At 39.8% G+C, this 72089-nt stretch overlaps 2 protein-coding genes across 2 annotated transcripts; both read right to left on the bottom strand.

The window, feature by feature from the left end:
- Positions 1–22412: 22412 nt before the first annotated feature.
- On the bottom strand, positions 22413–29793 carry LOC120296649 (vomeronasal type-2 receptor 26-like). Its single transcript, XM_039318498.1, has 4 exons — positions 29716–29793; positions 26268–26495; positions 23797–23923; positions 22413–23363 (listed from the first exon to the last, which is right to left on the bottom strand). Exons 1-4 carry the CDS (start codon positions 29791–29793, stop codon positions 22441–22443), a joined length of 1356 nt encoding a protein of 451 aa, XP_039174432.1. The 3' UTR covers positions 22413–22440.
- A 3374-nt stretch (positions 29794–33167) lies between these two features.
- On the bottom strand, positions 33168–44416 carry LOC120296651 (vomeronasal type-2 receptor 26-like). The gene is made up of 4 exons (XM_039318499.1): positions 44339–44416; positions 38742–38969; positions 34508–34634; positions 33168–34090 (listed from the first exon to the last, which is right to left on the bottom strand). Exons 1-4 carry the CDS (start codon positions 44414–44416, stop codon positions 33168–33170), a joined length of 1356 nt encoding a protein of 451 aa, XP_039174433.1.
- Positions 44417–72089: the final 27673 nt, after the last annotated feature.

Genomic DNA, 72089 nt, shown 5'->3' with positions numbered 1-72089 from the left:
ACCTGGCCCTATGCCATGAAGGGCTTTAAAGGTGATAACCAACACCTTGAATTGCGTCCGGAGACCCACAGGAAGCCAGTGCAGCTCGCGGAGTATAGGTGACACGTGGACGTACCTTGGCGCGCCCACAATCGCTCTCGCGGCTGCATTCTGAACCAACTGCAGCCTCCGAACGCTCTTCAAGGGTAGCCCCATGTAGAGCGCATTACAGTAATCCAGTCTTGAGGTGACGAGGGCATGAGTGACTGTGAGTAAAGCCTCTCGGTCCAGATAAGGCTGCAACTGGTGCACCAGGCGAACCTGGGCAAAGGTCCCCCTGGCCACAGCCGATAAATGTTGTTCCAGATTTAGCTGTGAGTCCAGGAGGACACCCAAGTTTCGTGCCTGCACTGAGGGAGGTAAATTTGCCCCCCGCAGGACTAATGATGGACCATCCAGTTGATCTTTGGGAGGCAAGACCCAGAGCCACTCGGTCTTGTCAGGGTGGAGTCTAAGCCTGTTCACCCCCATCCAGACCCTCACATCTTCCAGGCACCGGCACATCACATTGACTGCTTCACTGAAAGGACACGGGGTGGAGATATATAATTGGGTATCATCCGCATACTGATGATACCTCACCCCGTGTCGCCGAATGATCTCACCCAGCGGTTTCATGTAGATGTTAAAAAGGAGGGGGGACAGGACCGAGCTCTGAGGCACCCCATGATCGACATACCTAGGGGTCGATCTCTGTCCGCCCACCAACACCGACTGTGACCTGTCAGAGAGGTAGGAGGAGAACCACCACAATACGGTGCCGTCCACCCCCACCTCTCCGAGACAACGCAGAAGGATACCATGGTCGATGGTATCGAAAGCCGCTGAGAGGTCAAGAAGCACCAGGATAGAGGAGTGACCCCTAGCCCGGGCTCGCCAGAGGTCATCGGTCAGTGCGACCAAAGCAGTCTCAGTGCTGTAGCCGGGCCTGAAACCAGATTGAAAAGGGTCCAGATAATTAGTTTCATCCAAGGATCGCAAGAGTTGGGACGCCACCACCTTCTCTACAACCTCCCCCACAAAGGGGAGGTTGGAGACAGGACGAAAGTTCTTCAAAACAGCTGGGTCCAGGGAAGGCTTCTTGAGGAGGGGCCTCACCACCACTTCCTTTAAAGGTTGCGCGAAAGACCCCTCCATCAAGGAGGCATTGATTATCGCCTGGAGCCAGCCTCGTGTCATCTCCCTACTGGCAGAAACCAGCCAGGAGGGGCACAGGTCCAATAAACAGGTGGTGGCATTCATTGCCCTCACGGCCTTGTCCACTTCATCAGGGGTCACAGGCTCAAACTCACTCCAGATAACATGACTAAGACCAGCCCCCGGCAACTCGGCTGGCACTGCCCAGTCGGAGTCCAGGTCTCTCTGAATCTGAGCGATTTTGCCCGAAAGAAACTGAACAAACTCCTCAGCTCTCCCCTGCAAGGGTTCCTCCGCCTCCTCCACTTTAAGAAGGGAGCGGGTCACCCTAAACAGGGTGGCCGGGCGAGATTCTGCAGACGCAATAAGTGCGGAAAAGTGAACACGCTTTGCCGCCCTTATCGCCACTAAATAAGTCCTAAGATAGGCTCTTAATAGTGATCGGCCAGGTTCAGAGTTACTGGCCCTCCAACGTCGCTCTAGACATCTCTTGTGGCGCTTCATCTCCCGGAGCTCCTCAGTAAACCAAGGCACCCTCAGGATACCACCACCACAGAGAGGTCGCAAAGGCGCAATTCGATCCAGGGCCCTGGACGCCGCCTCATTCCAGGCCGCAACCAGGGACCCGGACGAGTTGTGGACAAGGGAGTCAGGTATTTCCCCAAGCTCCTCCTGGAACCGATCTGGGTCCATTAGGCACCTGGGGCGGAACCACCTAGTCGGCTCCCTCTCCCTGCGATGGGGGAGTGATGCTCTGAAGTCCAGCCTCAATAGGAAATGATCTGTCCATGACAAGGGTGAGATCTCTATTCCCCCTAATTCCAGATCATGTCTCCATTGCCCCGAGAGAAACACAAGGTCGAGTGTGTGACCACCCCTATGAGTCGGATCCTGGATTACCTGGGTCAGGTCCATGGTTGCCATGGAAGCCATGAACTCCTGCGCCGCCTCTGAGCGATCGCCGAGTGATGGTAGGTTAAAGTCCCCCAATACCATAAGTCTGGGGAACCCCACCGCCAACCCGGCTACTGACTCCAGCAATGCAGGCAGGGCTGTTGCAACGCAGCTGGGAGGTAGGTACGTCAGCAGCAAGCCCAACTGAACCCGTGAACCCAACTTCAATAGGAGGGACTCACACCCAACAACCTCCGGGGCAGGAATCCCACGAGGACTCAAGGACTTCCGAGCGATGACTGCCACTCCCCCACCCCTGCCCTGATGTCGAGGCTGATGAAGCACCACAAACCCGTCCGGGCACATCTCCGAGAGGGAGACACCCCCCTCAGGGCCCAGCCAGGTTTCGGTTATACATGCCAGGTCTGCCCCGCCGTCCAATATTAAATCATGGATAAGGGGGGCTTTGTTGACAACGGACCTGGCATTAAGCAACATCAGCCTACAACTAGGGCCCTGTACTCCCCTGTCACCAGTACTACAGGATGAGCCTTTTGAGGGGCCGGAACAAGGAATCGCTCTAATATAGCGAGTCCTCATTCCCCAAAGATGGCCTGCCCCTCGGCTCCTTCCATATCTGCCCATCCCAGTCATAACCGGGATGCTCCGACCTTCTCTCCTCCCCTGAGTACCCCCACCCTCACCAGCCTTCTCCCTTCCTGACCGGACTAGCTTTCCATACAGACCAAGCCCCCCCCCACTTTTGCTATTGCACTCAGCAGAGGGGGTACCAGGCTCCGCCCCCGACTCCATCATTCTCATACCCCAAACACTCAATACACATTCACACTCAATTTATATACATAAAAATAAAAATATTCACATTCATACGCCCTAAATACAATAATAAAATTTATAAATAACAGGGTCACCATTCATCTACATACATACACATACCCACAACAAACATTCTCTAAAAAATATTGCCCCTCTGTGTCCCAGGCTGGTCCAATGTCGCCGGCTAGGTGATCATTAGGTACTTGTCTTGGGGCAGCCCGTACTTGGCCTTATGCTCCTCAAAGAGCTGGGTCAACTTCTCCAAGTACCTCTCGTGCAGCTCATCAATGGCTTCTCCGGATATCCAAAAATTGTGTAAAGTCAACCCAGCCACGGAGGGACTGTAATTCGTCTTCTTCCACGGGGCGACAGTATAGGCTGGCTCCTCCGGCCTGCTCGACACCCTCCCCAAGGGCCCATTCCCCAATGCGGCGGGACCCAGCAACAGCATACAATTGAACCTGAAGGTGCTAGCCTTATTGTCGCGCTTTCTCTTGTTTCTGGCCGTCACTGCAACGGCGGCAGTTGCTGCCAAGGCAACGGGCGAAGTCACGCGGGGAGCCCAGGTCACTGGAGAAGGCCCCGCCGCGGAGCCCGAGGAAAACGATGAGGCGGCAGCGGCGATGATAGCGGAGAAGAAGGAAAAGGAAGCCACACACAGGGCAGTGAGGGTTGGCTGAGCGCCGGACCGGATTGCCCAGGCAGGCAGCTGTGGCGAGGCCTGCTGCCATGGGGAAGGCTGTGGCTGCTTGTGGGGCAGGCCGGCACTCTCCAGCGGCAGAAAGTCGGGCTGTGGGTCGCCGCCACGCGGGACACGGGGCATGCCGGGCAGCGGGGACGAGGCGGTGGCGGCCTCCAGGCACAGAGAAGCAGTCGAGGCGGCAGACGAAAAAGTCAAGGAGGCCGAAGAGGAGGCCGGGGAGGAGGCCGGGGCGGGGCGGCAGGCTGGGGCAGCGGCGGCGTCTGCTACTGCTACTGGCACGCGAGGTCTCACGCCAGCTCCGGCTGAAGTGGGGGGGGGTGGCGGCAGGAACGCCAGGATCTTCTGGGTGACGCCAGCTCCCACCGCTTGGCACACGACGTCTGGCTGCGGCGGTCGTGGGAGCTGGCGCTGAGGAAGCCGCCGCGGCTCTCCCGCACCTAAACAAATGGCAATGGTGGTCCAGCCTCTCCCCACTTCCCCCTTCGGCAAGATATTCTTCAAATAGTTTTCTTCACTCGCCAGATAATAGCCAGATAAATTCTCCCTTCTCATCTCACAACCTCCTAATTCAGAAGAATACTTATTTCTTCTGCCCATCGCTTTGCTGAAATGGTCATATTGGAAAAAGAAACTCTGTATTTTATTAGAAGGGCAATTGGATGAACTGAAGAGAATGGAGACTACTTTGTAGGCACCAGCTACTTAACTCATTAAAATTGGGTGTGGATGTTCCCTCCCCCTGGACTCCTGGGCAACTTCCTGTCACCATTATTTTCCTGTTCATTGCTGAAAGAGACAGATACGGCTGCTGATTACTGCTCTATCATGGTGGCTGAACAGTTGCCTGGAAGACTTTGATCTTGATGCACTTTGAAAGAGGTGGTGAATTTTGAGAGAGGGATCTCCTGCATCATTGCCTGAAGCAGTGGAAAAGAAGAGGCTTGGTCCTCTATCAAAACTCACCATCCTCTGTGAAGGATGAGGAACGGCAATTCTTCTTTCAGCTTCAAATTAGGTTCACTATGACTAAACCATATTTCTATAGGTCCATCAGGTTGGTCTTATAGTCATTGCTTTTCTAAAAAAAAAAAAAACTTCTTAAAATGGCAACCAAAGAGGTATATTAGGTAGGCATGTTGCTTTATATTATTCCAAACTCTTACATTGCTTTAATTGAAAAAAGGAACCCAGAAATTTCAGTGGCTTTAAAAATGGCATATATGGAATAAATCATGCATTAAATACAATAGAAATAATAACATTAAAATAAACCAGCATAATTTTATCACTCAAAAGCTTAGTGACCATGCAGATATAGTTGTATAATTTTTTGCGTAGCAGCAAAGTGCTAGTTTGATGACTCCCTTCTCTTAGGAATTAGTTTCCATGAATGAATGAATGAATGAATGAAGTAAAGTATATAGTGGTACTTTGGTACTCAACTGCTTTCCAACTCATCAAATTTGGTAGTCAATACATTTCAACATGAAATTTTTGTGCTGATATTCGTTGTTTGTTTGATGCACAAGCTTGAACTTCTTGGCATTGGCTGCCATTATTCCTTATGAGAAAACATTGTTTGGTACTCATCGTTTTTAGTCCTCATCATGCTTCCCTGAACAAATTAACAATGAGTACTAGCGTCCCATTGTATTTGTCAGTTGTTAGTTTGATTTTTTTTTGAAGAAGTATAAAGAATAATTATCTCTTCTTCTGTTTTTTTCATTTTTGGAGAATGTAACTATACTGACACATATTTCCACTTTGTCACTTAAACACTCATTTTGTCTTTAACATGTTAGAATGGAGGATTTCAGCATCTTAACGAAAGATAAAGTAGAAGCAATGGAGAGATGTAAACATGTTCTACAATTTTAGATGTTCTACAACTAAATAGCTAATGTCATTGAGGAGTGAAGTAACCTAGAGGTAGAGCTCTCTTCTCATAATCAGGAGGCTGTGAGTTTGATCCTATGTGTAGTGGCAGATATTTCTCTCTCTGGGCACAATGAGTAATTGTCTGCTGTGAACTCTGCATAGACATCAGGAAGGGCATCTGGCCAGTAAACACTTGAGCTCCATTCAGGTGCCCCAACTCCACCCTGATGCAAGGGATTGCAAGGTTGTTAAAAGAAAAAATTAGCTAATGTCATTATATAGAGCAGGGATGTCAAACTGCCGGCCCCCGGGCCAGATGCATCCTAGCAAAACCACACCCAGCTCAACTGCTTTGAAATTCATTGAATTTGATACTCAACACATTTTGATGTGAAAATCTTGTCTCGGTACTCATTGAGATAAAACTTGTTGGTGTCAGCTGCTTTGTGACTCACTATATTATTGCAAATTTGTTTGGGACTCATTGTTTGGTATTCACTGGAACCAATTAAAGATAAGTACCAAGGTACCACTGTATAAAATTGAAACCAGAAGATTTTCTTTTAGAACTATTGGATGAAGAATTTGGAAAAAAAATGGAAATTTATTACATATGTTGACAGCAGTAAGAATCCTATATGGACAAAAATGGAAAGGCTTGTTAATTCCCACAGTGGAAGAATGAGGGAAGAGAAGCATTTTATTGCTGATTTATTTACTTACTCAATTTATAAGAGCCAGTATGGTCTAGTGCAGGGGTCTTCAAACTTGGCCCTGTTATGACTTGTGGACTTCAACTCACAGAATTCCTCAGTCAGTGTGCCTGGCTGAGGAATTCTGGGAATTGAAGTCCACAAGTCATAAAAGGGCCACGTTTGAAAATCCCTGGTCTAGTGGTTAAGGCATCAGGCTAGAAATCAGGATACCATGAGTTCTAGTCCATTAAAGCCAGCTGGATGATCTTGGGCAAGTTGCTCTCTATCAGCCTGTCACCTCACAGGGTTGCTGTTTAGGGAAAATAGGAGGAGGAAGATAAGTTGTATATGTTTGCCCCTTGAGTTGTTTATGGGAAAAGTTATAAATATGTGGCACAAATAAATAAATGTCACCTAACTCAAACAAAGTGACTTTGGGTGGTATATAATACAGAGTTTCTGTTGAGATCATTTTCTTTGTCAACAGGGATTTGATGCCCTACAACTGCCATAATGATAGTGATTAATGGAAGGAAATTGTGAGAGGTAGAATATCGATGACTGCAAAGCCACTTCAGCTCTGACAAGTTGTGCTTACTGCATAAAAGCCCTGCCAAAAGATTTTTTTTTAATATCACTCTTTGATCCACATTTGACAACAGCACAATTATTCACTTTTATTTCCTGAATGTTTGATCAAGGTGCTGGGTGCTTGTTTATCATGGTGGTAAGATTGGGGTGGGGCTTGCCTCAAGAGCTCCTACCTCTTTTTCTAATCTTCCTGCTTGTAAAGCTCAACCATTCCTTCAGAAAACATTTGAACCTAAAAGATGAAATTATAATTGGAGAATTTGTATCCATGACACTTGGTAATTATAGGGAACAGAAGTTTAGGGAACATCCAATTTCTTCACCAGCACAAGCTTAGTAAGTGATTCTTCATTTTTATCTAAGGTGTCTCTGACCCCATAACATTCTTTCCTTAAAAAACTTTCAGTGGTTTTTCATTCTTGGAAGATTCTGTTTGGGTCTGATGATCATTCTTACTTTCCCCACCTAAATGACTATTTCTAAATAATGATAGATCTCTTATTCTGCCTTCTAATTTTCTCCATGTTTTGACATTTTGTATGCCAAGCACACTTAGAGCAGAAATTGAGGTGGGAGGCAGGTTTCAGCTATTAACTTTTGACTGAAAACATATAGATAGCCTGTGTGTGAAGATGGATTTGCTCAGAGCCCTAATAGTTCTCTCTGTACAATTTAGATCCCCTGGTAGACAATAAGGAATAAATAATAAGATTAAAAAATGTTAATTCTAAGATATTGTTTCATTTGTAGGGTATAGTATCTTGGGCAAGTTGAATGAGAGTAATTAGGAATTCTTACATCCCTAATTCCTTTCAAGAATTCTCATTAGAATCCCTGACAAAGTATGTCTATGGCTCGGCAGGCTTTTTGGTGTTTCTTTTTTCCCTTTCCCTTTTCTTTTTTTGTTTTTTTTAATGATTGGAATGGAGTGTCAGTATTATTATTTTTGTTTAACTTTTTTGTTTTATTTGTACTTTTAAAAAATGGAATGGATTTTTTCTATTTAATTATTTTTTTTCTTTTTTGAACTCCTTTCTTTTTATTATAATGATCTCCTCTTGAAGGATTTTTATTTTATTTTATGGAGTTAATTTCTTTTTTTTCTTTGCTTAATTTTTGCAATTTCTAAGAAGGAGCAAAGATTTTTTTAAGATGGCTCCAAAGCGTCCAGTAATCCCTACAGCTCCTAAGGTGGCTTCTTCTTCAGTGTCATCATCAGCGCAACAACCTAAATCAATAGCTTCACCTTCTTCCTTGGCACAGTCAACAATGGTGAAGGATTTGCAAGATATGATGGGAGATGTTATACTTCAAATTAGGGGAGAAATGAAAGAGATTTTAGAGGAAAACAATAAGATTTTGAGGCAAGAGATAGTTTTGGCTTTAAAAGGAGTTGCCTCTGTTCTTGAAAAGCTGAATTCTCGCGTAGAAGAGGTAACAGAAAAAGTGGAATTGATGGAGGGAAAATTTGAAAGCATGGAAAAAGAGATGGAAAATTTTCAAGATGAGATTCTTATGCTTCAACATAAACAAATGGAATATGCCTTAAGAATCAGAGGTTTGGGTGAGTCTGTGCAAGGAGATCTGAGAGAGATGGTTGCAAAGGACTTTGCTGTGATTTTGAATAGAGAAAAAGAGGAAATACTTAGTGAAATGGAACAGACATTTAGAGTTAACTCTGTGGTGGCAGAGCAAAAGAATTTGCCAAGAGATGTGGTAATTTACTTTGGGAAAAGATCCCTGCGCAATGAAATTATACAAGCTTTTTATAAGAAGAGGTTTCAAATTGCTTCACAAAATGTTATAATTTTAAAGGAGATCCCATCTAAAATTTTAAGAAGAAGAAAGGAGTTTGCTTTTTTAGCAGACGAACTTAAAAAGAGACAAATTTTGTTTAGATGGGATGTTCCGACTGGAATGGTGGTGAGTTACCTGGGGATACGTTATAGTCTTAATACTGTTTCTAAAGCAAAAGACTTTTATACTTCGGTCCTGCGGGTATGCTCATTGCCACCTACCACATTTAAAGCTTTGGAAGAAAAAAAGGCAGAATTGCAGTCTGAAGTGCTTATACTTATGAAAATTGGGAAACCTCAGTTTGAGGGGCCTCAACAATTAGAGACGGAGGAGCAGAGAACCTGTGTAACATACAATTGTAAAGAAAAGGATCAACAGAAGAAGGTCAAGGAAGTCTCACAAGTATTGGTTTCTAAATCTGCGGGAGAAGTAGGCACCATAAACTTTTTGGAGCAACCTTTAAGGGCAGAATTGCAGTGTGAAGAGCCTATATTAATGAAAAATGGGAAATCTCAGTTCGAGGGGCCTCAACAAGTCGAGATGAAGGAGAAGAGGACAACTTGTGCAACATATAAACATAAAGAAAAAGAGCAACAGAAGAGGAGGTTAAGGAAGCCTCACAAGTATTGGTTCCTGAGTTTGTGGGAGAACCAGGATTTACAAATTTTTGGCAGCTACCTTTAAGGGCAGATTTTAAAGCACTTCTTTTGAGGTTTATGGACAAGAGAGACTGATAAGGATTGTGTTTATAGTGGATGGAACTGGCTATTGGAGAGAAGATTATGGAGATCGAATGAAAATTTTAGATAAGAAGTTTAAGTACTTAGTTTAAGTACTCAGAAGACTATTGAGATTGTGGGAGAAGTAAGATTTACAAACTTTTTGGAGCTACCTTTAAGTGGTTTATGGATAAGAGAAGGAATGTGTTTACTGTGGAGGAATTTGTTATTGGTAAAGATTTAAATAGGTATAAGGGAATTTTAATGTTTTAAGTAATGTTTAAATATGTGTTTTGGGATAATAATATAAGTATGATATGAAAAGGTTTAGAGTATATTATAATTTGTTTAAAGATTGGATTTTTTTCTTTTTTCTTCTTTTCTTTTTTTCTTTCTATTATTATTATTACTTTTAAGAGAAGGTAATTTGTTTAATTAAACGTATTTAGATTTGTTTAGGATTTATATGTTTTTTAAGTTTTTTTTTTATAGGAGAGAAGATTATCGAGATTGAATGAAAATCTTAGATAAGAAGTTTAAATTTAAGCACTTAGTCTAACTATTTAAAAGAGTATTCAGTTTTAATGGTATAATGAATGTTTATATGCTTATCTTTGTGTTTTAGAGTAAAGAAAGAGGGAGATTAGATCTTATATTGTAGGTATATATATTCAAAGAAAGTAATGTTTAAATTTGTGTTTTGGAGGGAGTCTATATAGAATGATGGATAATAATATAAGTATAATATTAGAAAATGTTTAGAGTATATTATAATGTGTGTTTAATGTTTGTAATTATTATCTTTTAGAGAAGATAATCTGTTTAATTTAATGTATTAAGATTTGATTAGGATTTATATGTGTTTTAAGTTTTTTTATTATTTTTTTTTCAAAAATTTTAATTAAGCCTGTACTCAGCTCTGGGAAAGTTGAGGGAGGGTATGGGAGGTTTGGGGAGATGGGGGAGAGTATGGGAGGGCGGGGGGGGGTTGGGGAAGGGATTTGTTTTGTAAAATTCAAAAACTTTCAATAAAAAAAAGTATGTCTATGGCTATATTATATTTAATAATGCACTTTGGATGAGTAAAGAGAGAAGCAATTTTGTATATCCAAAGTATACATCCAAAATTTTGTGTATCCTTATATACTTTACCTGGAAGATTAGATCCTCTCTGTCTCTCTGTCTGTCTCCCCCATCTCTCTGATTTAAGAGCATAGTTTCTTTATGACATCTATAACTTGTATGAATAACACCATTGAGATATATAATAAAGTACAAAAGAAAAGAGTATCAATTTTAAAAAAGAAACCTAAAATATATAGACAGATATATAGTGTGTGCATTAATGACAGAAGAAAGAAACTTATTCACTTTGCTTTAGGGGAATATCTGAAGCATTTATTTCAGAAAGAGTTTCCCATCTTATAGAGAACGATATTCAGTTGAGCTCTATGGGCAAGCGATGATCTAAACTGCAAGTCACTTAATTATTAGCCCTTAAGATCTAACATTCAACATTCTCTTGGCAGTCTAATCCCTAAAAACTACCAGCATGTCCTTGCTTTTATTTTTGCCATCAAAGAAATCAATAAGAATCCCGATCTGTTACCCAACAACACATTAGGGTCCAAGATTTATGACAATGCATACAATTCATGGAGAACCACTTGGACCACTTTGGATCTTCTCTTTCTAAGACAAGGGGATCCACTCAATTATTACTGTATCACTGAAGAGGAAGTCATGGCCAACATTGGGGGACTCACCTCTGAAAATTCTATTCACATGGCCAACATCTTAAGTACTTACAAGATTCCTCAGGTAAATGTTTGGAAATAGGTATAGAAGGAAAAGGAGAATAACTGTTAAGTCTCAGTGGTAAAGGTAAATTCTTCTATTGTTTGAACTGTCATTTTACATCTACTTCTAACTGAGGACCTGGCTTACTGCAAGCTTGAAATGTAAACTAGAGAAATCAAATTTCTTTCATATCCTTTCCATGAATTTCAAACTAAATACACTGAGTGATTGATTGATTGATTGATTGTCTGACTATGTGCCATCAAGTTGATGTTGATTCTTAGTGACCACATAAATATGAAAGCTACTTAATTGGTATTTCTCATCTTCAAAAGGACCACCCATGGGCAATGTAAGTGAGTCCATCCACTTACAAAACAATATACTAAAGTGGATTTTTAAGAATGTCCAGTAAATTTGTATCTACTATTAGCAGCCATTTAAAAAGAGTGTATACAAAATTGAATGTTTTTCTGTGATTTAAAATGTTTTTCCCCAGGTTAGTTATGGCTCCTTTGACCCCATGTTAAGAGAAAAAATTGGTTTTTCTTCTTTCTACCGAATGATTCCCAATGAAGCTTTTCAATACATGGGGATAGTTCAACTTCTGAAATATTTTGGATGGAATTGGGTTAGTCTAATTGTTTCAGACGGTGAAAGTGGTGAAAACTTTCTTCGAACTCTGAGACCCAAGCTTCTACAAAATAATATTTGCATAGCTGGGATACAGATGATCCCAATTATGTCACTATTTTTATTAAGAGAAATACTTAAGAAAAAAATCCTTCAAATTCAATCTGTTATCTCCCAAAGTAAAATCAATGTGTTCCTTGTATATGGAAATGGCCAGTCTCTGGAAGGACTACAGATGGTTTTATATTCAATGGAAATTGGCCTTAACAAGCCTCTGGAGAAGGTGTGGATCACAACATGTGAATGGGATTTCACTGCTCATAACCCTGCTAGACGATTTAGCAAAAAATCCTTCAATGGAACCCTATCATTCTCACTCCATACCAAAGTTGTGCCAGGATTTCAGAATTTTCTTGAGAAAATAAATCCTCTGAAGTCTACATTTTATTTCCTGTCTGAATTCTGGACATCAACATTCTTCTGCTCACTCAACATCCATATAGTTTATGAACAGAAAATGAAGAATTGCACTGGGGAAGAGAAGCTGGAGAGCCTTCCTGATTTTGTCTTTGAAATGGGGATGTCTGGTTGGAGTTATAGCATCTACAATGCTGTTTATCTTGTGGCACATTCTCTCCATGCTTTGTATTCCTGGAGGAACAAACGGCGGGGAAGCAGAAATCAAGGCCAATGGAATCTCCAAAATGTTCCTCCCTGGCAGGTACTCACAAGTAAATTGGTCAATTCATTAAAACCAAAATAATTTAGAAAACCAAAAGAGAACTAAAACAGAAGCATACCTGATGTAACAACAGAGATAAACCAGTAAACACAACCAACATTTGAAACTGCAAAGAAAAGCAAGTGAATGTTTTTAGGAGAATGTTGAGAGAATGGAGATACCTTATAAAATATTTAAAGTGAATTAGAAATTGAGAGTCCAGATGCACCAATGATATACTGATTTAAAATTGATGCTAAATTTAACACCATGGGGAAAATGGATAAATTAATCCAGGGTTTTTCCACCAGTGGTATGGGTACCTCCTGTGGTACATTGGCACCTGGCAGGTGGTACACGACCATCCTAGAAAGTGGTAGCGGGGGAGAGGAATGAGCTGAACCAGTTGCAGCACTGCACAAGCCTGGGTGAGAGATGGCTGGAGCTGCAGGGCTAATCAGTGCCACTTTCCAGCTGATCGGCACTTCTTCGGGGCTGTCAGGGCTCAGTGGAAGCACCAGGACCAGTACATCAAGAATCAAAAAGGTTTTATTTAACTAGAACATGGATGTTTAACCATAACAGCAATATTTTTCATCTGAATCTGAAACCAGGGACTCATTCCATTCCATCTAAACCAGCGGTTCTCAACCTTTTTTTCTTTTTTTTTCTTTTTCTTTTCTTTTTTTCTTATTATTACAAATTTTCTTATTATTAACCCTGTATTCTGCTCTGGGAAGTGAAGGGAGGGGTGTTGGGGGTGGGAGGGAGGAAATGTGGGGTGGTAAGTGTAATATAGATAATGGTTGCTTATAGGGGTGCGGCCTGGGCACTCCCCTTATGCTGCGTTCATGGGTTTGATAGGGATGAGAGGTGAGAAAGTGTAGAGAGGAAGTAGGGCAGTGAGAGGAGAGGGGGAGGGGAAGAGAGTAGGATGGGAGGTGAGAAAGAGGAGGGAAGTAGGGAATGTTTTAAGAGAGGGTGGACACGGCCTGATGTACTTCGAAAACACTAGTTTTCAGTACTGCATCATCTCAATTTAAATGTCATATCATTGATGTTCCAAGTGGCCGTTACTTTTCCTTACAGCAGTAACCTATTTCTCCTTCCCTCTAGCTTAATTCATTTTTGAGACAAGTCCACTTTAACAATAACGTTGGAGATGAAATATTTCTCGATGAAGAGGGATTTAGCGATAGGCTATGACCTCATCAATTTGGTGACATTTCCCAATGAATCTTTCCAGAGAGTCCAAGTTGGAAGAATCGATCCCAGTTTTCAACTTGGAAAAGAATTCATCATTAATGCAAGTGCCGTTATGTGGAATCCCACGTTTCATCAGGTTGGAACTGTTATATTTTCTTACACTTAATATCAGTATCATTTGAGTGGTAATCTGGAGAACAACAAGGAAATTTGTTGAGAGAGCTGAATTTAGAAAATATATTGGGGAAAAAGAAAAATGCAGAAAGAGTTACCAACGTCAGATAACTGTGAAATTAGGAATCTTTCTAAGATATTAATAACCTGATTCATAATTTCTAAAATCTATCTGTTCCAAATGTATGTAATTCAGAATTATCAGCGAGAGGAGAAAACTATTTCTTGTTCTGTAGACTCTTTTTTTCTGGACAATATTAACAGAAGGTGCCAAAATCTACCTGTGTTGAGAGCTGCCATCCTGGACAAAGCAAACTAATTCAGCAGGGAAAACAAATCTGTTGTTATGATTGCATTCCGTGTCCTTCAGGGAGGATCTCAACACAAATGGGTAAGTGTAGAATTCAGATCTATCTAGGAAAACATCCAGAAATTTTCTATTTTGTGCTTTCTCCCTCACATACATCTAATGACTTTATTATGGTTTATGATCTTCAGTAGTGTATTCAAAGGCTATTCTTATATTGATTTGTGCTTTTAAATCAGGGACCCCAACCCCCAAGGTGTGCGTATTCAGAACTGGGCCATGCAAGTGGTGTGCAGGCATATGTATGAACATGTGAAGCTCAATTTGTGTGAGCTTTGTGCACCTGCTGCTCATGCAAATGGAGCTGTGTGTGCTCACCCATTGCTTGTGCAAAGCTATTCCCTCTCCCCACCACTGCCGGTGCTGTTACTGTTCCAGAAAGCTGAAAAGATTGGGGACCATCATTTTAAAAGACTTTTGTAGAGTTTAATACTAACTTTTCTACATCAAATAATATATAAAGAGCAGGAAGTATGAAAAATATTAGTACAAAGTTCAAATACTGAATTTATGCTTGTGATCTTCAGATGCAGATGAATGTGAGTCTTGCCAAGAAGAACAATATCCTAACACAAATCAACAAGAATGCATTCCCAAAGTAATGACTTACCTGTCCTATAAAGATGGCCTGGCAACAGCTCTGACATCTTTGGCACTTTTTCTTTCTCTGACCACACTTATTGTGATGGCAATCTTCAGGTTACACTCGAACACTCCCATTGTGAAAGCCAACAATTGGAGCATCACATGTATCCTGCTCACCTCTCTGCTTCTATGTTTTCTTTGCTCCCTCTTCTTCATAGGAAGACCTAGCAAGGAAACCTGCCTTTTAAGGCAGGCTGTGTTTGGTATCACCTTCTCTGTTGCTGTTTCCTGTGTACTGGCCAAAACGATCACTGTGGTTCTGGCTTTTGTGGCTACAAAACCAGGGAACAAGATGAGGAAATGGATGGGAAAGAGGCTAGCAATCTTGGTTATTGTGCCTTGTTCTTTGATTCAGATTGCCATCTGTGCTGTTTGGTTAGTGAACAAGCCCCCTTTTCCAGAATTAGAGAAGCATTCCCAAGTGGGTGAGATCTTAGTGAAATGCAGCGAAGGCTCAGAGATGATGTTTTACATTGTGTTGGGCTACCTGGGTCTTCTGGCCATTGTCAGCTTCGCAGTGGCTTTCTTTGCCAGGAAATTGCCTGACAGTTTCAATGAAGCCAAGTTCATCACTTTCAGCATGTTAGTGTTTTGCAGTGTTTGGATTTCCTTCATCCCCACCTACTTGAGCACCAAGGGCAAATTGATGGTAGCCATGGAGATTTTCTCCATCTTAACCTCTGCTTTTGGTTTATTGAGTTGTATTTTCCTTCCCAAATGCTATATTATTATAATACATCCTGAATTAAATAAAAAGGAGCAAATGGTAAGGAAAAGGAATGATTGATACTGCATAAGAAGAAGCTAAGATTCCTAGCTTCAAAATAAAGGCACAATGCCAGGGTAGACGTAATGCAGACAATCTCTGAAAGATTCTAAGGCAGTGGTTCTCAACCTTTCTAATGCCACGACTCCATAATACAGTTCCCCATGTTGTGGTGACCCCCAACCACTTATACATCACTGGGTGCCAGGGGCATGGCCAAAGAAAAGGGGGAAAAATGGCGGACAGCATTGTTTGGTGGCCCCGGTGAAATGGTCATTCGACCTCCAATGGGGTCCCGACCCACAGGTTGAGAACCACTGTTCTAAGGTGAGATTGGCTTATTTCTTAGCTGAAAAATTGAGAATGGTTGAAGGCTAATTGTGTGCTTTTTGCTGAATAAAGATACGTTCTTCATTTTGTTTAATATATATATTATTAAAAGCTTTAAACTAACATAAAAACTAACATTAAGAAAAAAGAAAAGAAAATACAATAGTGCAGAAACAAAAAATAAAAATAAATTTAAAAAGGAGCTTCAAGTTTTTTTTGTTTCAATGATTAAATGAAAATTATTGATCAAATTAAGAATAATGGACATTGGCCAAGATTCTTTGCAAAGCAGATAGTTGGTAGCTCTATTAAAGAAATTAAGTTCAGTCTTGTATACAGGAAGTTTATCGATTGAGATATTTTGCTTTCTGTGACACTAGGAGGTGACTGCTATTAAAATTAATCTAATCCCACAAAAATAAAAAGATAAGAGGCTGTTGCTTATATGGTTCAGGTCTTCTTTTTGAGAAAAAGGCGGGTGAGGCAGGAGAATTTTGCATAAAGTTTTCTAGTGTGCCATTTATACTTATTGCTGATTTGGGATCCAATGCTCATTATCAGTTGGTCTATTGCAATGGACTTACTTGGAACTGCCCTTCAAAAGCATTTGGAAGCTGTGTCTGGTTTGGAATGCACTTGTATTTGTCATTTTTTAGTATGAGTATACTGGACCACATTAAAACTGAAATTCTATTGCCTGCTCTCAAAACAAAGTATATATCTATCCATACACATGCATAACACATATATACACATGATATACAGTGGGGCAAAAAAGTATTGCCCCACTGTATATCATATATACACATGATATACTGTGGGGCAATTGTGCAAGTTCTCCCACTTAAAAAGATGAGAGAGGCCTGTAATTGTCATCATAGGTAGACCTCAACTATGAGAGACAAAATGAGAAAACAAATCCAGACAATCACATTGTCTGATTTGGAAAGAATTTATTTGCAAATTATGGTGGAAAATAAGTATTTGGTCAATATCAAAAATTCATCTCAATACTTTGTTATATATCCTTTGTTGGCAATGACAGAGGTCAAACGTTTTCTGTAAGTCTTCACAAGGTTGGCACACACTGTTGTGGTATTTTGGCCCATTCCTTCATGCAGATCTCCACTAGAGTAGTGATGTTTTGGGGCTGTCGCTGGGCAACATGGACCTTTAACTCCTTCCAAAGGTTTTCTATGGGGTGGGGACTGGAGACTGGCTAGGCCACTCCAGGACCTTGAAATGCTTCTTATGAAGCCACTCCTTCATTGATCGGGCGGTGTGTTTGGGATCATTGTCATGCTGAAAGACCCAGCCATGTTTCATCTTCAATGCCCTTGCTGATGGAAGGAGGTTTGTACTCAAAATCTCACGATACATGGCCCCATTAATTCTTTCCTGTACATGGATCAGTCGTCCTAGTTCCTTTGCAGAGAAACAGCCCCAAAGCGTGATATTGCCACCCCCATGCTTCACAGTAGGTATGGTGTTCTTTGGATATAACTCAGCATTCTCTCTCCTCCAAACACGACGAGTTGTGTTTCTACCAAAGAGTTCTACTTTGGTTTCATCTGACCATAGGACATTTTCACAATCCTCTTCTGGATCATCCAAATGTTCTCTAGCAAACTTCAGATGGGCCCAGACATGTACTGGCTGAAGCAGGGGGACACGTCTGGCACTGCAGAATCTGAGTCCCTGGTGGCGTAGTGTGTTACTGATAGTTGCCTTTGTTACATTGGTCCCAGCTCTCTGCAGGTCATTCACTAGGTCCCCCCGTGTGGTTCTGGGATCTTTGCTCACCGTTCTTGTGATCATCTTGACCCCATGGGATGAGATTTTGCATGGAGCCCCAGATCGAGGGAAATTATCAGTGGTATTGTATGTCTTCCATTTTCTAATTATTGCTCCCACAGTTGATTTCTTCACAGCAAGCTGCTTACCTATTGCAGATTCAGTCTTCCCAGCCTGGTGCCGGTCTACAATTTTGTTTCTGGTGTCCTTCGACGGTCTTCACCATAGTGGAGTTTGGAGTGTGACTGTTTGAGGTTGTGGACAGGTGTCTTTTATACTGATAACAAGTTCAAACAGGTGCCATTAATACAGGTAATGAGTGGAGGACAGAGGAGCCTCTTAAAGAAAAAGTTACAGGTCTGTGAGAGCCAGAAATCTTGCTTGTTTGTAGGTGACCAAATACTTATTTTCCACCATAATTTGCAAATAAATTCTTTCCAAATCAGACAATGTGATTGTCTGGATTTGTTTTCTCATTTTGTCTCTCATAGTTGAGGTCTACCTATGATGACAATTACAGGTCTCTCTCATCTTTTTAAGTGGGAGAACTCGCACAATTGGTGGCTGACTAAATACTTTTTTGCCCCACTTTTTTTCCCATATAGTGGAAAGAGGAAGATTGGGAGTTCACAAGGTTGATACTATATGGAACAAAAGTGAGACTGAATCTGGATGTTCTGTTTTGGTTACCCAGAATCCTCCTCCCAGAAGGTAACAAGGAAAACAGGTTATGAAATGGATGTGTAGTGTCCCAGACAATATTGCGGACCCTTCTCAAGCAATGCTTATATGGTATGTCCTGGATTGAAGGAAGGAAACTGCCAATAATCTTTTCTGCCATCCTCACCGTTCTCTGCACAGCCTTTCAGTCTGAAGCAGTAATGCTTCCAAACCAGACTGTAATGACAGGATGCTCTTGATCAAATGTTGGTTGTCATTTTTAAACTGCTACATGATACATAGTAATGTGCAGGGCTGCCTGTTTTCAGTGGTGTCACAGTTCTGGCAGGTTGGGAAATTCTGGATCTATTTTGTGAAAGAATGATACCGAGTGGGATCCTGGACATATGTCTTCTGTACTGTGAAGCTTCTTTTCAGAATTCAGATGGTCCCAACCATGTGGACTTTCTAGAATCTTGAAGACTTGGTTCTTTCTTCAGTCATTGGGGCTAGAATATTGGTGGAGTCCTTTAATGGAGGTGGAAGTTGTTTAATTCTTACATGCCTTGTAAGAGACTCAATTGATTTTTAAATGATGTTTCCAATGGTGTTTATATTTTGCTTTTATATATACTTTATTAGCTGCTCAGATATATTTGTGTATGGATGGGAAGCTATATAAGTTTGCTAAATGAATACAGATTTAAATACTAACAGGATTAGATACCTTGTTCTATTCATGTGACAAAGCATTAAGAATTATATTGAGACTTTGATTACTACTTTTCAAGGGAAGACTCCTGAAGTTGGGCAAAGGTTTTTTAGAGCAGGATGGGACAATCTGGAGAATGATGGATATTTTGGTAGAAAGTTCAAGATCCCTGTTTGCGTGCAGTGGTGACAGGGTCCTAGAATGCTCCTTCTCAGCTCAGTGAAAGTGTTCTCTTCCCATCTCTGAACCTGCATACCTTTCCCCCAGTGTGGAGGAGGACACAGATAAATCCATACTCTCTAAACAATGGACAGGCATGGTAATGGTGGGATTATACAAGCCAGATCTCTTTATCCTGCACTATCATATGCACTTGCCTTCTCACAAGTCCTCTGCTGATGGAACTGCTTTTAAACATAGGTTTAACACATTTCTTGAATTGGAGACTGACTCAGAAGCCTGGGGTTTGAAATAAGCATTTAGTCAAGTAGCCAAGAAGTGCCAGGCAGTTTCCATTCCTCTGAAGTTACCTGATAGGATGAGCGATGAAGCATGCCAGTTTTTTTCTTCAATAAAACTGGTAGTGTTTGTTGTATTTTCAAAGAAATAGTAAGATTGTCCTTTGAAGAACTTTTGAGTGCATTTTTGGCTTCCTTAAGTCTTTCTCTTTCCTTTGTCAAAAATGAAGTAGGTCAGTAGAAAACTATTTTAGTCTTCATGATCTGTTCATTCCTTCACATCAACAATTGTGCTTTGAAGAGTCAACTTGCACTCTTTTCCACATCTGATATCCATGCCCAGATAAATAGCTCATACGATTATGTCTGATTAGAAGAAGTGTCTAATTGGGATCATCAATGTCATGATGGCTTTCTTGGCATGGACATTGCCTGATAGTTAAATTATGCCAATCTGTGAATGGAAAACTCTTCCCCCTTCCTTTATATACTTAACAATAGAGTTATATTTCCTTTTCTTTTCACTGAGACTGGCACATAATCAATTACATACATTCAGAATCTCATTTATTTGGGCATCTGAAATCTAACTTTGTAAGTTTCTGTGCTATGTAGGGCTATTATAGAGAAATCACAGTTGGCCTTATCCCTCATTTACCTGCCTCAAGTTGAGATGTGAAGATGGTGTATTTTTGTTTTAATTATCACTTTTTTTTCCTCATCAAGCATATTGTACTTTTGATTCTCAATATCTATTTTTCTATTGAAAGAAAGCCACATCCTCTGTGAGAATCCTATCAGCATCTTTTCTTTGTTGGTGTATTTGTTTATTAGATTTATAAGGCCACCAACTCAAACAATGTAACACTAGCAGGAATACGATAAAAAAAAGAATAAGCAATAAACATGACTCCTTCATGACATGGGGCCAGGCTATTTTATGGACCGCCTCTCCCTGATTACATCAGGTCACCTCATCAGATGTGCTAGAACAGTGGTTCTTAACCTGGGCGATATCGGCCCCCCCCCAGGGGACACTTTTGAGACTTTTTCGTACAGTGAATCGCTGTATATCTGTTGTACAAAAACATCAGATCGCTTGCTATTAGTGGAGTGAATTGTTTTTTCAAATGTTCCTCCAGCTAGCTTCAATACAGAATGCTATACTTATGTGAATACACAATACTTATCTTCATGTGCATTGTGCAGCAGCCTCTACTCTTTTTATATTTCTTTTTGCATCTTAAATTTCACTTGTAATTCAATCATTAAATATTACTATTTTTCTTTTCAGGCATTTCACTTTCTTGCAATTGAATTCTGTTTTCAGTGGTCATTACATTTAAGTGTCTTGAATAAATAAGATAATAATGAAATACATGTATGACAAAGTTTGGGAATAAAGTGATGGGTGGCACCAAATTTTTTCATACAGTTGAGATATGGGAAAAAGACTTGAAATAAATTATTTGCATTGATATGTCCTGATGACAATTTTAAAGAAAACAAAACAAGTTTTTGCATAAATTGAAGAATTATTTCCTATGTGGTGATTGAGAGGTTATGTTGGGGGAGAGGGGCAATGACAATTTCATCATTGGCTCAAGGGGGCGATTTGTTCAAAAAGGTTAAGAACCATTGTGCTAGAGGATGCATGCTGTGGGGACCATCAGATAGGGACATGTATTTAGTGGTTCCTATGAAATGTAACTTCTCTGCTGTGTTATCCGGCTTATGGAACATTCTTTGTCCCTAAAATTAGATGAGCTCTATCCTGTTTAATTCCTGAAGGCCCTCAAGAGTTGATTATGTCATCGGACCTGGGGCTCTCAGGGAATGGGAGACATGTGTAGATGGCTCTATTGCTGAGATGGCTAGTTTTACTCTCCCTTCACCTAGGATTTGCATTTCTGTTTTTATATTTACTGTTCATATGATTTGTATATATATTTATACCTGTGGTTTTTATCTGTGGTTTTACCTCTTTGTTGTGCATCACTGAGATTTCCCTTCCATTTGTGGTGGGTAGCTTTATAAATTCAATAAAAAATAAATAAAATAAGGGACAAGATAGCAAAGAAAGTGTGTTGACAATTTAATAAAATTGCGTAAATATTGTAAGCTGAAGTAAAATTGCTAATAACAAAACACTATTTTATTGAAATACCCGGGCAGAAAATGTTTCCGCCAGTAGAGAAGTAATTTGGATGGTCTGACTCATCATGTTTTATATCAGAGCAAAACATTCTGAGGTGTTGGCATTTTCCAAAATTTTGAATCTGATCCCCATACCCTGAAATTTAAAATATGATATTAAAATGAAAATGTGTTGGAAAGATACATAAATACATGACTATAAATCATATTAGCATTTTATTGTAATTCAATATAAAGAAGACAAAATCTTATTTAATAAATAAGATTAATTGTACATATCCTAGCCACTATATTTCTGAATGTAGTTTTCAATTTATTGATCAAAGAAAATACGTCTTCATCCAGAAAAAAGAGTGCACATTTTTTCCTTGTTATTGTGTGTTTGTGAAGTTTCTTACATTAAGAGCCCTGGTGGCATAGTGTTAGAAGACAGTATTGCATACAAAGTCTGCCTACAGCCTGGAGTTTGATCTTGACGAGGCTCAAGGTTTGCTCAGCTTTCCAACCTTCTGAGGTTGGTAAATAAGGACCCAGATTGTTGGGGGCAATATGCAAGTAATGCTTACATGGTAAACCGTGCCGAGAGTGCTGAAATTGCTATGGAGCTGTATTCAAGTCTAAATGTTATTCCTTTCAAAAATGGAAGAAGACATCTATTCCTGAATAAAATTCTTTGACCAATTATCTGTTATGTTGTCTTCAGCCAAATTAGGAATTAGGGCAGCATTTACGCTGCACTTGAAACCACACTAGTCTTTTTCCTAACTAGCTGCTCTCTGGTATTCAGCTCTGGTCTCAGCATGATAATATAGCACTTGGGCATAAAAATGCAACCTAATAAGCCACCACTTGAGGCCAAGATAGAGAAGACCTCCACAGCCACCATGGATTTCCCCTTAGTGCTTAAGTAGGTGGGCACAAAGCAGACCCACACACTGCAAAAGACCAGCATGCTGAAGGTGATGAGTTTGGCTTCATTGAAACTGTCGGGCAACTTCCGGGCAAAGAAGGCCACCATGAAGCTGATGAGGGCCAAAAGCCACATGTAGCCCAGCACAACATAAAACATGATCTCTGAGCCTTCGTTGCATTGCACTAAGATCTCATCCAATTGGGAATGCATGTCCAATTCTGGGAAAGGAGGAGAAAGGGTCAACCACACAGCACAGATGCTTGTTTGAGTAAGTGAGCAAAAAACAATGACTGAGACAGAAAGCCTTTTCCCTACCCACCACCTCATGCGGTTCCCTGGCTTTGTGGCTATGAAGGCCAGAACCACAGTGATGGTTTTGGCTAACACACAAGATACCGCGATGGAGAAGACAACTCCAAAAACTGCTTGCCGGAGGAGACATGTGACTATCCCTGGGCATCCGAGGAAGAAGAAAGAGCAGAGAAAACACAGCAGGAGTGAGAAAAGCAAAGTGCAGGTGATATCCCAATTGTTTGCTTTGACAATGGGAGTGTTTTGGTGGCGGAGAAATGTCCCCATCACTACAATTGTGATTACAGCAAAAGAAACAGCAAAGCTAGTCAGGATTTCTCCCAGGAATTCTTCGTAGGATAAGTAGGCAATAATTTTGGGAATACATTGATGGTGCTTCTCATTTGGATATTGTTCTTCTGGGCACCTCTCACATTGCTTGGAATCTAAAAACCATAAATAAGATCTTTAAAAATTCTATACGTTGAATTGATATTAGGTTTTAACAATTATTCCTTCCTGAAACAGTTTTTGGAATCTTCACACATAAAAGTATGGTTGTATTCTGAGCAAGTTTCCATATTACCACTTCAATCTGATAAGTAGAATTGGCTTCATATAAAGAAAATAAACCTGTTTCAAAAATTGTGCCTTAGGAAAATCTTTTTAAAAGTTTATTTAATATGCCATATTTCTTGAAGAAGAGATTACATACATAAATAAAGAAAAGCTTCTATTTAAAAAAAGAAGAAAGAAAACAAGGCAGGTGAGAGATCCCAATCAATCTATTCTTGTGTTTAAATTATATTAAAAAACCCAAACTTGATTAGAGAATAATGTATTTTTAAAGAGATATTACCGTAGATCTCTTTTTCTTACCAACCATGGTGGAAATGCTTCCCTCTGAACATTGGACACAGTCATAGCAGCAAACCTGTTTCCCCTCCTTAATTAATTTCCGGTACCCAGGATAGCAACTTTCTACACAGGTGGCAGAAGGTGGTGTCTAATGGGAATTGCAAAAGAAAATAATTAAAATAGGTTATAAAAATTAAATGTGTATCCTTGTCCATTGCAGTGTGAGGCTACCAATGAGTTCGGGGTTCCTCATCTGATGAATGTCAGAAATTCATGCAGGAGAAACAGTCCTGCATGAACTAGAACACCATATATTTCATAACTACATATCTAAATTCTGGTGCTGCTATGTGGATGAGATTTTTGTCATCATCAAGAGAAATGCACTTAAAGATTTTCGTGCCATTCTGAACTCCATCTTCCCCAACATACAGTTCACAATGGAGGAAGAAACAGCTAGGAAATTACCATTTGTAAACACAGAAGATGGAAGCCTAGAAACCACAGCTAAATGTCTATGGAGATTCTCAGTCATCCAGGTCATTGTTATCCCAAATACTTTTTTATGAGACAATAGGACTTTGTTGTTTTTCTTTGAAGACGTTTTGCTTCTCATCCAAGAAAAAGCAATAGTTGCTTGCATAGCTTTATGGGTGGGATTTCTAACTTTTTATTGGGGAATTGTCATGTATGTATCCAGATTTGGTTTCACTCTTGACCATGCTGATACTTTGGAACTAATAAACATGTTCTCTAAGGAAGTTTCAAGCCTTGGAGTTCTGCTTTATTTGTCTCTGTCTGTCGGGACCATGACAGAATCATTACAGAAACAGTCCTGGGTGAGCTAGAACACCATTCATTTCAGAACTACACACCTAAATTCTGGTGCTGCTACGTGGATGAGGTATTTGTCATCATCAAGAGAAATACACTTACAGATTTTCATACCATACTGAACTCCATCCTCCCTAATATACAGTTCACAATGAAGGAAAAACAACTAGGCATTTGCGATTTTTTGATGTACTTGTAAACACAGAAGATGGAAGCCTAGAAACTAGAGATAAATGTTTATGGAGATTCTCAGTTATCCAGGTCATGGTTATCCCAAAAATTCTTTTTTACAAGGCAACTGGACTTTGCTATTTTTCTTTGAAGACGTTTCAATTCTCATCCAAGAAGCTTCTTCAGCTTTTGGATAAGAAGTGAAATGTCTTCAAAGAAAAACAAGAAAGTCCAGTTGCTGCATGAAAAAGCATCTTTGGGATACCTAGAAACCACAGTTTATCACAAGGCCACCAACGCTCCACAATTCTGAATTTCAGCAGCAACCATCCACTGTCACACGAAAGGAGTTGCATCAGAACACTATAAGGCAAGGTGAAAAGCCACTGGAGTAACCAGCAAGACAAACAGCTGGAGAGCAGATACCTACATGAACAATTCAAGCAGAAGGGGTGCCCACAATCATTTGTCATAAGATGTCTGTGCAACACAATGGGGAGAAAAAGGAATAAAGAAGTTATAAGACCGACCACATGGCACAGCCTGACATACACTACATCCAAAGCATTTCACAAGCAGTAGAATGCAGCTTCTGAGATGTGCAAGGGGGCATTCCCACCGCAGAGGCTATCATACAAGAACAAATTATGCCAATCAAGGAAGCAAATGCAGGTGTGGTGAGCGGAAGACTTGGGGTGATGGTCAGCTTTGGTAGATGTCCAGTTAATCTCTCCTATTCTGTGATGAGCAATAAAATGGGATAGCACATTAGTCCAATCTTGCCTGTATTTCAAAATGCATAGTATCAGTGCCTGCTGAAAAGCTATTCACTATAGTAAATTTACTATACCAGGGGAAGGCAACCTTGGCTCTTTTATGACTCATGGACTTCAACTCCCAGAATTCCTGAGTCAGTATAGCTGTATACATAGCATAGCTGACTCAGGAATTCTGAGAGTTGAAGTCTATGAGTCATAAAAGAGCCAAGGTTGCCTATCCCTGTACTATACTTTTTCAAAGCACATCACTTGAAAAAACCACTGTATCAAAATTGCCAGCAGCTCTCCCCAGATTTTTGAATTGGCTATGGGAAGCAAAAACTGTGAGTGGCAACAGAAACACGCCCTGCAAAACTCCAGGGAGATGGGATGTGTAGGTTAGGCTGAAGTGGTGAATAGATATGCTGACCTTTTTAATGCTTTGGTTCTCAAACTGATTCAACCATCAACTAAACAGTCAGATAAACCCATTAGTGGGAAAGTCCTCTGGACCCAGATGGTCCATAACCCCAGCCAGCAAAGCTCTCTTTCCCCACAATCTGAAAGTATAATGAAGAATTGAGAATTGCTTCATTTTTCCAGGATACAAAATTGTTCTAACATCATTAGGAAGATTTCAAATGACCTTGGAACCGCTCTGAGTTGACTTGTTTAAAATTCCAGAAATTGAGAAAATATCACAATTTTAGTTGGTTTTTTAAAATTCACCTGCTTAAATTTGGGGTTCCATACAATGGCAGTTGTATTAATGGTGAGGTCTTCCTTCTGAGAACTCTGAGGTTCAATATGTCCAACTTGGACCTTCTGAAAGGATCGATTGGGGAAAGTAATCAAGTTGATGATATCGTATGCTGCTGCCAGGTTTCCATTCTCATTGAAAGCTATTTCTTCCCCAGCACTATTGTTGAAATGGAGGTTTTTCAGAAATAAACGAAGCTAAAAGATAAGAGAGATAAGTGAGAAATTAGTGCTGATAGTAGGCAATAGGATTTACAGTTCCATGCTGTGATTTACCAAATGGTGCTGAGCTTGATTTTTAATGAACTTCCAAACATTTTAGTTAATATTTTTTTGTGTTGAAAGGCTTAATTCTACTTTGCATGAATATGTTCACATTTTTTAAGTTTAAGTAATTAATACAGATTTTGTCAGATAGATTGCTCTTCCAAATTTTGCATTTCATGAGAGACAAAAATTATTGCTAAGAAATATAACAGAAAAGCAGAATATTAGAATAACAGAATTGGAAACGACCTTGAAGGTCTTCTACTCCAACCTATTGCTCAAGCAGGAGACCTTAGATCATTTCAGACAAATGCCTGTCCAATCTCTTAAAAATCTCCAGTGTCGGAGCACCCACAACTTCTGAAGGAAAGCCGTTCCATTGATCAATTATTCTAACTGTCAGGAAATTTCCCCTTAGGTTTAGTTGGTTTTCTCCTTGATTAATTTCCAACCATTGCTTTTTGTTCTGCTTTCATGGGCTTTGGAAAATGGCTTGACTCTTTGTGGCTGCCCATTATATCTAATGGATATCGTAACAAAACATATTTATTGGAATCCTCTGCCAGAAAACATGATTAAGAAGTTCCTTTATGGCCTTTGCAGATTAAATCAGCTTACACCAAACATATCTTAGAGAAAGTTAAGTATTCTTAGTCTATCATAACCCTGCCTCCAACTTCATTCCATTATTATTATTTTGCAGAAATTCTTTCTTGTCTCTACTGTAGTAAATTGTTTTCTCTATACTCAGCCACAAAATGCTGCAAAAAAGGTAATCTTTTACTGGATTTGAGAATATTTTGGATTGAAGATTGGAAACAGAGCAAAAGGCGTCTGGGGAAAAAATTACTTCCATATAGCTAAAATAATATCTGTAAAAAAAAATCAAAATTGCAACAAGGAATAAGCACTTTCAGAGGTTACCACCAAGTGTCTAGACGACTAAAAATTATAAAGAGCATTTAAAATATATATTAGATATATAATTCTTCTACTCTAATGGAATAGCTAAATGAAGAACATGGTATTGTTACTTGTTGCATGGCTACCTGTCAGGTGCAAAAAATCAGAAACCAGAATTGAGTTCATAAGTCGTACAGGTTTATTTCATTATACCTATAAATAAGAATATGAACTACTAATGGTCAAGGCAAATTGGTACCAGAGAAAAGTCAAGGGAGCGGAACTTAGGTCTTTTATGGGGGTACAGAGACATGAAACTGATGATGCATTTGACCCCACCCTCGGGCTCAGCAAGTAATCTTCTGTAATCTAAACAAAATCATGTTTTGTTCAACCAAAAACTTTCAGATAAATGCAGATGGGACTGGAGTAAAAATATACTGTTAATGAAAGTTGTAAAAATTGAAATCAATATACGATTAAGCCTACATTTCCATTACATTAGGAGGCACCATAATTCACCTGCCAAGGTTGGACTTTCAGAAAATTCCACTTCTCTCCTTTGTCCATTGTCTTCTTCCTGGTTCTGGGTGAATACATGGTATGGAGAACTTGTGCTACAGCATACACAGCATTGTAAATATTGTAGCTCTGACCAGACATCTAAATTTCAAAGACAGTTCCAGGGAGACTCCCCAGATCCTCCTTCCCAGTGCAGCTTCCTTTGCCTTGTGCATATATATTGTACGTTGAAAATGAACAGGTAAATGCAGCACCCCAGAACTGAGGTAGGAAATACATTTTAGAGTGAAATGGATTTAGGTTCTCAAGGAACTCTTGAAAACCTGGTACCATATTTGTGTGCAGGGCGAAAGACAAGCTGCCATTGAAGGACAATGCTGTGAATTTCTGGGGCTCAAAGACAGAAGTGACATCCCACAAAGCGCTTATGATCCAAACCCTCTCTAGTGGGAGACTGTTACTAATTTCATACCATTCAAGAATTACTCGTAAGCCTTCTATAGATTGCATGTCTCCATAAACAACTATTACGTTGGTTTTACTATACCGTAGGAAAAGTGCTATGTTATTTAGATTATTCTTCCGGAAGGTACTGAGCTCATAATTTATCAGTCTTGGAATAAATTGAATGAAAGAAATGCAAATATCTCTCTGAATTAATTTTGGCCTCAGAATTCTGAAAAATCTCTCTCCAGTTGTGTCTTCTGGGATGAGAAGGCCAATCCAATTCCATCCAAAATGTTTCAAGAGCTGAATAATCCCAACATAGTGAAGGTTTTCATTAGGAGTCATCCAGAAGAAAGAAGGAAACTGCATTTTATCACTCAATGCAAGGTCAAAAGAGCCATAACTGAGCTGCAGAAAAGGAATAATAATGATGTACTTTTAGACTAAATATTGCATCAAAAAATGGAAAAGTACATTTCTTTGGGACACTGTTTTTCCATAGAAAATCTTGATGGGTGAGACAAATACTAAATCTGGAGCTCAACAAATCTTTCCTCAGAGCTTTTGCAACCAGACCATCATTAGCATTCCATTCAACACTTTTTAGACAAAAATCATCTCAGTCTTTGATTGTGCTAACCAGAAATGGAGAGGAGAGAGGAATGAGTAACAAGAGAGGAGTCTTATTCATTAAGGACCTGACAGTATCTGAGAGTATTCATCTGGCATTTTATATTATAAGGCTAAGATAACTAGTGCTTTACTGATAAATGTATTTAACATTGTTGTGGCATTTACAGAAAGAGGAGAAAGTCAAAGAACTTGAGGCACACCCAGAAGATGAAGAGACAATATCAGACATATTATTACAGCATCAATTAACAATGGTTGAGCACACCAGAAGTGCAAGAACCAGAATTTTGTATCTCTCTCAACACCCAAAGAATAAAGAAGAAGAAGAAGAAGAAGAAGAAGAAGAAGAAGAAGAAGAAGAAGAAGAAGAAGAAGAAGAAGAAGAAGAAGAAGAAGAAGAAGAAGAAGAAGACAGAAATAATGATACCTACACCAATTCTTACAAACTAAATATGTTTGTGCTTATTAAGAATTACTGTGGTTGTAATAGTAATTGATACCTTACATTTCTCTGGAAAGATAAATAAATAAGTAAAAACTACCCCAAATCACTTCCCCAATATTGCAGCTGTTTTTGAGGGGTTCTCTCCACTTTTAACCACCACTCTTTCCTTTCTTGTGCATTTATGTGAGCCCGGATACCTACCTGTGGAATTTTGTAGGCATTTAATATGTTGGCCATCTGTATGGTGTTCTGGGAAGGGAGATCACCAATGACAGCCATGATGTTTTGCTTCTTTCCCCTCCTGTAATTGAGGGGACAACGGCCTTCAACAAAGAAAAGAGTCAAAAGGTTCGCAGAAGCTTTCACCGCTTGAAAACCATTGTCATAGACCTTGGAGACCAAGGTGATGTTGGGTAACAAGTTCTCATTCATGTTGATCTCCTGAATGGCAAAATTGAAGGCTAGGGTATGCTGTAGGTTTTTAGGCAACGGCCTGCAAGAAGAGTTTCAGTTAATTCTACAATCTTAGAATGTGACAAGGATTGGATTTAGATAGACTTCTTTGATAATGCTTTTCTCTTTGCCTAAAATGATGTATTTGTCTGCTTTAATGAGTATTAGAGAAGTGAAGAGTGCCCCCATATTCTGAAGCATTTCTTTGAAAAAGAATAAAACCTTCATTCTTAAATTTCAGTAGTTAAGATATTCCAGAGATGAGGAAAGTATGGAATGAGGAGCTTTGTTGGAATGTCTGAATGTCACTTGAGGATCATGTGGGCATCTGTGCATCATACTTTGAGAAGTTTAAAACAGGGTTTTAATGCAATTAAAAGGATTGTTTCTTATGTGTAGCATAGCAATGAAATTGGAGGGCAGAAACTGATGAATTGTGCCAACTGTTAAGACAATCCAAATTCTCAAAATGTACTGTAACATTTGATCACACTCATACATTTAAAAATGACCCACCTTTCTATGTCTTAAAGTACTAAGGAGACATACTGCATGATAAATAGAAATCTCAAGCAACCACAATCTATTTAAAATAAAAGTCTTGGTATATAGAAGTGTTTGCAAATAAGGAATAAATGATAAAATCCTAATTTTTTTCCTGTTCATTGCTGAAAGAGACAGATACAGCTGCTGACTACTGCTCTATCATGGTGGCTGAATAGTTGTCTGGAGGGCTTTGATCTTGATGCACTTTGAAAGAGGTGGTGAGTTTTGAGAGAGGGATCTCATGCATCGTTGCCTGAAGCAGTGGAAAAGAAGAGGCTTGATCCTCTATCAAAACTCACCATCCTCTGTGAAGGATGAGGAACGGCAATTCTTCTTTCAGCTTGAAATTAGATTCACTATGACTAAACCATATTTCAATAGGTCAATCAGGTTGGTCTGATAGTCATTGTTTTTCTAAAAAAAAAAAACTTCTTAAAATGGCAACCAAAGAGGTATATTAGGTAGGCACGTTGCTTTAGATTATTCCAAACTCTTACATTGCTTTAATTGAAAAAAGAAACCCAGACATTTCAGTGGCTTTAAAAAATGGCATATACGTAATAAATCCTGCATTAAATACAATAGAAATAATAACATTAAAATAACCCAGCATAGTTTTATCACTCAAAAGCTTAGTGACCATGCAGTTATAGTTGTATAATTTTGGGGGTAGCAGCAAAGTGCTAGTTTGACCCGTCCCTTCTCTTAGGAATTAGTTTCCATGAACGAATGAAGTAAAGTATATAGTGGTACCTTGGTACTCAACTGCTTTCAAACTCATCAAATTTGGTAGTCAATACATTTCGACATGAACATTTTGTGCTGGTATTCATTGTTTGTTTGATGCACAAGCTTGAACTTCTTGGCATTGGCTGCCATTATTCCTTATGAGAAAACATTGTTTGGTACTCGTTGTTTTTAGTCCTCATCATGCTTCCCTGAACAAATTAACAATGACTATTAGGGTACCACTGTATTTGTCAGTTGTTAGTTTGATTTTTTTTTGAAGAAATATAAAGAATAATTATCTCTTCTTCTATTCTTTTCATTTTTGGAGAATGCCACTATACTGACACATACTTCCACTTTGTCACGTAAACACTCATTTTATCTTTAACATGTTAGAATGGAAGATTTCAGCATCTTACCAAAAGATAAAGTAGAAGATGTAAAGATGTTCTACAATTTGGCCACAACTAAATAGCTAATGTCATTGAGGGGTGAAGTGACCTAGAGGTAGAGCTCTCTTCTCATAATCAGGAGGCTGTGGGTTTGATCCTATGCGTAGTGGCAGATATTTCTCTCTCTGGGCACAATGAGTAATTGTCTGCTGTGAACTCTGCATAGATATCAGGAAGAGCATCTGGCCAGTAAACACTTGAGTTCCATTCAGTTACCTCAACTCCACCCTGATGCAAGGGCTTGCAAGGTTGTTAAAAGAAAAAAATTAGCTAATGTCATTATATAGAGCAGGGATGTCAAACTGCCGGCCCCCGGGCCAGATGCATGCTAGCAAAACCGCACCCACCCCATTACCGGCAATGGAAAAATAGTCACAATATGTCATGACATGTCATGTGATGTTGTGAGTTTGACACTGCTGATATAGAGGAAAGATATATTAACTGATTTTAAGATGTTTGTTCTCCAGCTTCATGTTTATATTTGTACTGAAACTCAAGGAGTCACAAATTAGTGGCAAATGAGGACCCAGATTATTGGGGGCAATATGCAAGTGATGCTTACATGGTAAACTGTGCAGAGAGTGCTGAAATTGCTATGGAGCTGTATACAAGTTGTTGCATTCAAAAATGGAAGAAGACATCGATTCCTGAATAAAATATAGCTATCAAGCTATGAAGCTATTAAGTCAGGCCATCCTAATTACTTCTGTACATGAGGAGATTTTCTGCCTGGGTATTTCAACAAAATAGTGATTTGTTATTAGCAATGTCACTAATAAAATCTATATAGCTTTATAACTTTATAGCTCTTTTTATAATAGAGTGTAGCATTCTGAGGCATTTGCAGTTTTCAAAATTTTGAATCTGATCCCCATCCCCTGAAATTTAAAATATGATATAAAAAGAAAATATGTTGGAAAGAGGACACCAATAAATACATGACTATAAATCATATTAGCATTTTATTGTAATTTAATATAAAGAAGATAATATCTTATTTAATAAATAAGATTAGTTGTGGACATCCTAGCCACTATATTTCTGAATGTAGTTTTCCATTTATGGATCAAAGACAAAGACGTCTTCATCCAGAAAAAAGAGTGCACATTTTTCCTGGTTATTGCGTGTTTGTGAAGTTTCTTACATTAAGAGACCTGGTGGCATAGTGTTAGAAGACAGTATTGCATACAAAGTCTGCCTACAGCCTGGAGTTTGATCTTGACGAGGCTCCAGGTTCACTCAGCTTTCCAATCTTCTGAGGTCTGTAAATGAGGACCCAGATTGTTGGGGGCAATATGCAAGTAATGCTTACATGGTAAACTGTGCAGAGAGTGCTGAAATTGCTATGGAGCTGTATACAAGTCTAAATGTTGCTTTCAAAAATGGAAGAAGACATCTATTCCTAAATAAAATTCTTTGACCAATCATCTGTTATGTTTTCTTCAGCCAAATTAGGAATTAGGGCAGCATTTACACTGCACTTGAAACCACACTAGTCTTTTTCCTAACTAGCTGCTCTCTGGTATTCAGCTCTGGTCTCAGCATGATAATATAGCACTTGGGCATAAAAATGCAACCTATTAAGCCACCACTTGAGGCCAAGATAGAGAAGACCTCCACAGCCACCATGGATTTCCCCTTAGTGCTTAAGTAGGTGGGCACAAAGGAGACCCAAACACTGCAGAAGACCAGCATGCTGAAGGTGATGAGTTTGGCTTCATTGAAACTGTCAGGCAACTTCCGGGCAAAGAAGGCTACCACGAAGCTGATGAGGGCCAAAAGCCACATGTAGCCCAGCACAACATAAAACATGATTTCTGAGCCTTCGTTGCATTGCACTAAGATCTCATCCAATTGGGAATGCATGTCCAACTCTGGGAAAGGAGGAGAAAGGATCAACCACACAGCACAGATGCTTGTTTGAATAAGTGAGCAAAACACAATGACTGAGACAGACAGTCTTTTCCCTACCCACCACCTCATGCGGTTTCCTGGCTTTGTGGCTATGAAGGCCAGAACCACAGTGATGGTTTTGGCTAACACACAAGATACTGCGATGGAGAAGACAACTCCAAAAACTGCTTGCCGGAGGAGACATGTGACTATCCCTGGGCATCCGAGGAAGAAGAAAGAACAGAGAAAACACAGCAGAAGTGAGAAAAGCAAAGTGCAGGTGATATCCCAATTGTTGGCTTTGACAATGGGAGTATTTTGGTGGCAGATAAATGTCCCCATCACAACAATTGTGATTACAGCAAAAGAAACAGCAAAGCTAGTCAGGATTTCTCCCAGGAATTCTTCGTAGGATAAGTAGGCAATAATTTTGGGAATACATTGATGGTTCTTCTCATTTGGATATTGTTCTTCTGGGCACCTCTCACATTGCTTGGAATCTAAAAACCATAAATACACATTGAATTGATATTAGGTTTTAACAATTATTCCTTGCTGAAACAGTTTTTGGAATCTTCACACATAAAAGTATGGTTGTATTCTGAGCAAGTTTCCATATTACCACTTGACTCTGATAAGTAGAATTGGCTTCATATAAAGAAAATAAACCTCTTTCAAAAATTGTGCCTTAGGAAAATCTTTTTAAAAGTTTATTTAATATGCCATGTTTCTTGAAGAAGAGATTACACACCTAAATAAAGAAAAGCTTCTATTTAAAAAAAGGAAGAAAGAAAACAAGGCAGGTGAGAGATCCCAATCAATCTATTCTTGTGTTTAAAATTATATTAAAAAACCCAAACTTGATTAGAGAATAATGTATTTTTAAAGAGATATTACCGTAGATCTCTTTTTCTTACCAACCATGGTGGAAATGCTTCCCTCTGAACATTGGACACAGTCATAGCAGCAAACCTGTTTCCCCTCCTTAATTAATTTCCGGTACCCAGGATAGCAACTTTCTACACAGGTGGCAGAAGGTGGTGTCTAATGGGAAAGGGAAGAATAAATAATTAAGAAGAATTATAATCTGGCTTTTACTCAATCAGTCAGCAGTCATTCTCTGTAAATAAATCCTAAAGCAGTCATTTTCTTGTAAGTTCTTTAATGCAAAATTTTGAATTCCTAGAACTTATTGCTAGATTCAGTCAGAATAGAGGTAAAAATCTGAACAGTGTTCTAACTGCTATTGAAAATTTGGATAAAAATCCCTTCACAATCCTTACATCACACATAAGAGAATTTGAAATGTCCTGAAGAGGGTCATGGAAGAATCTCTCACAATCTCTCTCGATTATGGTGCCTCAGGGCTCGGTCCTGTCCCCCCTCCTTTTTAACATCTATATGAAACCGCTGGGTGAGATCATTCAGCAACACGGGGTGAGGTATTATCAGTATGCGGATGATACCCAATTGTATATCTTCACCCCGTGTCCTTTCAGTGAAGCAGTTGAAGTGATGTGCCGGTGCCTGGAAGATGTGAGGGTCTGGATGGGGGTGAACAGGTTTAGACTCAACTCTGACAAGACCGAGTGGCTCGGGTCTTGCCCCCCAAGGGTCATCCTGATGGTCCATCAATGGTCCTGGGGGGGGGGGTAAACATACCTCCCTCAGTGCAAGCATGCAACTTGGGTGTCCTCCTGGACTCACAGCTAAATTTGGAATAACATCTATCGGCTGTGGCCAGGAGGACCTTTGCCCAGGTTCGCCTGGTGCACCAGGCCTTATTTGGACCGGGAGGCTCTACTCACGGTTACTCATGCCCTTGTCACCTCAAGATTGATTTACTGTAATGTGCTCTACATGGGACTACCCTGAAGAACATTCAGAGGCTGCAGTTGGTTCAGAATGCAGCCTCGAGAGCGATTGTCAGTGCACCAAGGTACACCCACGTGTCACCTATCCTCGGCGAGCTGCACTGGCTTCCTGTGGGCCTCCGGATGCAATTCAAGGTGTTGGTTATCACCTTTAAAGCCCTTCATGGCTTAGGACCAGGTTACTTACAGGATCGCATACTGCCGCATATTTCCCAGAGACTGGTGAGGTCCAACAGATTGGGCCTCCTTTAGGTCCCGTCGACCAGACAATGTCGGCTGGCAGGCCCTCGGGGAAGGGCTTTTTCTGTGGTGGCTCCGAAGTGGTGGAATAAACTTCCCCCCGAGATTCGAATTACTCCCACCTTGCCGGCCTTCAAGAAAGCAATTAAAAGTCTCCTGTTCTGGCAGGCTTGTGGTTGATGTCCCAGGGGGGGATGGGACACGATTGGGACATGCTGTATGAATGCACTCATTTTTACTGTTATATTTATTGTTTTAATTTTGTACGCCACCCTAAGTCCCTAGGGATTGGCTGGCATATAATTTTTATTAATAAATAAATAAATAAATAATAAACTTAATGAGCAGTCTTAATTTGACAAATAATAAGAAATAAACTTATAGGAGAAATGTTGAATTTCTAAGAATTTTGATTGGTAATGACATCCATATTTAGTCTTCCTCACTTCCTTGAGCTGATGGCAAATATATTCCTTCGTAGCATTTGTTGTCCTTTTTCAATTATCTCTGTGTTGCATTGCCATTGGAGAATGGTGTCCTGCTTCTCCATGTATAATAAATGTAGTCACAAATGAAGGCCAATATGTGTGTCCCAGGATAATATTGCAGGATCCAATCTGGGTCGGTCTCTGGGACCCGAGGTTGTATTCCAAGCTTTTGGACTTGTGTTGGAGCCCATCTTCTAGGAATTTCTCTCTAACACAGTATGTGCTGTTCTGTGTGTGGTATTTATAGTGCCTGTGGTAAGTGGCTTTTTAGATGTTGATGGCTGGCTTTTAAGTCATTAACTTGTGCTGCCCAGCCCTCACCTTTTAAGTACTAGGCTAAATGTAAATCATCACTCCTAATGACTGACCAGGGCACCAGGCTTCAATCACTTCCCTGGCTGTTTTTGTGTCTGCTTGTCCAACAATCTTAAAAGTTGAAAATTGAATGCAGTGTGAGGCTACCAATGAGTTCGGGGCTCCTCATCTGATGAATGTCAGGAATTCATGCAGGAGAAACAGTCCTGCATGAACTAGAACATCATGTATTTCATAATTACATATCTAAATTCTGGTGCCGCTATGTGGATGAGATTTTTGTCATCATCAAGAGAAATGCACTTAAAGATTTTTGTGCCATTCTGAACTCCATCTTCCCCAACATACAGTTCACAATGGAGGAAGAAACAGCTAGGCAATTACCATTTGAAAACACAGAAGATGGAAGCCTAGAAACCACAGCTAAATGTCTATGGAGATTCTCAGTCATGCAGGTCATTATTATCGCAAATACTTTTTTATGAGACAATAGGACTCTGTTGTTTTTCTTTGAAGACCTTTTGCTTCTCATCCAAGAAAAAGCAATAGTTGCTTGCATAGCTTTATGGGCGGGATTTCTAACTTTTTATTGGGGAATTGTCATGTATGTATCCAGACTTGGTTTCACTCTTGACCATGCTGATACTTTGGAACTAATAAACATGTTCTCTAAGGAAGTTTCAAGCCTTGGAGTTCTGCTTTATTTGTCTCTGTCTGTCGGGACCATGACAGAATCATTACAGAAACAGTCCTGGGTGAGCTAGAACACCATTCATTTCAGAACTACACACCTAAATTCTGGTGCTGCTACGTGGATGAGGTATTTGTCATCATCAAGAGAAATACACTTACAGATTTTCATACCATACTGAACTCCATCCTCCCTAATATACAGTTCACAATGAAGGAAAAACAACTAGGCATTTGCGATTTTTTGATGTACTTGTAAACACAGAAGATGGAAGCCTAGAAACTAGAGTTAAATGTTTATGGAGATTCTCAGTTATCCAGGTCATGGTTATCCCAAATATGCTTTTATACAAGGCAACTGGACTTTGCCATTTTTCTTTGAAGACGTTTCAATTCTCATCCAAGAAGCTTCTTCAGCTCTCGGATGAGAAGTGAAATGTCTTCAAAGAAAAACAAGAAACTCCAGTTGTTGCATGAAAAAGAAACTTTGGGATACCTAGAAACCACAGTTTATCACAAGGCCACCAATGTTCCACAATTCTGAATTTCAACAGCAACCATCCACTGTCACACAAAAAGAGTTGCATCACAACACTATATGGCAAGGTGAAAAGTCACCGGAATACCCAGCAAGACAAACAGCTGGAGAGCAGATACCTACAATTCAAGCAGAATGGGTGCCCACAATCATTTGTCGTAAGATGTCTGTGGAACACGGTGGGGAGAGAAGGGAAGTTATAAGACCAACCACATGTAACAGCCTGACATATATCCAAAGCATTTCACAAGCAGTAGAATGCAGCTTCTGAGATGTACAAGGGGGCATTCCCACTGCAGATGCTACCATACGAGAACAAATTATCCAAATCAGGAAAGTAAATGCAGGTGTGGTGAGCGCAAGACTTGGGGTGATGGTCAGCTTTGGTAGATGTCCAATTAATCTCTCCTATTCTGTGATGAGCAATAAAATAGGATAGCACATTAGTCCAATCTTGCCTGTATTTCAAAATGCATAGTATCAGTGCCTGCTGAAAAGCTATTCACTTCTGTAAAGCAGTAAATTTACTATACTTTTTCAAAGCACATCACTTGAAAAAACCACTATATCAAAATGGCCAGCCGCTGTCCCCAGATTTTTGAATTGGTTATGGGAAGGAAAAATTGTGAGTGGCAAGAGAAACATGCCTTACAAAACTCCAGGGAGATGGGATGTGTAGGTTAGGCTGAAGTGGTAAATAGATGTGCTGACCTTTTTCATGCTTTGGTTCTGAAACTGATTCAACCATCAACTAAACAGTCAGATAAACCCATTAGTGGGAAAGTCCTCTGGACCCAGATGGTCCATAACCCCAGCCAGCAAAGCTCTCTTTCCCCACAATCTGAAAGTATAATGTAGAATTGAGAATTGTTTCATTTTTCCAGGATACAAAATTGTTCTAATATCATTAGATTTCAAATGACCTTGGAACCACTGTGAGTTTACTTGTTTAAAATTCCAGAAATTGAGAAAATATCACCATTTTAGTTGGTTTTTTATAATCCACCTTCTTAAATTTGGGATTCCATACAATGGCAGTTGTATTAATGGTGAGATCTTCCTTCTGAGAACTCTGAGGTTCAATATGTCCAACTTGGACCTTCTGAAAGGATCGATTGGGGAAAGTAATCAAGTTGATGATATCGTATGCTGCTGCCAGGTTTCCATTCTCATTGAAAGCTATTTCTTCCCCAGCACTATTGTTGAAATGGAGGTTTTTCAGAAATAAACGAAGCTAAAAGATAAGAGAGATAAAGGAGAAATTAATGCTGATAGTAGGCAATAGAATTTACAGTACTATGCTGTGATTTACCAAATGGTGCTGAGCTTGATTTTTAATGAACTTCCTAACATTTTAGTTAATATTTTTTTATGTTCAAATGCATAATTCTACTTTGCAGGAATATGTTCATATTTTTTAAGTTTAAGTAATTAATATAGATTTTGTCAGATAGATTGCTCTTCCAAATTTTGCATTTCATGAGAGACAAAAATTATTGCTAAGAAATATAATAGAAAAAAAGGAATATTAAAATAATAGAATTGGATATGGTGGAATATTCAAAGAATTTTTAGAAGGAGGGTAAAATTTACCCCACAATTGTTTTTATTAGGTATTGTTACAGATTGTGATACTAAAGATATCACATTTATGTTAAATTTAATCACAGCTGCAAGGTTGTTAGTAGCACAATGTTGGAAGAAGGAATCTCTGCCTACCTTGCAAGAGTGGCTTTTTAAAGTTTCTTATCTTGCGGAAATGGCAAAGATTTCGGCTTTCCTGAAGGATCAATCTCAAGAGAAGTATGTTGTGGTATGGAGGAAATGGATAGATTTTATACAACACAAGATGGATATTAAAAAATATTATTTAGCTTTTTAATAACTTATATTGAAAAGCCAATTTTCTTGAAAAGCCAAATATTTTTTTATTATTATTATTATTTTCTTCTTTCCTCTTTTCTATTTCTCTTTTTTATATATATATATATATATATATTATCTTTAATTATTTTATAACTTGTTTAAGTAATGTATTTAGATTTGTTTATAGTTTTATCTCTTATATTGAAAAGTTAATTTCTTTTTCATGTTTTTTATGTATTTCCTTTTTTTTCCTTTTTGGTATTTATGTCTTTTTTTTACATATATATTGTCAATTATTTTGTAATTCGTTTAAGTAATGTATCTAGATTTATTTATATTTTATATTTTTCTTAAGATTTTTTTGAAGAAACTCTAATTAAGCCTATATCCAGCTCTGGGATAGTCGGGGGAGGAAAGGGGAGGGTTGGGGAGGGATGGGGAAAATTGTTTTGTTTTTGTATTGCAAAATTTTAAAAATTTTCAATAAAAAAAAGAATAATAGAATTGGAAAGGATCTTGCAGGTCTTCTACTCCAATCCCCTGTTCAAGTAGGAAGCCCTAGATCATTTCAGACAAATGCCTGTCTTATACCAGAGCTCCCTATTCTTTCCAGGTTGGCAGCCCAGAGGGAAAGGGAAAAGCAGGGAAATGTGCAAGTGCGCATAGGCATGGACAAACAAGCACGTGCATGACAGCGGCACTAGGACCCACACACCTACGGCTGTGCTGTTTCATGCCGTCTGCACGCCTGTGCAAGCAGGCTGCTAGGGCCTGCAAATGGGCTGCTAGTGCCCATGTGCATGCACAAATGGGTGGCTAACACTTGCATGCATGCACAAAAGGCCACTAGCACCTGCGTGACACTGGCAGCAGCCCTAGCGCTCCCACACTCGCCAACCATTCCTGCAGTTTGGTGACTCACAGACCGCAGGCCAGTACCGGGCCACGGACCACAGGTTGGAGACCCCTGCCCTATACCATTTCAGACAAATGGTTGTCTAATATCTTTTTAAAAACCTCCAATGTTGGAGCATCCACAACTTCTGGAAGCAAATCATTTCACTGATTAATTGTTCTAAATGTCAGGAAACGACTCCTTAGTTTTAGGTTGTTTCTCTCCTTGATTAGTTTCCATCCATTACTTCTTATTCTGCCTTCAGATGCTTTGGAGAATAGGTTTGTGGCAGCCCATTATATATGATGGATGTCACCACATTTTGGGAATTCTGTCCCAGAAAACATGATTAAGAAGTTCCATTGTGGGACTGAAAATATCTACACCAAGCATATCTTAGAGAAAGACAAGTATTTTCATCCTATACTACCCCTGTCTCCAACTTTATTCCATTATTATTATTATTATTATTATTATTATTATTATTATTATTATTATTATTGATCATCGCACAGTCAGCCAGATGTTCAAACTGGATTTGGCAATTTGTCTACCGATCGAGTCCTTACCCAGGACCTGGGATAGGCAGATGTGGATGTTTGATGGTATTACAGGTATCGTCGCAGGATGGAAGCAGTTCCTAGTAAGGCCGCCTTTTGCAATTGACTAATAGCGAATTTGTCAATGCCAATGTTGTTCAAGTGGTGCTCCAGTTGTTTTGGGATTGCACCCAAGGCGCCTATGACTATTGGTACTACCCTTGCTTGCTTTTGCCACAGTCTTTCTATTTCTATTTGTAGGTCTTTGTATTTTGTTATCTTCTCCAGTTCTTTCTCTTCTATTCTGCTATCTCCAGGCACTGCCATGTCCACTATCCAGACTTTTTGTCTTTCTTATCAACAATTGTTAAGTCTTGGGTGTTATGTTGCAGGTGCTTGTCTGTTTGAATTCTGAAGTCTGGCAAGAAGATGCCTTTGAATGGCGGGAGGGTCCTGTGATATGCGAGTGTTGGGACACGCTGGAGTGTGCCTTGGACATGTGGCGAAAAGATGAGGCCTTTCCAGACACATGGGATCGATCTGCGTGCGGCCATTGTGATGGTGCATGTGAACAGCGGGAAACTTCGGACTCGGCTCTGTTGACCGGTCTGCCTTTCTGGTGAGGTTCGGGCTGTGGGGAACCATGTGAGCTCACTAGAAGCTTCTTACGTTCCTCGTTTATTAGCCTGAGGCTTTGCATCTCGCTGTCGACTCTTAGGTCTCTTAACTGTTCTTGAATGTCCTTGAGTTGCTGTTCAGAGTCCATCCATTGCACGTAGGCGTCTTCCTTATCTCCTTCCACTGTGTGTGCCCGTTCTGGGGAGAGTTCCTCCTTCTGTTCATGGTAGAGTTTGTATAATCTCTCCCAGCTTCGTTCATGGCGCCTGTGGATGATGTGCCATTTCTCCATCAGATGTGAATGCATGGCTATTATTATTATTAATATGGATGGCTATTATTATTATTATTATTATTATTATTATTATTATTTTTGTTGTTGTTGTTGTTATTATTATTATTATTATTATTATTATTATTATTATTATTATTATTACTATTGTATAGAAATTCCTCCTTCTCTCTACTTTAGTGAATTTTTCTTCTGCTACTCAACCAGAAAGTGCTACAAAAAAGGTAGTCTTTTTCTGGATTTGAGAATTTTGGGAACTGAAGATTGGAAAGGGAGCAGAAAGCCCCTGGGAGAAAAATTACTTCCATATATCTAATGTGATACCTAAAATATAGAACAATACCTAAAAATATAACAATATGGCAACAAGAAATAAGGAATAAGCAATTTCAGAGATTACCACCAAGCGTCTAGACAACTAAAAATTATAAACAGCAATTTTAAATTTTTAGATATGTAATTCTTCTACTCTAGAGGAGTAGCTTAATGAAGAACCTGATAATGTTAATTGTTGTATGCCTACCTGTGAGATGTAAGCGATCAGGAATCAGAACAGTACTACAATTTTATTTCCTGCTATCTATACACGAGACTCTGAACTACTAATGGCCAAGGTGAATTTTGTAAAAATTGAAATTAATATGTTATTATGGCTACATTCCCATTAAAGTAGAAGGCACTATAACTCACTTGCCAAGGTTGGACTTTCAGAAAATTCCACTTCTCTCTATTGCCCGTTCTCTTCTGCCTGGCTCTGGATGAATACATAGCATGGAGACTATGTGCTACAGCATACACAGCATTGTAAATATTGTAGCTCTGGCCAGACATCTCCATTTCAAAGACAGTTCCAGGGAGACTCTGCAGATCCTCTTTCCCAGTGCAATTTCCTTTGCCTGATGCATACATTTTGTACATTGGAAATGAACAGATAAATGCAGCACTCCAGAACACATATAGGAAATATGTTTTAGAATGAAATGGATTTAGGTTCTCAAGGAACCTTTGAAAACCTGGTACCATATTTGTGTGTAGGGCAAAAGACAAACTGCCATTGAAGGACAATGCTGTGAATTTCTGGGACTCAAAGACGGACGTCACATCCCATAGAGCACTTATGATCCAAACCCTCTCCATGGGGAGCCTTCTCTTAATTTCATACCATTCAAGAATTACTCGTAAGGCTTCTATAGATTGCATGTCCCCATAAACAACTATTACATTGGTTTTACTATACATTAAGAAAAGTGCTATGTTAGTTAGATTATTCTTCCGGAATGTACTGAGTTCGTAATTTATCAGTCTTGGAATAAATTGAATAAAAGAAATGCAAATATCTCTCTGAATTAATTTTGGCCTCAGAATTCTGAAAAATCTCTCTCCAGTGGTGTCTTGTGGGATGAGAAGGCCGATCCAATTCCACCCAAAATGTTTCAAGAGCTGAATAATCCCAACATAGTGAAGGTTTTCATTAGGAGTCATCCAGAAGAAAGAAGGAAACTGCATTTTATCACTCAATGCAAGGTCAAAAGAGCCATAACTGAGCTGCAAAGAGTGAATAATAATGATGTACTTTTAGACTAAGTATTGCTTCTGCAGACACATCCAAAAATGGAAGTAAGTACATTTCTTTTGGATACTGTTTTTCCATAGAAAATCTTAATGGGAAAGACAAATACTAAACCTGAGGCTCAACAAATGTTTCCTCAGAGCTTTTGCAACCAGACCATCATTAGCATTCCATTCAACACTTTTTAGACAAAAATCATCTCAGTTTTTGATTGTGCTAACCAGAAATAGAGAGGAGAGAGGAAGAAGTAACAAGAGAGGAGCCTTATTCATTAAGGACCTGACAGTATCCGAGAGTATTCATCTGGCATTTTATATTATAAGGTTAAGATAACTAGTGCTTTACTGATAAATGTATTTAACATTGTTGTGGCATTTATAGAAAGAGAAGAAAGTCAAAGAAGTTGAGGCATACCTAGAAGATGGAGAGACAACATCAGACACACTATTACAGCATCAATTAGCAATGGTTGAGTCCACCAGAAGAGCAAGAACCAGAATTTTGTATCTCTCTCAACACCCGAAGAAGAAGAAGAAGAAGAAGAAGAAGAAGAAGAAGAAGAAGAAGAAGAAGAAGAAGAAGAAGAAGAAGAAGAAGAAGAAGACAGAAACAATCATACCTACACCATTTCTTACAAATAAAATATGATGTTTGTGCTTATTAAGAATTAATTGATACATTACATTTCTCTGGGAAAATAAATAAATAAATAAAACTACCCCAAATCAGCTCCCCAATATTGCAGCTGTTTTTGAGGGGTTCTCTCCACTTTTAACCACCACTCTTTCCTTTCTTGTGCATTTATGTGAGCCCGGATACCTACCTGTGGAATTTTGTAGGCATTTAATATGTTGGCCATCTGTATGGTGTTCTGAGAAGGGAGATCACCAATGACAGCCATGATGTTTTGCTCCTTTCCCCTCCTGTAATTGAGGGGACAACGGCCTTCAACAAAGAAAAGAGTCAAAAGGTTCGCAGAGGCTTTCAGTGCTTGAAAAGCATTGTCATAGACCTTGGAGACCAAGGTGATGTTGGGTAACAAGTTCTCATTCATGTTGATCTCCTGAATGGCAAAACTGAAGGCTAGGATATGCTGTAGGTTTTTAGGCAACGGCCTGCAAGAAGAGTTTCAGTTAGTTCTACAATCTTAGAAAGTGACAAGGATTGGATTTAGATAGACTTCTTTGATAGTGCTTTTCTCTTTGCCTAAAATGATGTATTTGTCTGCTTTAATGAGTATTAGAGAAGTGAAGAATGCACCCATATTCTGAAGCATTGTTTTAAAAAGAATAAAACCCTCATTCTTAAATTTCAGTAGTTAAGATATTCCAGAGGTGGAGGAAAGCATGGAATGAGGAGCTAAGTTGGAATATCTGAATGTCACTTGAGGATCATGTGGGCATCTGTGCATCATACTTTGAGAAGTTTAAAACAGGGTTTTAATGCAATTAAAAGGATTATTTCTTATGTGTAGCATAGCAATGAAATTGGAGGGCAAAAACTGATGAATTGTCCCAACTGTTAAGACAATCCAAATACTCAAAATGTACTGTAACATTTGATCACACTCATATATTTAAAAATGACCCACCTTTCTATGCCTTAAATTACTAAGGAGACATATTGTATGATAAATATAAATCTCAAGCAACCATAATCTATTTAAAATAAAAGTCTTGGTATATATAAGTGTTTGCAAATAAGGAATAAATGATAAAATCCTAATGACATCGTTATATATTATGAGAATCATAGATATATATTTATAAATTTTATTAAAATACCATGTTAGATATTTTTGACAAGGATTCTTTTTCTTTTTGCATACAAAATAAAAAAAATAGAGGAACAAGATTTTTTTTTTATGATCAGATTAATTCTTGTGTAGCAACAGCCACATGAAAAAATAGGAATCTACAAGGCTACATTCAACAGCTATATTCCAGCACCTGACTAAGAGAGATTTATAAATAAGAATCATGCCTAAACCAGTTTTGATTCTTATCTACAGTAGAAAAATTTTAATGTGAATCTCTTGAATTCAATCACATTAAAAAAAACTTGAAAGGTTTCTTTCAAAAGAGTACTTGCTTTCCACGCAAGGATCCTTCTGGGTGTTCCATAAAGTGGAGTAAAGGCAATTCAGGATATACAGTAGACACAAATTCTCCAATGATTATATCATTGGAGAGGTCAGGGAAATTAAGCTTAAAATGTTGTTTGTCACCACACATTGAGTTAAAGGTCTTGCTGAAAGAAGCCTGGAGGATAAGGACAGAGAGGAGAAACACATGGCAAAATATCTGAGTCCTTTTGAATGCCAAAGGTATTTGGCTCCAATCACAGCAGTGCAGGCACATCTTCATCACAGCACTTAGCCTGCAACAATGAAAGAGAGTCTCTGTTGGTTTTATGCATAACTAAGGTTGTAGATTACAATAATTATCATCTGAGTGATTCATAATGCAACCTACTGAGCCTCATGAAGTTGTTGTTAACAGTAAAGTTAAACTTTTAAGTGTTTAAGTGTTCTGTGCTTTCCCCAAAAAAGAAGTTTAATTATTTAATTCTGACAATTATGAGGTAGGCAGATCCCTTTCCCAAAGCTACTCAACTATTTTTGCAGTTGAAGAAATTGTATGGTCCAAACCCATCTCTTGGCTACTCCTCATCAAGCAAGAAAGAAATGATCTTGGATCATAACATATTTGGGGAACCGAGTCTTGCTTTCCCTATCCAAAGAAAGCAATGCTGGTTAAAAGGAGGAAGAGATAAATTCTCCCTTCTCCTCTCACAACTTCCTAATTCATAAAAAATACTTATTTCTTCTGCCCATCGCTTTGCTGAAATGGTCATATTGGAAAAAGAAACTCTGTAGTTTTATTAGAAAACTCTTCTAATAAAAGGGCAATTGGATGAACTGTGGAGAATGGAGACCACTTTTTAGGCACCTGCTACTTAACTCATTAAAATTGGGTATAGATATATGTCATCTCTCAGAATAGTATTATTCTGTTCTAAAAGCTCCTTCATCTCTTTCTTCATTTCTTCCTTGCTTTCAGATTTATTCTGTTCCAAAAGTTGCTTCATTTCCTCCCTAAACTGTGACACAGCATTTACCATTATTTCTTTAATGTCTTGTGCTGATGTGCCAGATGGGGGAGGTGAAGGTGGAGTAGTTTTAGGTTGCTGCACTGAGGGTATTATTTTAAGTTGTTGTTGCACAGTAGAAGTAGCAGGAGAAGAAGTTACCTTAGGAGCTGTAGTAGCTGGTTGTCGTTTTGAAGCCATTTTAATTTATCTTTCTTTCTTCATAAAAATACCAATAGAAAGTAAAAAATCCAAAAAATTAAAAATAAGGTAAAATAGGATAAAATAGAATCAATTTAAAAGCTCCCAAAAAATAAAAAAAAACTTAGAAAAGAAAGCAGTATTGAGCAACAGTTCAGCCAGTCCGTCTTTCAAAGGAAAAAAAAACTTTCAAAACGCCATTTTACTTTCACTCTCACTTTTCCGCCCGAGAGAAAAAAGAGAAAGCTCAAAAAAAAAAAAAAAAATCAGCACATACTAAATAAACTAAAAAAAATAAAATAAAACTAAACTATAAATAAAATCCTTTAAACAGTTCTGTCCGGTTTAAGATTACTCACGGTTACTTTAAATACGGAGATGGTAGCGGCGTTTCGCTTTGTTTCCGAAGAAACAAAGACAGCTGAGAGGCGGAGAAGGCAATGAACTCCGAGGGAGCACTCTTTCTACCCCCCTAAAATAAAAATCCAGGGAAGGTTAAGAGGTTCTACCTCTATTCATGCGATCTCTACCCCTTCCCTTCGCCCGGGAAGGGGATTGCGAGCCGCGGGCCAGCTGATGAACGCTGTGCTCCGCGGATCTGACACCGTCTCAGGAGGACGGCTACAAAGTAGCCGCCATCTCCACCGCCTTAACCACCGGAAGTCATACTTTTAGCTCTTAAACAATTGAAATTGGGCAAAGCGCCGGGTACGGATGGGTTGACATCTACTTATTATAAAACTTTAGTAGAAGAGATGACTCAACCGTTGTGTGAATTGTTTAATAACTTATTACAGGGGTTAGAGATCCCTCCATCTTGGCGTAATGCATTTATATCATTGATTCCAAAAGACAATCAAGATCTTACATTGCCTAAAAATTATAGGCCTATATCTCTTTTAAATGTGGATTATAAAATTTTTGCAAAAATTTTAGCCAACAGGTTTATGGGGATTTTGCAGCAGCTTATACATAAGGATCAATCGGGTTTTATAACTGGAAGGTATATGAAAAATAATGTTAGACAAATCATTAACTTATTAGAGTATTTAGAAAAGAATAACCAAGTCTCTGCAGGCCTGATATTTTTGGATGCTGAAAAAGCCTTTGACCAAGTGAATTGGCAGTTTATGTTATGTTTAATTAAGGAGATGAATTTTGGACAAAATATATTACAAGTATTATCTAATATATATCAAAAACAGACTGCTCAACTTATTGTAAATGGGGGTTTGTCAGAGGCTTTTGTAATAGAAAAAGGTACAAGACAGGGATGCCCGTTATCTCCGTTATTGTTCGTTTTAACATTGGAAATTTTGTTGATTAAAATTCGGGAGTCTCAAGAAATAAAAGGAATAGAAATTAATAAAAAAGAATATAAATTAAGAGCCTTTGCAGATGACTTGGTTGTTACTTTGTCTCAACCTACTTGTTCGGTGGTAAAATTATTACAATTGATTCAACAATATGGACGTGTTTCCGGTTTTAAAATTAATAATAATAAGACTAAAATATTAGCTAAAAATATGACTAATGGTGATAAACAGGTTCTAGTTAACTTAACAGACTTTGAAATTGTTGATAAAGTAAAATATTTGGGGGTTACATTATCTGCTTCCAATGCAAAACTGTATAAAAATAATTATGAAAAGCTGTGGACGGAGGTACAGAAGGATTTAAAAAATTGGAACAATTTACAGTTATCCCTTATGGGTAGAATTGCAGTTATTAAAATGAATGTCCTGCCAAAGTTTATTTTTTTGTTTCAAATGTTACCTATTCTAAAGAATGAACGTAATTTAGATGAATGGCAAAAAGGTATTAATAAATTTGTTTGGACAGGGAAAAAACCAAGGGTGAAACTTAAAATAATGCAAGATTTTCGTGAGAGAGGTGGACTCAAGGTACCAAATATGAAATTGTATTATGATGCTGTAGTATTAACATTGATCAGCGATTGGGTGAATTTAACAAATATAGAAATACTTCATTTGGAAGGTTGGGACTTACTTTTTGGATGGCATGCCTATTTAATATTTAATAAAAAAGTGGATTGGGTTTTTAAGTCTCATATTATAAGAATCTCTTTGCTTAGAGTGTGGAGGAAGTATTATAAATGTGATTTCAAAATACCATTATGGGCTATACCTCGGCATGCCATAGAAGGCATAAGGAAAGGGGTTAATATGGATATGGTCTCTTATGCACAGTTACTTAGATGGGATGGCCAAGACTGGCAGTTAAAATCTTTGGAAGAATTAACACATGAAAATTTAATTTATTCATGGTTCCAATACAGACAAATAGTGGACAGATGGAAGATGGATTGTAAAATGGGCTGGCTCAGAGAAGATGAAATTCTTCTAAAACAAGTAAGAGATCAAAGGCCAACCCATATTAAGAGAGTTTATGGGGTTTTAGTGGAATTGGATTCAGAACCTGAATTAGTTAAAGATTGTATGATTAAATGGGCACAGAATATTGGTGAAACGATTTCAATGGATACTTGGGAACTTATTTGGATAAGAAATGTTAAATTCACACAAGCGCAAAATTTAAGAGAGAATTTTTATAAGATGTTTTATAGATGGCACCTTGATCCAAAGAAAATGTCCATTATGTACCCTAATCTACAGCCGAAATGCTGGAGATGTGGACATTTGGATGCTACTTATTACCATACCTGGTGGACGTGTAAGCATATAAAAGCTTTTTGGATTAAGATATGGTGGAATATTCAAAGAATTTTTAAAAGGAGGGTAAAATTTACTCCGCAATTATTTTTATTAGGTATTGTTATTGATTGTGATGCTAAGGAGGTTATATTGATGTTAAATTTGATTACAGCCGCCAGGCTGTTAATAGGACAATATTGGAAGAAGGAATCCTTGCCTACTTTACAAGAGTGGTTTTATAAAGTTTCGTATTTGGCAGAAATGGCAAAGATTTCGGCTTTTTTAAAGGAGCAATCTCAAGAGAAATTCTTTGCGGTATGGGAAAAATGGATAAATTTTATACAACATAATTTGGATATGGAAAAATATTATTTAGCTTTTCTATAACTTGTAATGATTGTTTTTTCTTTCTTTCTTTCTTCTTCTTCTCTTTTTTTTTATATACGCTTTACGTATTATTATTCATACATTTTTTTATATATGTTTTATTTTTCGTCTACCTTTTTCTTTTTTCTTTCTCTCTCTCTTTTCTTTTTCCTTTTTTTTCTTTCTTAGTATATATTATTTACTTTAAAGCTTATGTTACGCATATTATTATTATATATATTATTATTATGACTTTTACTATTATTATTAATTATCTTATAAATTGTAAACGTTATTTTTAAAATTTGTTAAATAATCCTATATTCAGTTCTGGGAAGTCGGGGGGGAGGGGGGGTGGTTTGGGAGGGGGGGTGGATGTTTATCTGTAAAATTTCTGAAAAATTTCAATAAAAAAAAAAAATTGGGTATGGATGTTCCCTCCCCCTGGACTCCTGGGCAACTTCCTGTCACCATTTTTTTTCCTTTTCATTGTTGAAAGAGACAGATAGAGCTGCTGAATACTGCTCTATCATGGTGGCTGAATAGTTGTCTGGAAGGCTTTGATCTTGATGCACTTTGAAAGAGGTGGTGAGTTTTGAGAGAGGGATCTCCTGCATCATTGCCTGAAGCAGTGGAAAAGAAGAGGCTTGGTCATCTATCAAAACTCATCATCCTCTGTGAAGGATGAGGAACGGCAATTCTTCTTTCAGCTTGAAATTAGGTTCACTATGACTAAACCATATTTCTATAGGTCCATAAGGTTGGTCTTATAGTCATTGCTTTTCAAAAAAAAAAAAAAAACTTCTTAAAATGGCAACCAAAGAAGTATATTAGGTAGGCAAACTCTTACATTGCTTTAATTGAAAAAAGAAACCAAGAAATTTCAGTGGCTTTAAAAATGGCATATACATAGTAAATCATGCATTAAATATAATAGAAATAATAACATTAAAATAAACTAGCATAATTTTATCACTCAAAAGCTTAGTGACCATGCAGATATAGTTGTATAATTTTGGGGGTAGCAGCAAAGTGATAGTTTGACCACTCCTTTCTCTTAGGAATTAGTTTCCATGAATGAATGAATGAAGTAAAGTATATGGTGGTACCTTGGTACTCACCTGCTTTCGAACTCATCAAATTTGGTAGTCAATACATTTCAACATGAAAAATGAACATTTTGTGCTGGTATTCATTGTTTGTTTGATGCACAAGCTTGAACTTCTTGGCATTGGCTGCCATTATTCCTTATGAGAAAAAAAAATTTTGGTACTCATCGTTTTGAGTCCTCAAAACGATGGTACTCACAAGTAAATTGGTCAATTCATTAAAACCAAAATAATTTAGAAAACCAAAAGAGAACTAAAACAGAAGCATACATGATGTAACAACAGAGATAAACGAGTAAACACAACCAGCATTTGAAACTGCAAAGAAAAGCAAGTGAATGTTTTTAGAAGAATGTTGAGAGAATGGAGATACCTTGTAAAATATTTAAAGTGAATTAGAAATTGAGAGTCCAGATGCACCAATGAGATGCTGATTTAAAATTGATGCTAAATTTAACACCATGGGGAAAGTGGATAATTTAATCCAGGACTTTTCAACCAGTGACATGGGTACCACCTGTCATAAATTGGCACCTGGCAGGTGGTACACAACCATCCTATAGAAGTGGTAGCGGGGGAGGGAAATGAGCTGAATCGGTGGATGCACCGCACAAGCCTAAGGGAGAGATGGCTGGAGATGCAGAGCTGTCAGGGCTCAGCGGAAGCGCCAGGATCAGTGCCGCTTTCCAACTGATTGACACTTCTTTGGGGCTGTCAGGGCTCAGTGGAAGCAACAGGATCAGCGTCAGGCTCCAGCTGGAGCTCAGCGCTGATCCTGGTGCTTCTACTGACCCCTGAAGAAGCACCAATCAGTTGGAAAGCAGCACTGATGCTGGCACTTCTGCTGAGCCCAGAAGAAGCACCAATCAGCTGGAATGTTGCAGCATCTCCAGGGTCGTATGATTTACATTCAGATGCTTGGCAACTGATTCATATTTATGATGGTCACAGTGTCCCAGCAGAGGGGGCAGGGAAATAAAAACCAAACACCCCACCCCACCCCCACTGCCAATCCTCAACAGAAATGCTCCCAACAATGAAAACCTCAGATAGGAGGAAGAGCACCACCGGGCGGGCAAGTAGGTGTCTTGCTCGGCTGTGGCTTGGGGGGCACTTTTTCAGTGCCATTGTAACTTTGAACAGTCACTAAGTGAACTGTTGTAAGTCAAGGACTACCTGCACTTTATCACTTTTTTCTTTCTTTTTTTTTTTTTTGGTCATCAAGTTTTTGACACCTTGCTAGGCAACTGGTGGTACTCGGATGTTGACATATCCTAAAAGTGGTAGAATGGGTGAAAAGGTTGAAAAGCCCTGATTTAATCCATTCTGGGTTGGCTCCTTCTCAAATTAGCAAAAACAACCAGAGATTTAATCCCACTATCAGAAGAAGAATAAACAGTAAGGACTGGCTACTTCTCCCAAATGAGTAAAAAGGCCTAAATTGCTTGTAGCTGGAGTGCTCCAGAAAAAGTGTAAGTTAGTTATGATTTAGGTAGAAATAAAAAAGTGATGAACGGACTATAGCCTAATTTCTTTGAAACAAAATATTTATCCACGTCATTCAAAAATGGGAGAAGTGAGTCTCTGGAGAATGAATTTGATAGGCAGACTTGTAGTTTCTCAGGGAAAAGGAAAAAAAAATCCTTTCTGTCATCTTACATAGTTTAGACAGAATGGAATGAGTCCCTGGTTTCAGATTCAGATGAAAAATATTGCTGTTATGGTTAACCATCCATGTTCTGGCTGGATAAAACCTTTTCGATTCTTGATGTACTTCAAAAACACTAATTTTCAGTACTGCATCATATCTCAATTTAAATGTCATATCACTGATGTTCCAAGTGACTGTTACTTTTCGTTAGAGCAGTAACCTATTTCTCCTTCCCTCTAGCTTAATTCATTTTTGTGACAAGTCCACTTTAACAATAACGTTGGAGATGAAATATTTCTTGATTAAGAGAGGGATTTAGTGATAGGCTATGACCTCATCAATTTGATGACATTTCCCAATCAATCTTTCCAGAGAGTCCAAGTTGGAAGAATCGATCCCAGTTTTCAACTTGGAAAAGAATTCATCATTAATGCAAGTGCCGTTATGTGGAATCCTACGTTTCATCAGGTTGGAACTGTTATATTTTCTTACGCTTAATATCAGTATCATTTGAGTGGTAATCTGGAGAACAACAAGGAAATTTGTTGAGAGAGCTGAATTTAGAAAATATATTGGGGAAAAAGAAAAATGCAGAAAGAGTTACCAATGGCAGATAGTTGCGAAATTAGGAATCTTTCTAAGATATTAATAACCTAATTCATAATTTCTAAAATCTATCTGTTTCAAATGTATGTAATTCAGAATTATCAGCGAGAGGAGAAAACTATTTCTTGTTCTATAGACTCTTTTTTTCTGGACAATATTAACAGAAGGTGCCAAAATCTACCTGTGTTGAGAGCTGCCATCCTGGACAAAGCAAACTAATTCAGCAGGGGAAACAAATCTGTTGTTATGATTGCATTCCGTGTGCTTCAGGGAGGATCTCAACACAAATGGGTAAGTGTAGAATTCAGATCTATCTAGGAAAACATCCAGAAATTTTCCATTTTGTGCTTTCTCTCTCACATACATCTAATGACTTTATTATGGTTTATGATCTTCAATAGTATATTCAAAGGCTATTCTTTGTGCTTTTAAATCAGGGACCCCAACCCCCAAGGTGTGCCTATTCAGAACTGGGCCATGCAAGTGGTGTGCAGGCATATGTATGAACACGTGAATCTCCATTTGTGTGAGCTTTGTGCACCTGCTGCTCATGCAAATGGAGCTGTGAGTGCTCACCCATTGCTTGTGCATAACTATTCTCTCTCCCCACCACTGCCGGTGCTGTTACTGTTCCAGAAAGCTGAAAAGATTGGGGACCATCATTTTAAAAGACTTTTGTAAAGTTCAATACTAACTTTTTTTACATCAAATAATATATAAAGAGCAGGAAGTATGAAAACTATTAGTACAAAGTTCAAATAATGAATTTATGCTTGTGATCTTCAGATGCAGATGAATGTGAGTCTTGCCAAGAAGAACAGTATCCTAACACAAATCAACAAGAATGCATTCCTAAAGTAATGACTTACCTGTCCTATAAAGATGGCCTGGGAACAGCTCTGACATCTTTGGCACTTTTTCTTTCTCTGACCACACTTATTGTGATGGCAATCTTCAGGTTATACTCGAACACTCCCATTGTGAAAGCCAACAATTGGAGCATCACATGTATCCTGCTCACCTCTCTGCTGCTATGTTTTCTTTGCTCCCTCTTCTTCATAGGAAGACCTAGCAAGGAAACCTGCCTTTTAAGGCAGGCTGTGTTTGGTATCACCTTCTCTGTTGCTGTTTCCTGTGTACTGGCCAAAACGATCACTGTGGTTCTGGCTTTTGTGGCTACAAAACCAGGGAACAAGATGAGGAAATGGATGGGAAAGAGGCTAGCAATCTTGGTTATTGTGCCTTGTTCTTTGATTCAGATTGCCATCTGTGCTGTTTGGTTAGTGAACAAGCCCCCTTTTCCAGAATTAGAGAAGCATTCCCAAGTGGGTGAGATCTTAGTGAAATGCAACGAAGGCTCAGAGATGATGTTTTACCTTGTCTTGGGCTACATGGGTCTTCTGGCCATTGTCAGCTTCACAGTGGCTTTCTTTGCCAGGAAATTGCCTGACAGTTTCAATGAAGCCAAGTTCATCACTTTCAGCATGTTGGTGTTTTGCAGTGTTTGGATTTCCTTCATCCCCACCTACTTGAGCACCAAAGGCAAATTGATGGTAGCCGTGGAGATTTTCTCCATCTTAACCTCTGCTTTTGGTTTATTGAGTTGTATTTTCCTTCCCAAATGCTATATTATTATAATACATCCTGAATTAAATAAAAAGGAGCAAATGGTAAGGAAAAGGAATGATTGATACTGCATAAGAAGAATCTAAGATTCGTAGCTTCAAAATAAAGGCACAATGCCAGGGTAGACGTAATGCAGACAATCTCTGAAAGATTATAAGGTGAGATTGGCTCATTTATTAGCTGAAAAATTGAAATGGTTGAAGGCTAATTGTGTGCTTTTTGCTGAATAAAGATACGTTCTTCATTTTGTTTAATATATATCTTATTAAAAACTTTAAACTAACATAAAAACTAACATTAAGAAAAAAGAAAAGAAAATACAATAGTGCAGAAACAAAAAATAAAAATAAATTTAAAAAGGAGCTTCAGGGTTTTTTTTTGTTTCAATGATTAAATGAAAATTATTGATCAAATTAATAATAATGGAAATTGGCCAAGATTCTTTGCAAAGCAGATAGTTGGTGGCTCTATTAAAGAAATTAAGTTCAGTCTTGAGATATTTTGCTTTATGTTTACACTAGGAGGTGATTGCTATTAAAATTAATCTAATCCCACAAAAATAAAAGAAAATCCAGAAAGATAAGAGTCTTTTGCTTATATGGTTCAGGTCTTCTTTTTGGGAAAAAGGCGGGTGAGGCAGGAGAGTTTTGCATAAACTTTTCTGGTGTGCCATTTATACTTATTGCTAATTTGGGATCCAATGCTCATTATCAGTTGGTCTATTGCAATGGTTCTCAACCTGTGGGTCAGGACCCCATTTGGGGTCGAATGACCATTTCACGGGGGTCACCAAACAACGCAGTCTGCCATTTTCTCCATCAGGATGGATGTAGACTCCACTGATTGGGTAATTTAATCCCACCTGCTCAGACTAAGACAAAAAAATCTGCCACACCTCCTTCTGGGTGTGGCTTCCCAGTTTTGTCTTAGTCTTGTGCTCAGACAAGATGCTTTTTAGAAGGCTCCCAGTTTAGCTTGATTCTTCCTTTTCTTCTTTTAGACTATTCAAATTGAAATTGGTTACCTTTAAATTAGAATAATTTGGCTTTCACTTCCAAATTAGGAATCCTTGGAGATTGCGTTGGGGGGGATAGGGGCTTTGCCCTTCCTCCTCTGCAGCCCTTTGGGCTTTGAAAGGGGGAGGCTGCAGACTTCGTTCGGAGGGGAGCTCCCGTTCTGCCGATCTGTAGCCTCTTTACAATTCCGACGATCAGCTGAGCAACGGTGATCAGCTTTCGGCTTAGAGACCATTTGCTCGCGTCGAGACCTTGAGGGAGAATTCCTGACTGCAGCTTCGCAGCGGAGGCTGCGCTTCTTGAAACTTGTGGGGGCTACTCCAGGTGTGGGGCTTGGCTGCATTTGAGCAGACCAAGGTGTTTTTAACTGGCCCTAAGGCCTAGAAGGAAGAGCGAAGAGATTCCTTTGTTAACCACGTGTTTCTCAGTTTAGCCAGTGACCTTTTGTCACAAGGCCTGTACAGACAGTATTAGAACTCTGTCTGGCTGTTCTTGCCATTGCCTTCTGTTCAGAGCGAGGATCGGTTTTCCATCTCTGACTGTGATCTACGTGTTGGGTCCTCCCCCCATTTCTAGGTACAACTGTCCAGGAATACCTAGACTGCAATGGCAGACAGCTCCTCACCCCAGCTTCTCAGTCCAGTGTCCCCCCCCTGCTCAAGCAAAGCGCAGATCAGAAGAATTGGACGTGGGGGGGGGGAAAGAAAAAAGCTAAAACCAAACATTTGTCTTCCAAAGATACTTCCAAATCAGCCGAGCGAGAGGCCACAAGGAGACACTTAGCATTGGAGAGAGAATTCTCCAGGGTACAAAGACTCAGATCCAGTGGGACTGAAGCGGTTTCCCCCACCCCACTGGATACTCCTTTGTCAGAACCTCAATTTGAATCATCTGAAGATGCCCCAAGGCCTTGGTCTCCTTAGGGGGAAACCGAGCAGGTTGGTCCTCCTCACTCCTCTTCTTCATCAGCACACCAACCACCTGAGACCAGGTGTGCCTCAACAGAGGTTGGGGCCAGTTCCAGGGACCAAAGGGAAATGTGGTCCCAGGCTCAATTTCAGGCCTTCATGCACCACGCTTTCAGGCAGTTTATGTCATCAACTGAGAGTAGCCAGGTGCAGTCCCATCCTACTCCTCCCGCATCTATTCCCTCACCTCAGGTGGAGCGTGACACTAGACCTAGCTCTGCTGTTTCAGAGACATCCTCACAATTAGGGGAGGAGGGATCAGTGGAACTGGGAGTACCAGACACTCCCTTGTCAGAGGAGGGGGATCCAGCTCCTGAGCAGGTGACCTCTTCCGGTCTTTTTGATCCATCTATTTTTCGGTCACTCCTCATAAGGGCCATTGACACGGTAAAACTTACTTCAGCCCAGGAGGAGACACCTTCTTCCTCAACAAACCGGGAAGCCAACCCTCTGTTTGCAGAAAAGGTCAAGGAGGAACCAACCAGATAGACGGTCCCAACAGGATTTCTGTAGGCCGTCATTCCGTCCCAGTGGTTCCTGGAATTTGAGACAGCCCTTTCGGGCAGGGCAGTCCTGGGAGATCAGAGCCATAGAAAGGTTTCCTCAGGAACAGATCGGGAAAGGGTTCTACTCCATCCTGTTTGTAGTTCCCAAAGCCTCAGGTGGTTGGAGGGCGATACTGGACCTAAAGGGTCTAAATTACTTCCTCATTTACAGGAGGTTCAAGATGCAGACCCTAAAGTCCATCTTGGCAAGTATCAGAAAGGGGGATTTCCTTTCCTCCATCGACCTGACAGAGGCTTATTTACACATTCCGATCATCCAGGAACACCGCAGGTTTCTGCGGTTCTGTTATGCACACAAACACTACCAGTACCGGGCTCTCCCCTTCGGCCTATCTTCGGCCCCGAGGGTCTTCACAAAAATCTTGGCCGTGCTGGCGGCTCATCTAAGGATGATACCCATACGGATACAGTGCTACCTGGACGACATACTGATACAGTCCAAATCTTTCCAATCAGGGCAGTCGGACCTGGCAATCACTATTCAAACACTTCAGGACCACGGGTTCTCCATGAATTTCAAAAAGAGTCACATCACACCCACAAGACGTCTGCTCCATCTAGGAGCTCTGATAGATTCCAGCCTATGCATGGTATATCTCTCCTAGGAGCGCCAAGTCGGCATCCAGAAGCTGACACTGCAGATCTGAAGGGAAAAAAAAGTACCCCTGGTACAATTATCCCAACTCCTGGGGAAGATGGTCTCTTGCTTGGGCATCGTTCCTTGGGCCAGACTGCACTCCAGGAACCTCCAGTGGTTCCTTTTTCCCTTTCAGAAATGCAACATCAGCGCCTCCAACAGGAAGGTCAGGGTTCCCCATCACACTCTGTCCTCCCTCCTATGGTGGACCTCATCCGCCTTGTCCAAGGGCACTCTGTTCAAGGAACCCACCAGGATTACCCTCACCACAGACGGCAGTCTGTTCAGTTGGGGTGCTCATCTTCTGAACCACTTAGCCCAGGGTCAGTGGTCCAGTTCAGACCTGGCTCATAATATAAATTGGCTGGAGCTCAGGGCCATCCATCTGGCTCTCCAAAGGTTCTCCCCCCTCATATCAGGGAAACACGTATTAATCCTGACAGACAACATTGCGGCCAAGGCTCACGTAAACAAACAAGGGGGCACCCATTCTTGGACACTCATGCAGGAAGCCCAGGCCATAGGGCTGTGGGCAGAGTCCAACCTGAGGTCCATCAGGGCAGAGCACATATCAGGGGAGGTGAATCAACAGGCAGACTCCCTGAGCAGGGTTACAGTGGACCTGTTCCAGGAAATATCACGCAGGTTCAAACAGCCCATCCTAGATCTCTTCGCCTCTCCGAACAACACACAGCTCCCCAGATTTTTTTCCAGGTTTCCGGCAAGGGGGGGCAGAGAGAACGGACGCCCTCCGGAGCAGATGGCCGGAGGGCGTACTTTATGCATTCCCTCCTCTTCCACTAATACAAGCGACGATTCGCAAGCTCATCCAGGAACAGGCAGAGCTAATTTTAGTGGCTCCATATTGGCCAAGATGCCCGTGGTTTGCCGACCTGGTGGACCTGTCACTTTCACCTCCATGGAAGATTCCCCCAGACCGAGTAGTTCTCAGCCAGGGGAACCTCCAACATCCAGATCCACAGTGGCTCCAATTAGCCGCTTGGCACTTGAGCGGGAGAGTCTGACCAAACAGTCTTTCTCCTCTGGGGTTATTTCTATCATCCAGGCCTCGAGGCGTCCCTCGACCAACAGGATCTATGATGCCACCTGGAGAAGTTTTTGCTCTTGGTGTACCAAAAAGCGGCTTTCACCGCTCGCTGTCTCCATCCCAGATATATTAGATTACTTACTTGAGGGGTTAACTAGAGGTCTGTCAACCAGCACCATACGTAGGCAGATAGCAGCCTTGTTGACGGTTCTCACCTGTGACAACCAGGTTTTCCTGTCCCAACATCCAGCAGTCAATGCCTTTTTCAAGGGTGCGGCCATTGTAGGGCCACCCACGGTTCATCGTTATCCATCCTGGGACCTGTCTAAGGTGTTACAGGCTTTAACGTCCTCTCCATTTGAACCTCTGAAAGTTTGCTCCCTTCACTTCATTACATTGATTGTGGCCTTCCTAGTGGCCATCACGTCGGCCAGGAGGATTTCAGAATTGGCGGCCTTGTCGGTCAGGGAGGACTGGTGCACATTCCATGAGGATAGAATGGTCCTCAGGTTGGATCCTGCATTTGTTCCAAAGGTCAATACAGGGTTTCACCACTCGCGGGAACTAGTCCTTCCTAACTTCTGTCCTAACCCTTCCCATTGTCTGGAGAGACGGTGGCATATGTTGGATGTGCGCACGGCTCTGCGCCATTACATTAAACGAACCTTGGCCTTCAGGAAGTCCGAGGCATTATTCGTGTCCTTTCAACCCTCTACTATGGGTCGGAAGGTCTCTTCTTCCACCATTGGTCGGTGGATTAGGACGTGTATTTCCAAAGCTTATATTTCCCAGTCCCTTCCGGTACCTTCACACATTACCGCTCACTCTACACGTAGTGCTGCTGTCTCAGCAGCTTGGTCTACCCAGGCATCACTTGAGGAGATTTGCAGGGCAGCGACATGGTCCTCTCCTTCCTCATTCATAAAACATTATAGGATAGATCAATTTGCAGCAGCTGAGGCTGCTTTCGGTAGGAGAGTCCTACAGCAAATAGTGGGTTCTCAAGGGTCACAGGCCTAGACTCCCTCCCTATAGGGACATGAGCGGCTTTGGTATGTCCCAATCAGTGGAGTCTACATCCATCCTGATGGAGAAAAGAGCGTTGTCTTACCTGAACGCTTTTTCTCAGCAGGATGGTGTAGACTCCACACCCACCCTGTTAGTGTTAGTCTAGGCCTGTGTCTTTCTTTTTTGTTCGGAGCCTTGCGTCTGGAAGCTTTGCCTCGACAAAACTGGGAAGCCACACCCAGAAGGAGGCGTGGCAGAATTTTTTTGTCTTAGTCTGAGCAGGTGGGATTAAATTAGTAGACTCAGTGGAGTCTGCACCATCCTGCTGAGAAAAAGCGTTCAGGTAAGACAACGCTCTTTTTCCCCCTTTTCCTTAGCTGTGCTACTCTCTTTTATTCTATTGTCTTTTGAAAGCCAATAGAATAGACTCTCTTGAATAGAGTCTAATTCTATTGGCTTTCCAAAGCCAATAGGAATTGTCCAGGCTGTCTCTGCCATGCTGAGCCCGCCAAAAGTCCCATTCTGTAAATGGTGCTGCACCAGTTGAGTAGTCCTCGACTTATGACCGGTTGAGTAGTCCTCAACTTACGACCGGTTGGGGGTCGCGGCATTAAAAAGGCTGAGAACCACTGGTCTATTGCAATGGACTTACTTGGAACTGCCCTTCAAAAGCATTTGGAAGCTGTGTCTGGTTTGCGGTGCAATTGTATTTGTCATTTTTTTATTATGAGTATACTGGCCCACATTAAAACTGAAATTCTGTTGCCTGCTCTCAAAAGAAAGTATATATCTATCCATACACATGCATAACACATATATACACGTGATATACAGTGGGGCAAAAAAGTATTGCCCCACTGTATATCATATATACACATGATATACAGTGGGGCAATTGTGCAAGTTCTCCCACTTAAAAAGATGAGAGAGGCCTGTAATTGTCATCATAGGTAGACCTCAACTATGAGAGACAAAATGAGCAAACAAATCCAGACAATCACATTGTCTGATTTGGAAAGAATTTATTTGCAAATTATGGTGGAAAATAAGTATTTGGTCAATATCAAAAATTCATCTCAATGTTGTTGTTGTTAATTGCGAAGTCGTGTCCGACCCATCGCGACCCCATGGACAACGTTCCTCCAAGTCTTCCTGTCCTCTACCATCTTCTGGAGTCCATTTAAATTCACACCTACTGCTTCAGTGACTCCATCCAGCCATCTCATTCTCTGTCGTCCCCTTCTTCTATGGCCCTCAATCTTTCCCAGCATTAGGCTCTTCTCCAGTGAATCCTTCCTTCTCGTTAGGTGGCCAAAGTACTTGAGTTTCAACTTCAGGATCTGGCCTTCTAAAGAGAAGTCGGGGTTGATCTCTTCTAGGACTGACCGGTTTGAACGCCTTGCAGTCCAAGGGACTCGCAGGAGTCTTCTCCAGCACCATAGTTCAAAGGCCTCAATTCTTTGGCGCTCAGCCTTTCTTATGGTCCAACTTTCACAGCCATACATTGCAACGGGGAAAACCATGGCCTGGACTATACGCACTTTTGTTGGCAGGGTGATGTCTCTGCTTTTTAGAATGCTGTCTAAATTTGCCATAGCTTTCCTCCCCAGGAGCAAGCGTCTTTTAATTTCTTGGCTGCAGTCCCCATCTGAGGTGATCTTTGAGCCCAGAAAAATAAAATCTGTCACTACCTCCATTTCTTCCCCATCTATTTGCCAGGAATTGAGAGGGCCGGATGCCATGATTTTGGTTGTCTTAATGTTGAGTTTCAAGCCAACTTTTGCACTCTCCTTCTTCACCCGCATCAAGAGGCTCTTTAGTTCCTCTTCACTTTCTGCCATCAGAGTGGTATCATCTGCATATCTTAGGTTGTTGATATTTCTCCCGGCAATCTTAATTCCAACTTTTGATTCATCTAGCCATGCCTTTCTCATGATGTGCTCTGCATATAAGTTAAATAGGCAGGGCGACAGTATACAGCCTTGCCGGACTCCTTTTCCAATTTTGAACCAATCAGTGGTTCCGTGTCCAGTTCTCACTGTTGCTTCTTGACCCGCATATAGGTTTCTCAAGAGACAAATGAGCTGGTCTGGTACTCCCATCTCTTTAAGAACTTGCCACAATTTGTTGTGATCCACACAATCAAAGGCTTTTGCATAGTCAATGAAGCAGAAGTAGATGTTTTTCTGAAACTCCCTAGCTTTCTCCATGATCCAGCGTATGTTGGCAATTTGATCTTTAGTTCCTCTGCCTCTTCGAAATCCTGCCTGTACTTCTGGTAGTTCTCGATCCACATACTGCTGGAGTCTAGCTTGTAGGATTTTAAGCATAACTTTACTAGCATGTGAAATGAGTGCAATGGTGCGATAGTTTGAACATTCTTGGCATTGCCTTTCTTTGGAATTGGAACGTAAACTGACCTTTTCCAATCCTGTGGCCACGGTTGAGTTTTCCAAATTTGCTGGCAAATTGAGTGTAGCACTTTTACTGCATCGTCTTTTAAGATTTTGAATAGCTCAGCTGGAACACTGTCACCTCCACTAGCTTTGTTGTTGCTCAGATTTTCTAAGGCCCATTTCACTTCACATTCTAGAATGTCTGGTTCGAGGTCAATGGCCATCTCATTGTGGTTATCTGGGATGTTAAGCTCATTCTTGTATAGTTCTTCTGTGTAGTTTTGCCATCTCTTCTTAATCTCTTCTACCTCTGTTAGGTCTCTGCCATTTTGATCCTTTATCATGCCCATCTTTGCATGAAACGTTCCCTTCATATCTCAAATTTTCTTGAAGAGATCTCTGGTCCTCCCTATTCTGTTGTTTTCTTCTATTTCTTTGCACTGTTCATTTAAGAAGGCATTCTTATCTCTTCTAGCTACTCTCTGGAATTCTGCATTCAATTGGGTGTATCTTTCTCTTTCTCCCTTGCCTTTCGCTTCGTTCCTCAGCTATTTGCAAAGCTTCCTCAGGCAGCCACTTTGCTTTCTTGCATTTCTTTTTCTTTGGGATGGTTTTAGTTGCTACCTCTTGTACAATGTTGCGAACTTCCATCCATAGTTCTTCAGGCACTCTGTCTATCAGATCCAGTTCCTTAAATCTATTTGTTACCTCTACTGTATCATCTCAATACTTTGTTATATATCCTTTGTTGGCAATGACAGAGGTCATTTTCTGTAAGTCTTCACAAGGTTGGCACACACTGTTGCTGGTATTTTGGCCCATTCCTCCATGCAGATCTCCTCTAGAGCAGTGATGCTTTGGGGCTGTCGCTGGGCAACATGGACTTTCAACTCCCTCCAAAGGTTTTCTATGGCGTTGAGATCTGGAGACTGGCTAGGCCACTCCAGGACCTTGAAAAGCTTCTTACGAAGCCACTCCTTCATTGCTCGGGCAGTGTGTTTGGGATCATTGTCATGGTGAAAGACCCAGCCATGTTTCATCTTCAATGCCCTTGCTGATGGAAGGAGGTTTGCACTCAAAATCTCATGATACATGGCCCCATTCATTCTTTCCTGTACAGGGATCAGTTGTCCTAGTTCCTTTGCAGAAAAACAGCCCCAAAGCACGATGTTGCCACCCCCATGCTTCACAGTAGGTATGGTGTTCTTTGGATGCAACTCAGCATTCTCTTTCCTCCAAACACGACGAGTTGTGTTTCTACCAAAGAGTTCTACTTTGGTTTCATCTGACCATAGGACATTTTCCCAATCCTCTTCTGGATCATCCAAATGCTCTCTAGCAAACTTCAGATGGGGCCGGACATGTACTGGCTTAAGCAGGGGGACACGTCTGGCACTGCAGAATCTGAGTCCCTGGCGGCGTAGTGTGTTACTGATGGTTGCCTTTGTTACGTTGGTCCCAGCTCTCTGCAAGTCATTCACTAGGTCCCCCCGTGTGGTTCTGGGATTTTTGCTCACCGTTCTTGTGATCATGTTGACCCCACGGGGTGAGATCTTGCGTGGAGCCTCAGATCGAGGGAGATTATCAGTGGTATTGTATGTCTTCCATTTTCTAATTATTGCTCCCACAGTTGATTTCTTCACACCAAGCTACTTGCCTATTGCAGATTCAGTCTTCCCAGCCGGGTGCAGGTCTACAATTTTGTTTCTAGTGTCCTTCGACGGTCTTCACCATAGTGGAGTTTGGAGTGTGACTGTTTGAGGTTGTGGACAGGTGTCTTTTATACTGATAACAAGTTCAAACAGGTGCCATTAATACAGGTAATGAGTGGAGGACAGAGGAGCCTCTTAAAGTAGAAGTTACAGGTCTGTGAGAGCCAGAAATCTTGCTTGTTTGTAGGTGACCAAATACTTATTTTCCACCATAATTTGCAAATAAATTCTTTCCAAATCAAACAATGTGATTGTCTGGATTTGTTTTCTCATTTTGTCTCTCTTAGTTGAGGTCTACCTATGATGACAATTACAGGCCTCTCTCATCTTTTTAAGTGGGAGAACCTGCACAATTGGTGGCTGACTAAAAACTTTTTTGCCCCACTTTTTTTCCCATATACTGGAAAGAGGAAGGTTGAGAGTTCACAAGGTTGATACTATATGGAACAAAAGTGAGACTGAATCTGGATGTTCTGTTTTGGATACCCAGAAGCCTCCTCCCAGAAGGTAACAAGGAAAACAGGTTATGAAATGGATATGTAGTGTCCCAGACAATATTGCGGACCCAGATCAAGCAATGTTTATATGCTATGTCCTGGATTGAAGGAAGGGAACTGCCAATAATCTTTTCTGCCATCCTCACCATTCTCTGCACAGTACTGCTTCCAAACCAGACTGTAATGCAATATGACAGGATGCTCTTAATCAAATGTTGGTTGTCATTTTTAAACTGCTACATGATACATAGTAATGTGCAGGGCTGCTTGTTTTCAGTGGTATCACAGTTCTGGCAGGTTGGGAAATTCTGGATCCATTTTGTGAAAGAATGATACCGAGTGGGATCCTGGACATATGTCTTCTGTACTGTGAAGCTTCTTTTCAAATTCAGATGGTCCCAACCATGTGGACTTTCTAGAATCTTGAAGACTTGGTTCCTTCTTCAGTCATTGGGGCTAGAATATTGGTGGAGTCCTTTAATGGAGGTAGAAGTTTTTTTATTCTTATATGCCTTGTAAGAGACTCAATTGACTTTTAAATGATGTTTCCAATGGTGTTTATATTTTGCTTTTATATATATTTTATTAGTTGCTCAGATATATTTGTGTATGGATGGGAAGCTATATAAATTTGCTAAATGAATACAGATTTAAATACTAACAGGATTAGATATCTTGTTCTATTCATGTGACAAAGCATTAAGAATTATATTGAGAGTTTGGTTACTACTTTTCAAGGGAAGACTCCTAAAGTTGGGCAAAGATTTTTTAGAGCAGGTTGGGACAATCTGGAGAATGATGGATATTTTGGTAGAAAGTTCAAGATCCCTGTTTGCGTGCAGTGTTGACAGGGTCCTAGAATGCTCCTTCTCAGCTCAGTGAAAGTATTCTCTTCCCATCTCTGAACCTGCATACCTTTCCCCAGTATGGAGGAGGACACAGATAAATCCATACCGTCTAAACAATGGACAGGCAATGTAATGGTGGGGTTATACAAGCCAGATCTCTCTATCCTGCATTGTCATATGCACCTGCCTTCTCACAAGTCCTCTGCTGATGGAACTGCTTTTGAACATAGGCTTAACACATTTCTTGAATTGGAGACTGACTCAGAGGCCTGGGGTTTGAAATAAGCATTTAGTCAAGTAGCCAAGAAGGGCCAGGCAGCTTCCATTCTTCTGAAGTTACCTTATAGGATGAGCGATGAAGCATGTCAGTTTTTTTCTTCAATAAAACTGGTAGTGTTTGTTGTATTTTCAAAGAAATGGTAAGATTGTCCTTTGAAGAACTTTTGAGTGCATTTTTGGCTTCCTTAAGTCTTTCTCTTTTTTTGGTCACAAATGAAGTAGGTCAGTAAAAAACTATTTTAGTCTTCATGATCTGTTCATTCCTTCACATCAACAATTGTGCTTTGAAGAGTCAACTTGCACTCTTTTCCACATCTGATATCCATGCCCAGATAGATAGCTCATACGATTATGTCTAATTAGATGAAGTGTCTAATTGGGATCATCAATGTCATGGTGGCTTTCTTGGCATGGACATTGCCTGATAGTTAAATTATGCCAATCTGTGAATGGAAAACCCTTCCCCCTTCCATTATATACTTAACAATAGACATATATTTCTTTTTCTTTTCACTGAGACTGGCACATAATCAATTGCGTATATTCAGAATCTCATTTATTTGGGCATCTGAAATCTACCTTTGTAGGTTTCTGTGCTATGTAGGGCTATTATAGAGAAATCACAGTTGGCCTTTTCCCTCATTTACCTGCCTCAAGATGAGATGTGCAGATGGTGTATTTTTGTTTTAATTATCACTTTTTTTCCTCATCAAGCATATTGTACTTTTGATTCTCAATATCTATTTTTCTATTGAAAGAAAGCCACATCCTCTGTGAGGATCCTATCAGCATCTTTTCTTTGTTGGTGTATTTTTTTATTAGATTTATAAGGCCACCAACTCAAACAATGTAACACTAGGAGGAATAGAATAAAAAACAGAGAAAGTAATAAACATGACTCCTTCATGACATGGGGCCAGGCTATTTTATGGACCGCCTCTCCCTGATTACATCAGGTCACCTCATCAGATGTGCTAGAGGATTCATGCTGTGGGGACCATCAGATAGGGACATATATTTAGTGGTTCCTATGAAATGTAACTTCTCTGATGTGTTATCCGGCTTATGGAACATTCTTCATCCCTAAAATTAGACGAGCTCTATCCTGTTTAATTCCTGAAGGCCCTCAAGAGTTGATTATGTCATCAGACCTGGGGCTCTCAGGGATTGGGAGACATGTGTAGATGGCTCTATTGCTGAGATGGCTAGTTTTACTCTCCCTTCACCTAGGATTTGCATTTCTGTTTTTATATTTACTGTTCATATGATTTGTATATATATTTCTACCTGTGGTTTTTATCTGTGGTTTTACCTCTTTGTTGTGCATCACTGAGATTTCCCTTCCATGTGTGGTGGGTAGCTTTATAAATTCAATAAAAAATAAATAAATAAGGGACAAGATGGCAAAGAAAGTGTGTTGACAATATAATAAAATTGCGTAAATATTGTAAGCTGAAGTAAAATTGATAATAACAAATCACTATTTTGTTGAAATACCCAGGCAGAAAATGTTTCCACCAGTAGAGAAGTAATTTGGATGGTCTGACTCATCATGTTTTATATCAGAGAATAACATTCTGAGGTGTTGGCATTTTCCAAAATTTTGAATCTGATCCCCATACCCTGAAATTTAAATTATGATATTAAAATGAAAATGTGTTGGAAAGATACATAAATACATGACTATAAATCATATTAGCATTTTATTGTAATTCAATATAAAGAAGACAAAATCTTATTTAATAAATAAGATTAATTGTGGATATCCTAGCCACTATATTTCTGAATGTAGTTTTCAATTTACAGATCAAAGAAAAAGACGTCTTCATCCAGAAAAAATAGTGCACATTTTTTCCTTGTTATTGTGTGTTTGTGAAGTTTCTTACATTAAGAGCCCTGGTGGCATAGGATTAGAAGCCAGTATTGCATACAAAGTCTGCCTACAGCCTGGAGTTTGATCTTGACGAGGCTCCAGGTTGGCTCAGCTTTCCAACCTTCTGAGGTTGGTAAATGAGGACCCAGATTGTTGGGGGCAATATGCAAGTAATGCTTACATGGTAAACTGTGCAGAGAGTGCTGAAATTGCTATGGAGCTGTATACAAGTCTAAATGTTATTGCTTTCAAAAATGGAAGAAGACATCTATTCCTGAATAAAATTCTTTGACCAATCATCTGTTATGTTGTCTTCAGCCAAATTAGGGCATTATTTACGCTGTACTTGAAACCACACTAGTCTTTTTCCTAACTAGCTGCTCTCTGGTATTCAGCTCTGGTCTCAGCATGATAATATAGCACTTGGGCATAAAAATGCAACCTAATACGCCACCACTTGAGGCCAAGATAGAGAAGACCTCCACAGCCATCATGGATTTCCCCTTAGTGCTTAAGTAGGTGGGCACAAAGGAGACCCAAACACTGCAAAAGACCAGCATGCTGAAGGTGATGAGTTTGGCTTCATTGAAACTGTCGGGCAACTTCCGGGCAAAGAAGGCCACTATGAAGCTGATGAGGGCCAAAAGCCACATGTAGCCCAGCACAACATAAAACATGATCTCGGAGCCTTCGTTGCATTGCACTAAGATCTCATCCAATTGGGAATGCATGTCCAACTCTGGGAAAGGAGGAAAAAGGGTCAACCACACAGCACAGATGCTTATTTGAATAAGTGAGCAAAAAACAATGACTGAGACAGACAGCCTTTTCCCTACCCACCACCTCATGCGGTTCCCTGGCTTTGTGGCTATGAAGGCCAGAACCACAGTGATGGTTTTGGCTAACACACAAGATACTGCAATGGAGAAGACAACTCCAAAAACTGCTTGCCGGAGGAGACATGTGACTATCCCTGGGCATCCGAGGAAGAAGAAAGAGCAGAGAAAACACAGCAGGAGTGAAAAAAGCAAAGTGCAGGTGATATCCCAATTGTTGGCTTTGACAATGGAAGTGTTTTGGTGGCGGAGAAATGTCCCCATCACTACAATTGTGATTACAGCCAAAGAAACAGCAAAGCTAGTCAGGATTTCTCCCAGGAATTCTTTGTAGGATAAGTAGGCGATAATTTTGGGAATACATTGATGGTCCTTCTCATTTGGATATTGTTCTTCTGGGCACCTCTCACATTGCTTGGAATCTAAAAACCATAAATAAGATTTTTAAAAATTCTACACATTGAATTGATATTAGGTTTTAACAATTATTCTTTGCTGAAACAGTTTTTGGAATCTTCACAAATAAAAGTATGGTTGTATTCTGAGCAAGTTTCCATATTACCACTTGAATATGATAAGTAGAATTGGCTTCATATAAAGAAAATAAACCTCTTTCAAAAATTGTGCCTTAGGAAAATCTTTTTAAAAGTTTATTTAATATGCCATGTTTCTTTAAGAAGAGATTACACACCTAAATAAAGAAAAGCTTCTATTTAAAAAAAGAAGAAAGAAAACAAGGCAGGTGAGAGATCACAATCAATCTATCCTTGTGTTTAAAATTATATTAAAAAACCCAAACTTGATTAGAGAATAATGTATTTTTAAAGAGATATTACTGTAGATCTCTTTTTCTTACCAACCATGGTGAAATGCTTCCCTCTGAACATTGGACACAGTCATAGCAGCAAAACTGTTTACTCTCCTTAATTAATTTCCAGTACCCAGGATAGCAACTTTCTACACAGGTGGCAGAAGGTGGTGTCTATTGGGAATTGCAAAAGAAAATAATTAAAATTGGTTATAATCTATCTTTTAGTCAATCAGTCAGCAGTCATTCTCTGTAAATAAATGCTAAAGCAATCATATTCTTGTAATTTCTATTAATTTGGTTGGTAATGACATCCATATTTAGTCTTCCTCCCTTCATTGATCTGATGGCAAATATATTCCTGCCTAGCATTTGCTATCCCTTTTCAATTATCTGTGTTGCATTGCCATTCAAGAGTGGTGTCCTGATTATCTATGTATAGTAAATTTACTCACGAACGAAGGCCAATATATGTGTCCCAGGATAATGCTGCTGTTGGTCACTGGGACCCGAGAGTTTGTATTCTGAGCTTTCGGACTTGTGCTGGAACCCATCTTCAGGGAACTTCTTTCTAGCATAGTATGTGCTGTTCTGTGTGTGGTATTTATAGTGCCTGTGGTAAGTGGCTTTTTAGATGTTGGTGGCTGGCTTTTAAGTCATTAGCTGTCATTAGCTTGTGCTGCCCAGTCCTTACCTTCTAACTACTAGGCTAGATGTAAATCAGCACTCCTATTGACTGACCAGGGGCCTGTTTCCCAGGTTTCGATCACTTCCCTGGCTGTTTTTGTGCCTGCTTGTCCAACAATCTTAATAGCTGAAAATTGAATGTGTGTCCTTGTTCATTGCAGTGTGAGGCCACCAATGAGTTCTGGTCTCCTTGTCTGATCAATATCAGGAATCTATCAGCACTGCAACTGAGCAAGGTTATAGCCATTTTCCTGCTCATTACTACATAGAATGGAGGGAGGAGGGTGTTGCCCAGGTGCTTCTCTAGTCATAATAATCTTTTGTCCTGTGGGAACCAAGGTCATCAGTTGTTCCCAAGCCTGCAGGTGGGCATTGTGGAAAAAGCCCACCAAATAGCTGCATTGAGGAATGTAGTTGCTTGCATAGCTTTATGGGTGGGATTGCTAACTTTTTATTGGGAATTGTTATGTATGTATCCAGACTTGGTTTCACACTTGAGCATGCCAATACTTTGTAACTAATAAACATGTTGTTACAGGAAGTTTCAAGCCTCGGAGTTCTGCTTTATTTATCTGTCTGTCGGAACCATGACAGAGTCATTACAGAAACAGTCCAGCATGAACTAAAACACCATTCATTTCAGAAATACACAGCTAATTTCTGGTGCCACTATATGGATGTGATATTTGTCATCATCAAGAGAAATGTACTTACAGATGCACTCCATCTTCCTTAATGTACAGTTCACAATGGAGGAAGAAACAGCTAGGCAATTTCCATTTGTAAATACAGAAGATGGATGCCTAGAAACTACAGCTACATGTCTATGGAGATTTTCAGTCACCAGTTCATATTTATCCCAAAGATGCTTTTTTATGAGACAACAGGACTTGTTGTTTTTCTTTGAAGATGTTTTGCTTCTCATCCAAGAAATTTCTTCAGCTCTTGGATGAGGAGCAAAACTTCTTCAAATTAAAACAGGAAAGTCCAGTTGCTGCATGAAAAAGCATCTTTGGGATACCTAGAAATCACAGTTTATCACAAGGCTACCAACACTCCACAGATTCTAAATTTCAAAGCAAAAATCCACTGTCACACAAACAACTATATGGCAAGGTGAAAAGCCACTGTAGTAATTAGCAAGACAAACAGCTGGAGAGCAGGTACCTACATGAACAATTCAAGCAGAATGGGTGCCCACAATCATTTGTCACAAGATGTCTGTGCAACACATTGGGGAGAGAAAGGAAGAAAGATGGTATAAGACCAACCACATGGCACAGCCTGACATATATCTAAAGCATTTCATAAGCAGTAGAATGCAGCTTCTGAGATGTGCAAGGGGGCATTCCCATCACAGAGGCTACCATACGAGAACAAATTATGCCAATCAGGAATACAATGGCAGTTGTATTAATGGTGAGGTCTTCCTTCTGAGAACTCTGAGGTTCAATATGTCCAACTTGGACCTTCTGAAAGGATCGATTGGGGAAAGTAATCAAGTTGATGATATCGTATGCTGCTGCCAGGTTTCCATTCTCATTGAAAGCTATTTCTTCCCCAGCACTATTGTTGAAATGGAGGTTTTTCAGAAATAAATGAAGCTAAAAGATAAGAGAGATAAATGAGAAATTAGTGCTGATAGTAGGCAATAGGATTTACAGTTCCATGCTGTGATTTACCAAATGGTGCTGAGCTTGATTTTTAATGAACTTCCTAACATATTTTTTTATGTTGAAAGGCATAATTCTACTTTGCAGGAATATGTTCATATTTTTTAAGTTTAAGTAATTAATACAGATATTGTCAGATAGACTGCTCTTCCAAATTTTGCATTTCATGAGAGACAAAAATTATTGCTAAGAAATATAACAGAAAAACAGAATATTAGAATAACAGAATTGGAAAGGACCTTGAAGGTCTTCTACTCCAACCTCTTGCTCAAGCAGGAGACCTTAGATCATTTCAGACAAATGCCTGTCCAATCTCTTAAAAACCTCTAGTGTTGGAGCACCCACAACTTCTGAAGGAAAGCCGTTCCACTGATCAATTATTCTAACTGTCAGGAAAT

This window comes from Crotalus tigris, unplaced genomic scaffold (assembly GCF_016545835.1).
Source record: "Crotalus tigris isolate CLP2741 ecotype Arizona unplaced genomic scaffold, ASM1654583v1 scf7180000021434.168247, whole genome shotgun sequence".
Classification (NCBI taxonomy): domain Eukaryota; kingdom Metazoa; phylum Chordata; class Lepidosauria; order Squamata; family Viperidae; genus Crotalus; species Crotalus tigris.
Note: the sequence above shows the minus strand (reverse complement) of the source record. Positions and strands in the feature narration are given on the sequence as shown.

Bases quoted from the DNA above. Each gene is read 5' to 3' on its own strand.
- LOC120296649 (XM_039318498.1), bottom strand. From the start codon at position 29,793: ATGGCTGTCATTGGTGATCTCCCTTCCCAGAACACCATACAGATGGCC. The intron at 23,924-26,267 runs GTGAATTTTAAA...AATTCCCATTAG, and splicing joins GGAACCCCAAATTTAAGCAG to ACACCACCTTCTGCCACCTG. The intron at 23,364-23,796 runs GTAAGAAAAAGA...TATGGTTTTTAG, and splicing joins AAGCATTTCCACCATGGTTG to ATTCCAAGCAATGTGAGAGG.
- LOC120296651 (XM_039318499.1), bottom strand. From the start codon at position 44,416: ATGGCTGTCATTGGTGATCTCCCTTCTCAGAACACCATACAGATGGCC. The intron at 38,970-44,338 runs GTAGGTATCCGG...CTTATCTTTTAG, and splicing joins ATGCCTACAAAATTCCACAG to CTTCGTTTATTTCTGAAAAA. The intron at 34,635-38,741 runs GTGGATTATAAA...CTTTCCCATTAG, and splicing joins GGAATCCCAAATTTAAGAAG to ACACCACCTTCTGCCACCTG.